The sequence below is a fragment of the Ziziphus jujuba genome, chromosome 10, assembly GCF_031755915.1.
Source record: "Ziziphus jujuba cultivar Dongzao chromosome 10, ASM3175591v1".
NCBI classification, from domain to species: Eukaryota; Viridiplantae; Streptophyta; class Magnoliopsida; order Rosales; family Rhamnaceae; genus Ziziphus; species Ziziphus jujuba.
Window position 1 is genome coordinate 18,380,370 of NC_083388.1, and position 70,517 is coordinate 18,450,886.

At 33.2% G+C, this 70,517-nt stretch overlaps 10 protein-coding genes across 11 annotated transcripts; 2 read left to right on the forward strand and 8 right to left on the reverse strand.

Moving 5' to 3' along the window:
• Positions 1-6,198: 6,198 nt before the first annotated feature.
• Positions 6,199-7,152, forward strand: LOC107411627 (uncharacterized). The gene has a single exon (XM_016019241.4). It carries the CDS (start codon positions 6,357-6,359, stop codon positions 6,825-6,827), a length of 471 nt encoding a protein of 156 aa, XP_015874727.2. The 5' UTR covers positions 6,199-6,356; the 3' UTR covers positions 6,828-7,152.
• Positions 7,153-11,938: 4,786 nt separating this feature from the next.
• On the reverse strand, positions 11,939-15,242 carry LOC107411618 (cation/H(+) antiporter 15). The gene is made up of 3 exons (XM_025070129.3): positions 14,950-15,242; positions 13,674-14,675; positions 11,939-13,283 (listed from the first exon to the last, which is right to left on the reverse strand). The coding sequence occupies exons 1-3, from the start codon at positions 15,136-15,138 to the stop codon at positions 12,075-12,077; spliced, it is 2,400 nt and encodes a 799-aa protein (XP_024925897.2). The 5' UTR covers positions 15,139-15,242; the 3' UTR covers positions 11,939-12,074.
• Positions 15,243-17,430: 2,188 nt separating this feature from the next.
• LOC112490644 (cation/H(+) antiporter 4-like) lies at positions 17,431-20,673 on the reverse strand. The gene is made up of 3 exons (XM_048468695.2): positions 20,503-20,673; positions 18,850-19,872; positions 17,431-18,531 (listed from the first exon to the last, which is right to left on the reverse strand). The coding sequence occupies exons 1-3, from the start codon at positions 20,671-20,673 to the stop codon at positions 17,431-17,433; spliced, it is 2,295 nt and encodes a 764-aa protein (XP_048324652.2).
• A 3,031-nt stretch (positions 20,674-23,704) lies between these two features.
• On the reverse strand, positions 23,705-27,457 carry LOC107411617 (cation/H(+) antiporter 14-like). The gene is made up of 3 exons (XM_016019229.3): positions 27,066-27,457; positions 25,843-26,850; positions 23,705-25,178 (listed from the first exon to the last, which is right to left on the reverse strand). Exons 1-3 carry the CDS (start codon positions 27,309-27,311, stop codon positions 23,865-23,867), a joined length of 2,568 nt encoding a protein of 855 aa, XP_015874715.2. The 5' UTR covers positions 27,312-27,457; the 3' UTR covers positions 23,705-23,864.
• A 1,089-nt stretch (positions 27,458-28,546) lies between these two features.
• On the reverse strand, positions 28,547-31,874 carry LOC112490750 (cation/H(+) antiporter 15). Of its 2 annotated transcripts, none has more exons than XM_025071226.3 (3): positions 31,136-31,874; positions 30,002-31,006; positions 28,547-29,912 (listed from the first exon to the last, which is right to left on the reverse strand). In XM_025071226.3, exons 1-3 carry the CDS (start codon positions 31,397-31,399, stop codon positions 28,749-28,751), a joined length of 2,433 nt encoding a protein of 810 aa, XP_024926994.1. In that variant the 5' UTR covers positions 31,400-31,874; the 3' UTR covers positions 28,547-28,748. The 2 variants fall into 2 exon arrangements, with proteins under 2 accessions (XP_024926994.1, XP_024926995.1); XM_025071227.3 differs by having other exon boundaries at positions 30,002-30,990; positions 31,136-31,401.
• Positions 31,875-32,474: 600 nt separating this feature from the next.
• LOC107411635 (uncharacterized) lies at positions 32,475-34,914 on the reverse strand. The gene has a single exon (XM_048467939.2). It carries the CDS (start codon positions 34,499-34,501, stop codon positions 32,996-32,998), a length of 1,506 nt encoding a protein of 501 aa, XP_048323896.1. The 5' UTR covers positions 34,502-34,914; the 3' UTR covers positions 32,475-32,995.
• A 2,232-nt stretch (positions 34,915-37,146) lies between these two features.
• Positions 37,147-40,365, reverse strand: LOC107411616 (WRKY transcription factor WRKY24). Its single transcript, XM_048468426.2, has 5 exons — positions 39,819-40,365; positions 39,345-39,542; positions 38,622-39,247; positions 38,332-38,493; positions 37,147-37,972 (listed from the first exon to the last, which is right to left on the reverse strand). The coding sequence occupies exons 1-5, from the start codon at positions 40,149-40,151 to the stop codon at positions 37,513-37,515; spliced, it is 1,779 nt and encodes a 592-aa protein (XP_048324383.2). The 5' UTR covers positions 40,152-40,365; the 3' UTR covers positions 37,147-37,512.
• Positions 40,366-44,255: 3,890 nt separating this feature from the next.
• On the reverse strand, positions 44,256-49,327 carry LOC107411636 (F-box/LRR-repeat protein 3). Its single transcript, XM_016019253.4, has 8 exons — positions 48,459-49,327; positions 47,325-47,450; positions 46,978-47,082; positions 46,499-46,892; positions 46,291-46,420; positions 45,499-45,793; positions 45,162-45,413; positions 44,256-44,964 (listed from the first exon to the last, which is right to left on the reverse strand). Exons 1-8 carry the CDS (start codon positions 49,110-49,112, stop codon positions 44,902-44,904), a joined length of 2,019 nt encoding a protein of 672 aa, XP_015874739.1. The 5' UTR covers positions 49,113-49,327; the 3' UTR covers positions 44,256-44,901.
• Positions 49,328-52,199: 2,872 nt separating this feature from the next.
• Positions 52,200-55,107, reverse strand: LOC107411624 (U2 small nuclear ribonucleoprotein B'' 2). Its single transcript, XM_016019238.4, has 5 exons — positions 54,930-55,107; positions 54,138-54,310; positions 53,124-53,217; positions 52,903-52,982; positions 52,200-52,788 (listed from the first exon to the last, which is right to left on the reverse strand). Exons 1-5 carry the CDS (start codon positions 55,000-55,002, stop codon positions 52,510-52,512), a joined length of 699 nt encoding a protein of 232 aa, XP_015874724.1. The 5' UTR covers positions 55,003-55,107; the 3' UTR covers positions 52,200-52,509.
• A 1,529-nt stretch (positions 55,108-56,636) lies between these two features.
• On the forward strand, positions 56,637-57,654 carry LOC107411615 (short-chain dehydrogenase reductase 2a-like). Its single transcript, XM_060812129.1, has 3 exons — positions 56,637-56,695; positions 56,802-57,403; positions 57,443-57,654. Exons 1-3 carry the CDS (start codon positions 56,637-56,639, stop codon positions 57,652-57,654), a joined length of 873 nt encoding a protein of 290 aa, XP_060668112.1.
• Positions 57,655-70,517: the final 12,863 nt, after the last annotated feature.

Genomic DNA, 70,517 nt, shown 5'->3' on the forward strand with positions numbered 1-70,517 from the left:
AATTATTTTTAATCGTTAAATTAAATTACCTCAATGAAAAATCCTTAACCAATATAATATTTGGTAATAATAGTGGATTAGTGTAGGGTGATGAATGGAGATTTTGTCATCCCATTCTTTACAAATGTTTTTAAATGCTATAACATCGTTTATTGTATAATAGAAATTGGACAGAAAGGGGAAAAAAAGAAGAAGAAGGAAATTAAAGATCATGATCCAATTAATAATGATTATTTTTAAATTGTATTAATTTACATGCATTATGTAATATAAAAATTTTATTATTTATATGTACGTCAATTGTACAAAAATAAATGTCAACACACCATGATATTTTCTAATTAGCGTGCTAAAATGAAGAATCTGGGTTAATGTACACATACACATGCATCTTGAAATTTGCACTACACATTTTGCAGTATACAATATTTTGTTTAAGATTAATAAAAATTAAATATTTCAAAAGTTTAGCCATTGATGTCCGCAAAAGCAACAAGAAACTAAAATGCCCTTCAGATTCTACGCACGTACTTTTTGTGCTGGACCAATTTTGAATTCAATGAACTAAATCTAATTCATCCCACAAAAGATTTTGTAATAACAAAATTTTAAACTTTTGCTCAAAATCCCACAAATGCCAGCTATAGGGTGGCCGGTAGAGACAAATCTAAGGTTCAAGACGGATTAGGGTGAAAGCATCTTGATCGCAGTACCTAGAGATAAGTAGCAAACCGATGGAAAAAAAGAAATATATATATATATATATGATTATAATATTATGAAACTCTAGCATTTAAAAACTATTGCTATGTCTCTCAACTCTAGAGGGTTTGTGAAGCAAGTACCATAAGATTAGGGCACTATATGTATAGTACTATACGGTACCACTTTAGCTTCATTCATACATATACTCCAGCATCACTGTTGATCATTAGTTTTACCCAACAAATTTTAAATTATTATTATTATTATTTTTTTTTTAAAAAAAGTTGCAGAATTAATAAATTGGGTTTCCACCTTGGCCTCAGTGTAAAGACAGACTAAGCTCACGTTGTTCAATTATGGGGTAGCTTTTCTTTCTTTTGTTTTGTTTCAATCTTACATTATATTAGGAATCTTATTGCATGACTCGTGCCTTATATATATATATGTATAACAAACCCATTATTTATTTGTCTACATGTTTTTATTTAGTAATCAAAACTTTAATTAGGGGGGGGTCAAATTTTTGCCGAAAATGGTCGGTGCCCGAAACCTTTGTACCACGAAGCTTCGTCCTCTTTAAGTTGCTCCGGTGGCAGTTCAGACGATACGAATTAATGAATTACCCACACGAGTAGGTACAACATTTTTTTTTTATCAATAAATACCCTTAATGGTTTAAACTTAAAATGAATTCCTTATTCGATCTCTACCTGGATTTTTCTAGTGTCTTGAAGCAAGCAGTAAGATATTCGGGATATTTATAGTAATCATTTATACAAATAGATAAATAAATTGTAATTTAATAGCTAAGATAGAATTAGGTTACATACTCAGGAAATTAATTTTTAAAGATGAATCTTCTTGGGTAGATATTTTAGGCATTTGGTAGCCAAAATACATAAATAAATAAATAAATAAAAGAACTAAAATTGTAAAAATTGATTATGTAAATTCATGGGTAATTGAGACAAACCTGCAATTTCTGGGTGATAAAGAAAAACAGGATCGACATTGAGTTTAAATATTTCATGCTTGCTGAGAAAACGCGTAAAATGACATTAATGTCATTAATTATTTCTGAGCTTTTTTTTTTTTTTTAATACCAAATTAATAATTTTTGACCAAGCAAGTGAAGAAATGATTGAAATGGACTACTAATTTGTTCATTTGCTTGCATAGCCAGCCAGCTACACGTTACTACATTTACATTAATATCAGTTTCATTATTATCAAGAAAAGAAATGTTTATTGATAAAATATTAATATATTATTACTTGCTATAAAAGACATAGGCTTTATATTGAAATACGTGTAATTAATTATTTTCTTGGGGGCTTTTTTTTTTTAAAGAAATTTTCTTGGAGACATTGACTACTCAAAAAACAAAAAATTAAAAAGGAAAAATTAATTACCCTTGGGGCACATAATTTTGTTTTGTTATCTAGCTATAACATAGAGCTACTATTTTTTATGATAATTTTTTTTTCCCTTTTTTAACTTATCTTTTCTAATCAAGAAGACGAAACCCATATTCTTGAAGACAGCTAGATTCTGAATTTTACTGGCAGAGAGGTATTGAATATTGATCATATAAAGACCCCATTTTATATATATATATATATATATATTTTATCATATACCCCATTTTATATATATCTACATCTATTTAAAGCAGAGTAATTATGCCAGTACTAGGCGTCGGTGTAATTAAAATCCATTTATATACGGAAGCCAAAAAAACCTCCCAGTTATATATATAGATATATTTAGTCTTTTTTTTTTTCATATTGGAAATATAATGATTCAATTTGAAATACTTAATTAGAGAAAATACAGTAGATTCATCAGTGGGCTGTTTTTTGTTTTTTTTTTGTTTTTTTTTTCCATTAACATATATATTTATTATCTAATTTAGAATTATTATCAATAATCATTTTTATATCGAAATCCTCTTAAAAGGATGATATTATTCCATTTTTCTTTTTATGTTGGGAGGGGAATGGAATTCGGGTAATTACTCGGAGCAGTGGCTTTGATTTCATGTCTAAAGTTTAAATATCATTTGGATTATACATTTATACCCTAGAATATATATATATATATATATATATATAACTAAAAAAATAACTAACCAAAAAGACCTCCGGTTTGTGCTTACGAATTTTTTGGCCCAGTACCGCATAAAAAGAGTGAGAAAAGACAACAAAAGAAAAAAAAAAAAAAAATAGATGGACCTCATTTTTTTGAATTCCCGATAGTTACCGACCCACATGTTACTAGGGCTGGTTTGAGATTTATTCTGGGAGAGTTGGAATCAATTCTTTTAGAAATTAGGAGAATTAACATATTTAATAATATATATTATTTTATTAGTTTATATTTTTGATTATTTTGACTAGTTTAGATTTTGTTACATAGCTATTTTTATATTTAATTAGACGAATAATTTTAAAAATCTGATTATTGATAATCATGATAAATAAATTTGAATTTCTAAAATATCTTTAATTAATCACTATAATACCATATTATATTTACTTTTTATTCTATCAAATAATTATATTTAAATTTAAACTCTCTTATAAATATAAACTTAAAAAAGACTTTAATATAATTATTGATAATTTATTATATATTTTTAATAATATTTTTTAATTCAATCTTAGAATTAAAAATATCATAACATAATTATATATAAATTACTATTTTAAAAAATAACTTATTTATATCATATCCATTTTGGTAATTATAAAGTTTACATTAATTCAATTTAATAATCACCAAACACTTATGGTAACTTTTACTCCCTACAACATTTTTATCAGTATGAGTAATTAGTATTTAACTAATTATTTATTTTCATCACAATTGCAGCTTTTTTTTTCTTTTTTTCTTTTTTTTTTAAATCTAAGCAATACTAAACTAAACTTTGATAATTAAAACACTTAATTTAATTTATCATCAGCTTCTAATAATTTTCTTCTTAAATTTTTATTTCCGACATACCTATGGAGGTGATTAATTAATATGTGTCCTTCGTGCTTAACTTTTTTGATAATGGGAGTGTATATGAGATTTTTTAACTCATTAGGACTATGCATTCGATCTGACTATGTACACACATGCATATATATAAATATATATGTATGTATCAAATTTAGTTGGGTAATTAATCTTTGGTAATTGGAGATAGCCTCGATTGGCTCGTGCTCTTTGGGATCAAAATTAGTTTGTTTGTATGTAGAACTTTATTTAATTAACGTTTTTTATTTAGATTTGGATTAAAAATCCACGTAAATTTTATCAGAATATAATTTTAAACTTTAATTTGCTAAAGAGTTGTTGCTTAATAAATATAATAAATAGGATTCGAATGAAACAAAGCCAGGCCTCAGTTTTTAAGGACTGTTTACTGTGGTTTGTTTACTAATTACAACCCTCTTCCAAGTTCCAATGACTACATTTGGATTCATGTGGAAATATGGTCCGGGTATTCATCGGTGTGTTTATTATCTTTTTGGAATAATATATAATTTTCAGGATTTGTATAGAAAATGGTGTTTTGTTTGTATGTGCTTTAAAATTGAAATCAGTTTTAGCTGAATATTACTGAAGGTTAGCATCAGAAATGAACAGGTAAAATATTTTTATATTTTTCGTCTTGTTATGTTAGACGTTGCTTAGTTTTATAGCAGGCTCTATAGTCAAATATATATAATTTATTAATTATATATTACCAGAAGTATATGTAAACAAATGGAAATAATCCATTTTAGAATAATTATGTTATATATATAATTTGTTAAACAAATCTATTGTATTAATCCAACGACCATAACCAAATAAACAGCGTGGAATGTCTCATTGGATCAATCCAGATAGCAACGGTTATTAGTGAAAACTCCTAATTTTTGGGTTTAAGGCCTACTGTTGATATTTCCTTCCCCAATTTATAATAAAAATAATAATAATAAACAAAATGAATATTTTAATTCATTTTAGTTTAATAAATTTTCAAACAAGTTCCATACAATATGTTTACAACTAAAAACATTTAGGAAATAGAATGTGTCAATATAATATTGGTGAAATATTAACATAAACATGAATAAATTAATCCCAAATAAGTAAATAAATAAATAAACCAATTGAATATTATCAAATCATTTAATAAACAAATATATGATTATTTTGATAACTCTAATATTAATAATATGTTTAAAATCTATAAAATAATAAACAAATATATGATTATTTTGATAACTCTAATATTAATAATATGTTTAAAATCTATAAAACAATAACACATCACCTTTACCGTATTATTTGGTAACAATTTGGTAAACAGTTTCAATCATGTAGCATTATTGAAGCTTAAAAATATATTTTAAAAAAATTAGAAAATTGTATTTTTACAAATGTTAAAAATTTTGAAAAACTTTATACATATAAGAAAATCTTAAAATAAAAATTACAACGAATCATGAAAAAAAATAATAATAATATTAAAAAATTAATAATATGTCAGCATCAATTTATCTCTCAACTAATGTAGTAAATGATGTTTTATTTATTTATTTAAAGGTTTACTAATTTATATTTAGTTATTTAATTTTCAAACATAATTCTAAAATAATAAAAATTACTAAAAAATAAAATTGATGAAATTACTAAAACATAAAATTGATGTTCGAGTTTGTACATGCAACATTACTAAAAAATTGATTTTTTTTTAAAAGACAAAAATTATATAAAAAATTTGTTACAGATAAGAGATAATATATATATATATATATATTTAAAATTTAGATTCCTATTGACAATTAAATAATAAATTATATACACATACATGAATTTTTGTTGTATGTTATAGCATAATGTATGTAAATAAAATTGGTAAGCAAGTTAATGTCTATGACACTATTAATTTATTTTAGTCTTGGTTATTTCCAATATACAAATATTTCTATGTCTATAGAAAAAATTACATATCCCGATATGCTGACTTAACAAAATATTTTATATAAAATTCAAATGTAGTGTAAGTAATCAATTTCTTGAAGGGAGACAGATTGAGTATTACTTGAAACCAACCAATCCCTCTCCATTAAAAGATGTTATCAGTGCATCCGAATTGCATTAAAATTTGAATATCATGATGTCAAAATCACTATTTATGTACACATATTCAATTCAAACTAGCGTTGAGCAAATGTGGCATTATTTCACAACCCTATCCTTCACAAAGTATAAGATTAAGACATGCATGTCCAAAAGTAATCAATTGCAAGCAAACTCTACAAGGCGGCTTAAGTTAATTAACCGTAGAAGAAGGAACAAGAAATAGTAGACCAACCAAAACCCAAATAACTAAATATAAAGCAAAGGACACTTTTGTCATTTCGAATACAATTACAAATATAATAATTCCATATTCTGTTCGTATGCGTACGGTTATATTCCCATGGATGTGTGCGCGTGTGTGTGTATATATATATATATATATAACACATTGTCCACCCTTCCATCACATTAGACCAAGAACATCAACTTGATCAGAAAATCAAAGAGAAAGAGAGAGCGAGATAGAATTCTCAGAAGCCAAACAGTTTTTTTTTTTTTAATTTTTTTTTTTTTTCTCCTTCAAAGAGATGGGTAACAGTCTAAGGTGTTGTTTGGCTTGTGTTATACCATGTGGAGCTTTGGATTTGATCCGTATAGTCCATTTGAATGGCTACGTGGAAGAGATTACAGGTCCAGTCACAGCCGGTGAGATCCTCAAGGCCAATCCTAACCATGTCCTGAGCAAACCATGCTCTCAAGGCGTTGTCCGCAAGATTTTGATACTCTCGCCGGAGTCAGAGCTTAAAAGAGGCAGTATATACTTCTTGATCCCGGCTTCTTCAGTGCCGGAGAAGAAAAGAGCCGGCAAAACCCTCAAAAAATCTACCAGAAAAACCAAGAAAGCCATTAGTAGCAATAATAATAATAATAATATTGCCTCGGATTGTGACCGGTACCTCACGGATATTATCTCCGAGAAGAAACACTCACGCCGGGATCGCCGGAGCGGCCGTGTCGGTGTATGGCGGCCTCACCTTGAGAGCATCTCGGAAGACTAACATTTTTCCCGGTGCCGGAATTTGACATTTTTTTCCGGTGATGATCAAAAGTGATTTCAATCATGGAATGGGTCCGGTTTTTCTTTTTAAATGTACGTGGGGGTATTGGTTTTTGTGGATAATATTAATTTTTCTCTCTTTTTTTTTTTTTTTTTTTTTTTCGGTCTGCGTGTAATAATGGCAGATTCGGAATTTCCACCGCTCAAGAGATCAAAATCTGTTTGTTTCTCAAGAAAATATTATGAGAGAGAGAAAACGGATGTACTAAACAAATTGTATTTACCCTTTTTCAAGTTGTAAGTAAATATATTTTCCCTCTTTCTTCTATCTCTTTCTAAAATCTCATGTTTTGGAGTGGGTATGAAATTGCCGAAAAGAAGCCCAGCGATATATGTTTTTTTAAGTGTGTTTCTCTTTGAGGATTTGATGCTTATAGGAAAATATAATTTTCATTGTGCTTTTGTTTTTGGTATTTGGAATAAAAGAAAGTGAACTTTGAGAAATATTCAAAGCAAAAAAAGATGTCAAACACGATTTCAGACTGTCTTCAATGTTGAGAGCAAAATACTAATTAAAGTTACTTGAAAGTTTGTTAAAGAAATGAAATTTTGATTTAATAAATATTTTGTCTTGCTAATCTTTTTAAGCTTGTACATTTATCGTAATGAAGCTGATCGTTAGATTTTGGATCTCATCCTGTTCGTTACCCCCTATCAAAGTAAAAAAAATTATATTTTTCCATTTTCATTTCTGTATGTTGAAAATTATTTAAGTAACATGAAATTATTCCATTCTCATGAATTTTTCCAAATGAGTATTCATAGTTTCTTTTAAATTAGGTTAATCAATGAATAATATTTTTATCAATAAAACTTTTTAATAAAGAAAATTTCACTACCACGTCTTCAGCACTTACAAGCAGTTATATGTATGTGAAAAAAGAGTACAACTATATTGAAATATCAATAATTTAATTTTTGATGGAATGGGATCCGCTTCAATGATTAACATTAATGTTATAATATAAGCATTATTTACTACAACTTCTCTTTTGACTTTGAATTTAATTTTCTTTTCCAGCTAATAGGCACCCAACACATTTTCTACGGCAATTAAATTTGCTCAAGAGTAGTTCATGGGGTTCATTGACAATCATTATCTTATTGTTATTTGGGGAACCTTATCATGGCAGTGATTACAGGTCATCATTGAGCACAAATTATTGCCAAATTAGTTCATCTGTGGCTATATTAGTACATAACATATCGTAATTAATACAATATAAGTATATGTTCAATTGTTGACATGTTGATGAAAAATATACGATTAAATGTCTATCTAATGCCACTGGAATATGCTTCTGCATATGAGGCATTTCATTAGCCAACAAATAGAGGGAATATCGCTTAGCAACTTTTGAAAATACATGGGAAATGCAATAGATTATATTTCAAGAATTAATGATTGCAAGCTGTACATTTATTCTTTAAGCTTTAGGTTGAATCTTAAATCAAATGGCTTCAAAGACAAAACGTTTAATAATCAAGAAAATTGTTCAAGTTCTCCATCTTCATAGCTTAATATAACGTGGGTCGTTGAGTCTTCATTTGCTTTAAGTCGAAAAATATATATATATATAAAAAAAAAATGATGAATTAATGCAACATCTCGGGTAAATTAATAAATATTATTTGAATTTATAGAGAGAGAAAAAGAGGCTAATTAAACAAAGGTGTTTGATGATTGAGGACAAGAGGCCCATACATTTATGTAAGAGCTTTCAATTATTAAATTGTTCATTATCTTATTAGTATAAATCCAAAAGTTCTTAAATAGCGAGAACTTCACGCTACATAAAAATTAAATGCAAACAACCTGGCAAATCTTGTTAAACGTATTTCGTATAACTCAGACTTCACATGGATTCCCTTTTCTCCCTCTTTCAATTTCCATTTAGACTATTCTTTATATACATCCTTTTCTCAAACTTTCCACCCTCTTCTTATATTAATCTTTCGACCAATTAAAAACCCCACATCGGTTCAAGTACTCTCCTCTGAATTGTAGATTTACATTTTCCTAGTTGAATTAATTCCTAGTTATTTCTTCTAAGAATATTGTTAATCATAACATTCTACCGGTTAATAAAAAATTGTTATTTGCCACAATTAATGACCATTATTGATGAGATTCATACTAGTGTATTAATTATTAATTGATTGTATATAAAAATTAATTTTAATTTTTTAAAATTAAAAATATTTTATTTTTATAGTAAATAATTAAAAATCTATACGGAAAAATGATCTTATAGTTCAAAACAACTATTTAATAATTAATATATCAAAATAAATACTATTTATATTGATTATCAATTATGACAAATAATATTTTTCAATTAATAATTCATTATTTTACATGACAATTACAACTTAAGTATAATAAGCAATGTTTTTATTTTTTAATTTTTCTTTTTTCTTTTTTACTAAACACTAAATAGATAAATGACTGATCACATGGTTCATTAATCCATCTTTAAGTAACTTGTTGCATCATATGTGCCACCAATATTTCATTGGCTGGAGAATCTAGGATGAAATCATGGAATTAATCACGGATTTGATACAAATTGCAAAGGCTATAAGAACCAATAGCTGCCCCTGTTTGTAATCAAAGTAGAGTACAAAATCTACATGATCAAAAAGGCATTTAACAAACAAAATAAAAATAATTAAGATGGGGGGATCCCCATGAACTGAAGCATTGAGCAGTGAGCAGTAAGTGTTGAGCGGAGAGCATTGGTGAGTACAAAAAGGATCTGAATTCACGGGGTTCAGTCGCCAATTTCTGGAGGAGCAGTTGGCTGCATCTCTCTAGATTGGATACATTTTATACTAGCTAGTACAATTTTGGCTGACTTGCTGTATGTATATGTATGTGCGTGTGTGTGTGTGTGTATATATATATATATATGCAATATGTATGTGCGTGCGATGAGAGCTTCAATGTGATTGGCCATTTTCTGATCAGTCAATTTTTTTACTTTGTCCAAAAACTTAAGTATACATATATAATATAATTACTTATTCAAATCATGACGAACTCATTTGAACATGCCTTGAAACACGTAGATCTATTGCATATATAGACAGTTTATAAGAAAATGCTCTATTGTCGTTTTGCTAAGAAAATAGTGCTCATATATATATATATATATAAATATATGAAATACTTGGTCGATCTATGAATAAATTACATATACTTGTATGTACAGAGTACAAAATCATATATATAAAGTAAAGATATGAATTTCCTATAAAAGGTAAAGCCTCGTAGTGATTAATGAAATAATAATAGGGCGGAATTAATAATAGAGAGAAGAGTTAAAAATGAATGATGTGTGGTGTTTGGGAAATGAGACCCATATCCTATCTGTCATGTCCCCATTGAGTTGTTGAGAACTCAACATCGTCATATGACTATATCAAGTCAAGAGCCAGTGGGTTTATTAGCTTATGGGCATCTTTTTTCTCCATTATTAGCATCTCAATATTCTCCATGACTCCCTTTCTCTCTCTCTCTCTCTCTCTCTCTCTCTCTCTCACACACACACACACACACACACACACACACACACACATATATATATATATATATAGTGTTATATATATATAGTGTGCATTTCTTTCTTTTCTTTTATATAAATGACCTTTTCTTCTTCCACACGACTACAAGCACTACGAGTCTTTTGTTTTTCTTCTCTCTGTTCGGCCTCCGGGTCCTGCCTCTGCCTCATGCGCACATGAGTTATAGTGTATATATATATATATATATAAAACTAGACTCATATATATCAGATTGATTGGAAAATTAAGATTTAAAAATGGATTAACAGTTTATAGACCTATAAGCCACAGTTTTCAACAAATACATAGGAATTTAGTATTTTACAAATCCATACTATACCACTAAATAGTTTTATTTTTGGACAGTCATGGAACAATTGGCCTTCAAATGCTAATAATGGAGACAAAGGATTTGTAAAAATTATGTAAATTATTAATTAGGCCCACCAGAAAATTGACGCTCCATTATCATGTCTTATTGATTAAAGTTAATCTAAAGAGATTCACTTTCTAATGATGAGTGGATATAATTATGAGATTTTAATTTATTTTTTTCTTTCTTTCTTTCTTTTCTTGGAAGCAGGAAGGTGAAAACTAAGACTTTCTACCAGAAAACATTGAACTTTGATCCATTGAATAGTCCTCAAATTTATGGATAGAATTAAGAGCAAATTTGAATCAATATTTTTCAGAGGATGTACAGGTGTATGGTTATAAAAAATTATAAATCGAACAAGTGTCCATCGAATGAGTTTGAAGTGATGAGGACAGAGCTAGGTAAATGTATGTCCACTATTGAAAAATAAATAAATAAATAACTGATGTTTATGGTTTATGGTTTTCAATTTTTTATTTAGAACTTTCATAAAAGTTTTATCATTTTTTGGTATTAGGCGTCTGAAAGTTTGAATAATGAACTTCCTTAAACCTTAAAAAATAAAAAATAAAAAAATGAAAATGGAACTTAAATTGGTTGCTGCAATTGGTCCCAAGAAGTACCAAAAATGGTGCCCATATAATTTGTAAGCTCCAAGGCAGCGTTTAGACCTGGACAGGCCTAGTTTAAATCGTTATCGTTAAATTGAAAGCCCAATATTCAAGGCGATCGGGTTCAAAACCCAGTCAAATATTCGCTCACGTGTACGTCTCTGGTTCAGTGTCGCTGCCAGACGCGTGTCGTGATAGTCTTTGGGCTGAGTCCCGTTACATGGTACCCAGGGTTAACAAAATGGATCAAGAATTTTCTTTTATGTTCAGAACAAGGTCAAAAGAAAGAAAAATAAATAAATAAATAAAAATAAAATTTCTCTGAATAATTGTCACATTTCCTGCAAAGTTGTAGTCAATATTTAAAAAGAAAAATTCTACATGTTTCATATGCTTTCTTCTAGTGCATTTTCCACAATGCTCTACAATTTTTTTAAAAAAATCATAGCTGTTTCCTCTACTTACAAGTAGTAAGATCTTCTAAACCCTAAGCCCAAAAAAGCAAAAAAAAAAAAAAAAAGAAAAAAAAAGAAAAGAGAAAAGTGCATTTCCAAATATATATATATATATATATATATCTATATCATCCATTTTCCTTTGGATGATGGCACGGTTGGTTCAGTAAGAAAGAAAATTAAGAAGGCCAAACTTTACCCAACTCACGTGGGATATCCACGGTACAAACTTGTTCCATCACAACGTACATAGAGCTTTCAGGCATGCGGTCATGGCTTCCAAAAGACTGTTGTTGCACCACTAACACGGACACGTCGCAGTTAGTATCCGATGATATCAGCATGTCTCCGATGAACCCCAACTCCGGGTTCTCAACATTCCACTCCGTCCCCATGAACAACCTCGATTCATTATCATGTCTCCTCCCAACCAAAATTAGGTCGTAACAAATATCCAACGACCTAATCACGTTTATCATCTCCACGCTGTTCTCCACGTCTTCTTGTAAATAAGCATGGCGTTTTTTCCCCTCTGCGAACATCTTATATTTGTTCATCATGTTGTTATCGAGCTCATGATCAATGGTACTCCTTCGAGCTTTGCTGACATCCAGCAACCTAACTACCGTAAGGCTCACGTTAGGGTTCTCCGCCATGCGCATTGCGTATGCTAAAGCTTCGCGGTCGTCCGGACCTTGAATGAAAATCATTCCTATATCGTAGAAAGCTTCTCCGTATTCAGAAACTGTGCCACTTAAAGTTCCACGGTCGACGAGGATCCCGACGGAGCACGGTGACTTCTCGAGCACGTTAAGGTTTACGGACCTGATCATGGGGCCCGATAACTCCTGAATGTCATTTGTGCTGGTTGTCCATTGCTTGTGGAAAGGGATGATCACCATAGAAGTTCTTTTCTCCAGAGCAAGAGTGCATATATCGTCGTGCATGGAAGCACAGGGGGCGATGGCGGTGTAAGCATTCATTATGACCTTACCGTCGTTGTTCTGCTCGAAGAATTGAAAGGCGTTGATTATGTGGTCGCTGATGTTGGATCGGACAGAGAATTTTCTTCCCGGTTTGTGGGATATGAGGAGAGGAGTGGACCGGCCAGAGAGCTCGATGAGATGGATGAAATAGAAGCAGATAGGGCTTTTCAGAGATGGGTTAGAGAGGTTGAGGAGGTTGATGATGGAAGGAGTGTTGTATTGATTGTAGATGCATGTGAGGAGACGGAGTTCGGCATTGGGAAGTGCGTGCTCTATGTTTCTTCTTCTTTTGGACTTGTATCTTTTTGATGGATTGTAGAGTATTTTCACTAAGGGAGTGATGGTCCCTGTTAATACCACAGTTGACATCACCATGATACTGTATGATTGTTGGTCGATCAGCTGCAACAAGGTAGGAAAAATCACATTAATCAATTAACTATAATTAGGCATCCACACAACATATACGACAAAGACTATTTCTTTTGGATTTGAAGAGTTACAGTGAAAATCTTTGGCTTCTTGTTCGTTGTAAAATTATCATTTTCAGAAGACGCTCTAAAATAAATAAATAAATAAATAACAAATAAACATAACACCAGCTCGAAGGCAAGTAATGGACCTTGTCTGAGCCTTAAGAGCAGGCTAAGCAAGACATGAGCCCATGACAAGCCATCTATGGAGCCGATGGACATGTACAATTTGTGTTGATCAAATAATATATATTTTTTTAATTAATGAAAGAAGCAATAAATAAGCAAAACAGGAGGGTAGTAAGTTAATTATACGTACAAAGAGGAGACTTCCATGTTGCCACATTAGAATATCAGTGATGCCTTGTGTACTCATCATGAGGCCCAAACACAGAGCGTCAACAAGTGGCATTTTGCAATACAGTGAAGGAATCATTATTCCCAAAACTTTCCCAACGAAGCAAACAAAAGCCATCAGCTCCATAATTCCCAAAGTCTTCATCTGTATCAGAAACAGATTTATACCGGACCCACTAAACACAAAGTAAGTGGGCAAAAGAACCGAAGAGACAAACGTATCTAACTTATCCACCAAAGCCGAGCCCAATGGAGGCCCATCAGGAACAGCCAGGCCCAAAACCATAGGCCCTAGCATGAAATGCTGTCCTATATATTCACCAAACAGCGCACAAATCAAAATCATCACAAATACGGAGAATATGTAAACCTCCTTGATTGCTTTCTCGCTAGCAGTCTTCGAAATCATCCAAACCATAATGGGTCTCAAAATAAAAACTATCAAAAACACCAAGCAGAAGAGACACAAAGCCATCCATAGAAGAGAATTTTCTTTACCCACTATGCTTTGTCTTATGGTAAAGAAAAGAATGAGTCCAATCCATGATATTGAACCACTTATCAACGATGAAGAAAGAGCTAAGCGTCCGAGCTCTGAATTGAGAAGCTTCAAATCGGCTAAAAGACATGCGACGACGTAGAATGAATTGCAGGACTGAAAGACTGCTACGGTAAACAAAGATTTGTGCAAATTAGGTTCCATTGTGACATTACGCTGAAGAATGAGGGCTAAACCGGTGCTCATTATTAATGGAACACATATGGAAAAGAGTGCAATGGCAAGGGATTTTTTTCCTGAATTTGTTACCAAACTCACATCCATTTTAACTCCTACAAGGAACATAAATAGCATACAACCGAAGAAGGAAAATGTCTGGTTGATGTAGAAGCTACTTGGAGGGAAAACCGTCCTTGTGAACGTTGAATCTTTTCCAACAAATGATGGCCCTAATGCAATACCAGCCTGCTCAATATTCCATTCAAACATATAACAAATAATTAATCATAGACACTTACCTATGCACCAAAAAAAAAAAAAAAAAGAAAAAAAGAAAGAAAAAGAGTTCCCATTAATGCTAGTATAAATATGAACATGCACATTAATGTTTTTTGGATAAGTGAGGAAATTAATAAAAATAATCAGTGATAAGCTTCAGATTTTAAATTTGATCTAATCTGATACCAAAATTTCTATCTCCAATTATTATATACAAAAATGAGGAAATGAAAAAGCCTACCAGCATTTGGGAAACGAAAGTGCTCTCGCCGAGCGGGGAGAGGATATATCGTAGAAAGGCGGTGAGACTTGCGGCTAAAGAAACCTGAAAGAAAAGGATTGCAGTGGCGAAATGGAAAGGACTATCGCCATAGAAAATTCCTCCTGATTTCAATTCCTTGTAAGCATGGCATATAATTGGATGGTTCATTGTTAAAAAGAAAAATCTTGAAGATAGATATCAAATTGAAGCTTCTGAACCCAAAAATGAAAACACAGAGAGATAGATAGATAGATAGATAGAGAGAGAGAGAGAGAGAGAGAGATTGCAAAGGCGTTCACGCATGGATGAGAAACAATGAGTGAAGGCGTCTGAGAGGAGCAAAGTATGGAAGGTGTGGATGAGAGGATCATGCGGGTAGGCCAAAATGGTGAAAACAAGCTGACTCTTTGATATTCTTAGCCTTTAATTTCTTTCAAGTTAGACTTTTACTACCACAAGTTTTGCTTTTAACTCATACGCATTCAGAGGGTGGATATATGGGTAAATGTATATGCATTGCACACATTTTTCCTAACTAAAGCAGCATTTTCGTGTTACCCAAAAAAAAAAAAAAAAAAAAAAAAAAGCAAGATTTTCAGATTAATATTTTTATATTTGTATTTCCGAAAAGGCTTTTTTATTTTTTTATTTATTTATTTTTTTTTTAATTTTGTGGTAACGGGTATTTTCGAAAAGTCGTTTGTATATATATAGATGGTAGTATTAGTGCCCTTTCTATTATATTCACCATAATAATAATAAAAATAATAAAGTATAGAAAAAATTATTATTTCTTATAATCTATTAGCAGTATATTATATCTGGAACACTAATGTTTGCCTTGATTACAAATCGATGCTTCATATTTTTCGTAATTATAATACCTCCCTTGTTGTTAGAATCCATATATACATCCTATTTCTCTTGTAAACAAAAATTTCTGTCACACACTTTTAAAAATTAATTTTGGACAAAAGTAAATTATATATTAATTTTATAAAAATTTACTTTATTATACTACATTACGCAACCATATTGAAAAATATAATAATTATTATGATATTAAAATTTTGAATATTATAACGAGTGGTATAAAATTAGCAAAACTACTATTTTTATAAACAAATATCAATAAACTGCTGGTAAGAGAAATTAGATAAATAAATGAAACAAGAAAAAATAATCAGTCCTCCCTCTTCCTCTGCTCTTTATTCTTTAAGACCGAAAATCCTCAATAAAAAATAGAAAAATGGCTAAAATGCCCCAACTCAACTTTATATTCATAACTCAACTTTATATTCATACACTAATAAAAGTAAAATAATAAAATAATAAAATAATAAATAAATCCCCTTCGTCCACCTCTCTCCACGAAAACAACCGCCAAATTTTCCTGCCCGGCAAGAAACTCTTTCGCAGTCAAATAAACCTCGAAATTTTCTATTTTCTATCCTGATTTCAAAAATGTCAAATACAAACTATGCAAATCTTAGAACAGTTGAACAAAATCAATAAAATCCTTCTCCAATAGACCTTGAAAATTGAGGAACTTTGTATCTAGTTAACTACAAAGTAGATTGAACCTCCCACAGACGCACGAATAGTTTGAGTAGCAAAGGGTTGTGGTAAGTTTTTCATTGGATGCAATAAAAATTAGAATATGAAGAAAAGGAAGAAGAAAGAATGGGGAAGAAAAAGAAGAATGAGTGAGAAAGAGATTTGTTTTTTCCTTTTTCTTAGTAATGAGAAAAATATATAAAGGAAAAATGATTAAAAATATAAAATGGAAAAAAATTAAGGGGGTAGATGCCCATGAATTCCATGTTGATCCATCTATGCATATCAATGTAACCTACTTTTAAATATGTGAATAGACTATAATACCCTTTTTTAAAGTTAATTTTAATGTTAAAATACTGATGGTAGGGAGGTATATATATAATTAGAAAAAACGTGGGAGACAACTTGTGATTAAGGCAAAAAATACTAATGGTAGGGAGGTATATATAATTAGTAAAAACGAGGGAGATAACTTGTAATTAAGGCAAATCTTGAGTGGTCCAAATCTAATCTTTTAATTAAGTTTCCTCGGTCAATAATTATTCGTTCAAATCTCCACAATACCTTAATCAATATAAACAAACAAAAATAAATTCTATTGGTTTCGTTAACAAAATTTATTATAGGTATGATGTAAAAGATAACAAAAAATGTTTTTACATGTAATTTTTTTGATTGAATGTTAAGGTATAAAAGAATATATTGTATTATCACCCCTGAATTGAATATATATATATATATATATGTACAAAAAGAAAAGGTAAAAAATATATAAATATTTCTTACCAACAAGAATAAATGAAAGAATCTTGTTGATTCAAATGACTGTCATCTCTGTATCTCACACAAAGGGTATAGTCAAAAGTCAAAACCATGACTAAAATTTTAAGTCGGTCTCTACTACTGTTGTTGCACCACAAGTACAGATGCTTTGCAATAGAAATCTAATGAGGCAAGCAAGTCTCCAATGGTGCCAAGCTCAGGAAATTCACTCCATTCCGATAGCCCTGAGATCTGTGGTGACTTTGCATCATGCTCTCTTCCTATTATAATCAAATCATACTCTGCCGCCATAGATCTAAGCACCATTGCACTCTCTGGTCCATCGTTCACTCGCTTCTCTACGAATCTTATACACTCAAAACCTGCATTTTTGCTGAACTTCAAATCTCTCATCACCTCCATATCAAGCATCTTTTCATACACATCACCGAATTCTTCTATGGCAGCCAAGATTATCACTGTTAGGCGTATACTCTTCTTCTCGCTTATCATTCTTTTCCCCAATGACAAGGCTTCCCTATCATCTTTACCACCCAAAAATACCACAGCCACTGAATAGTACGACTCCGGTGCAACCATGGAGGCTCGCCTGCTTATGCCTCGGTCGACAAGGATTCCGACCGAGCATGGTGCTATTTCCAACACACTGCAATTTATGGCCCTTATGGTATTGTCATCTGATTCTATGGAGCCATTGGTGTACCATCTCCGATGAAACGGGAGTATAATAATGGTGGTGCGATTGTCCAAGGCCATCAAGCAAATGTCATCGTCCATGGATTTGGAAGGAGAGATTATGGTAAAGGAATTTAAAGAAACAATACCCTTGTTTCTTTTCTCAAATTTATTCAAGTGGTAGATTACCTTTTCGGAGTAGGAAAGAAGGTGGGAAGGAGATTTCCTTTCCCATTGATGCGAAAGAAGCACGGGGGATGCTCTTCCGATTAATTCGATGAGGTGAAGAGCATAAACCGAAAGGGTGCTTCTAGTATTGGAACATGAGACGTCCAGTACATTGATGATGCCGGAAATGTTTTCCGGTCTGTGTATGCAAACAAGTACTCGTAGCTCCGAATTGGGTGAGGAATACATAATGTTCCTTTTCTCGTAATTTGTCAATTTTTTTGTAGGATTGAGAAGCTTCACCACGAGTGGCAAAATGATTGATGCCACCAAGATGCTACCGACATCTAAAGTAAATGCTGTCTCTGAGGTCAACTGGAATTGTTCAAGAAAAAATGATTAATTACTTCACTCATTGATCACAAGTAGTAATGCTTATTAGTTAGTATAATCTCTATAAGATGGAAAAAAACTCAACCTCATTAGACAACTTGGATCATCATTATAGTTATATTATCATCTTAAAATTTTGTTGTTTAAGTTTTAAACTTAAATATCTAAAAAACTTTTAATCCATGTTACTATCATTTTCAAAAGTTTAAACTATTAGTAATTGAGTCATCATTTCACCACGTCTATGTGTCTTTGATTAGGGGAGGGGAAAAAAAAAAAAAAACTAAAACATATTTGTACCTCTTTGTCTCTGGCGAAGGTAAAGTTGGCGAGCTGGACAATTCCTTTGGAGCACATAATGAGAGCGATTGCTAAAGTATCAGCCAATGGCATTTTACAAAGCAATGGCGGAATCATACACCCCAAGAACTTGGTGAGAAAAGTTACCGCAATGACGGATTGATTGGCTTTGATGAACTTATCCTTGAAATTGTAACGGAGATGCGAAAAATCTGCCCTCAACAAGGACGTTGTAACAAAGATCGGCAAATAAATATCAAAGACGAAGAGATGGAGCTTGTCTATGATAGCTGTTCCTAATGGTGGTCCATCAGGGATAGCCATACCCAATATAAGAGGTCCAAAAAGAAAAGACTGACCAAAGCAAGTAGACAACAAACCAGATGCCAACATCAAGATTATGATCAAACCCAGATACGAATTCTTGACGGCCCTGCCTTCAGGTGTTTGTCTGATGATCCGAAACATCGCCGGTCGAAACACGAAAACGACCAGAAGAATATATCCAACGGTTGATACTGTGGCTATGAAGGCATAAGTAAATCCTTTAGCTTTGAGAATAGTCATCAAAGAGAAAGAAACTGAAAGAAAGATATTGTAAACTTCGCTGACCAATGCTGCTGATAGGCTAAAGCGGCCAATTTCGGAGCCGATCATTTTGAGCTCTTCGAGAAGAGAAGAAATGACTGGAAATGGACTGAGGCAGTGGACTGCAATCGCATAGGGAAGTTCAGAGGCTTGTCTTCTGTTTAGACCGAATTCGGGATTGGTGAGCTGGCTTTGGTACAAACTGCCAACTATCAAAGGCAATAATACGCTTGCTGTTCCAGTCCATAGTGGTTTTGTTCCCATTGTTCTACTGTTTATCATACCCATATCTATTTTCACTCCACTTAGGAACATAAAGAATGAATACCCTAATGTACCCAGCATACCAATTTCTTCTTGATTGTTCACGCTAAACATGTAATCCTTCACTATTTCAAGTCTTCCCAACATTGTAGGGCCCAGGATTAAGCCGGCCTGCATGGTTTCAGCAAACATTTTTTTAAAAAAAATTTTGTCTTAGTTTTATATAAACATGAGCTGAAAAAAAAAAAAATTGCATAAAAAATCTCCTAAATTTCATTAAAAAAAAAAAAAAAGGTGCAATTAGCTAGGCTTTGTTTGGGATATTGTATTGGATTGGATCATACTAAAATATTTAAATTTTCATACTACTTGATTTAAAATAGTTTTATTTAACTCAATACAATCCAACATCTCAAACTGACTATAATTCTTATTTTTTAAATACATTTTAATTTTAGCTATTTAGAGACCTTTTTATTTTTAATTTTTATTAGTGCCTCCAGCGACAAAAGATAAACTTTTGTGGTTAGAGGTTGGAGGAGGTTTTGATGTCAAAAATAAAGAAAGAAAGAAAAATTAACCCCAAACAAAAAAAGTCGACAGAATATCAATGGAAAAACAATTTAGAGAAAAAAAAAGAAAAAAAAAACCCTATTTTGAATTTGTTCTAAGGCTTTTGCCTCCCAAAAAATTCTTAACAAAACAGAAACAAAACAAACAAAAGCAATTGTGATTTAAAGAAAGGAAAGAATATATGTATTATGCATGAGGATTAATTAATTAATTAATGAATGAACGTACAAGAAGCTGGGAGGTGAACTTGGGGAGACGAAAAGGCTTGAGCATTAATTGGAAGAGTTGGGTAAAGAAGAAGATGACGAACATTTGCAATTCCAATGTTGGAATTGGATAAGGCTTCAGCCCAGCAGCACGTAATCTCCATATACCGAATGAATTCACCTCCGGCGGCATTGTGCTACAGTACTCTCTTGACGTGTACGACATGTTCTTTGGACTTGGAAATAATGTTCCATGCATCAGAAACATTTTCTATCTCCTTTTCAATTTCGTCTCTGCCCCAAACAATATACCAACAAATGGCTTCTCTTCGATCTTGATCACGTAAAATTCAAAAAAAAAAAAATAAAAAAAATTTGATGATTATTAATTATTAGTTTTCAAAACTTAAAAGATGGGTGTTTAAATGATATTTGTGTTTCCAAAACTAACGACAGTTCGTTTTTTTTTTTTTTTTTTTTTTTAATAGATGTACAAACTCACTTCCACTTTTTGGAAAAAGTAGTTCCATGAACGGTTAATTTCTTAACTGTATCTTGAAATTGAATATGGTTAGCACATAATTATATATGTTCTCCTTGTATAAACTCAAAATACAGCTGGAAATCTAATAAATGGTTATAACCACTAATTTCTATCATTGAACATACATTTTCTTTTATTATTATTATTATTATTTTGGAAATGCAAGGATTTGAATTGTTTGAAAATTCATTATGACTGTCTTTCAATTATCTTGTTGGATAAAAATATTTTATGTAAAGTTTTGTTTCCCTGTCCCACCAATAGGAAGGCACCTAAAATTTTGGTTTAACATTTTACTTGTGGAACACAAAAAACCAAACCAAAAAAAAAAAAAAAGGGGAGGGGGGAAGGAAAGTAAAGTAACCTCTGGAGAAAGGGCAAGAATGATATCTTCAAACAGCTAGCATATCTTCGAGAGGACTTAGCGTAATAATGTGTTGTTTCCAATCATAATAGCTATGACAAACAATATGAACCCATAAAAATAACTAATTTGAATATATAGTTCCATCTTATTTATATTTGTTTTATGAAAAATATAATATTGTGATAGGATTTGAAGTTGGAACTTGTTTTAATATTTATCTAATGAAATTTACAGGTGTAATCTTGCTTGGACAAAAACCAAATGAAGATTTATATAAAATTTTGAGGGAAAAGAAAAAAAAGCATTTGTCCGTTGCCCTCATTGGTCGGGAGGTGGATTTGTTATGAGGGCCAATTGCCTTTTTAAATCATTAGTTTATTTATTTTCTTTAAAAAAATACATTCCATATTAATTTTCCAAAATTGTAATATTATTTTGTAAAATATATAAATCGGTAAACAACCAAAATTACTTTTTTTTTAATATATATTAATAATTGTTTTATTATATATAAAAAAAAGTAAACAATTGTATTGTCATTGGGGAAAAAATTAAAAGAATTGTTTTCCAAATTGTAATTTATGTAATAGGGCAATATATTTTCCTTTACATTAATGTTTGAGATTAAAAAAAATAAAAAGATTTGTGTACATATATATATATATGTACACCAGTGCTCATCTATGTTTTGAAGGAATAGGAGACAAGAGAAAGATATTTGAATCCTTTGTTAAAGTGATTAAATATATGGAAAATCTATATGGAAAAATGAACGAATAATAGCTGCCAATTAAATACATCAGTTATATATATAACCCACTGTATACAATTTACTTCTGCCACAAAAATTTTCTTTAATTATTTATTTTAATTTCTTTATTCTTTTGGCGAACGGTCATAGAATTGGTCTCCACCAAAAAACCTTAATTTACCAGAATAAAAAATTAAGAGAAATATTAGAAATTCAATAGCGATTCAAAGATTTGGGTTCAAATAATCACTCTTAAAAAAAAAAAAAAAAAACGAGAGTAAAATTATCTGTTTTGGCATGAGCATGATTAAATATTTGGGTGAAGTATATTATTTTTCAACAATATTGGTTTGCTTTTTTCCTCAAAAAAAAAAAAACAAAAAAAAACAATAGTTTGCTTTTTATAAGCTTTTAAAACATGATTTGATTACTTTTTCCCAAAAAAAAAATGATTTGATTACTTTATTCCAAAAAAAAAAAATGATCTGATTATTAGAAAACATATATATAGAATCATAACTATAGAATACTGGTCTCAATTACTCACATAATTGGGACAATAAAACTTTGTAACTATAAAATATGACCTTCAATTATCCGTACACTATACAGACGGAGAAAAATTCAGAAGACATTGAAATTAAATGGTTTCCTTTACAAACTTATTTACCAAATCAAAAAAACTTACATAAAATTTGATGCCATAGAACCAAATTCCTTAACCACAGAGATAACATAGACATCTGAAGGCTAGTATCTTTCCAAGAATTATATATTTTTCCAAGAATTATATAAAGTTGTTATACCTAGATTAACATTTTGTGCTTCATCCTTATGACGCTAACTCACATTATTATATATACGTATAAAACTATTTAATGACATTGCTTGTTTTTAACTTTTTTTTTTATTATTATTATAAGGAACATTTTTATCTAGGTCAAAATTTAAACTCTGGACTTGAAAGTATATTCTCGATGATTTTACCACTGAATCAAACCTATAAATAAAATTTAAACTTTAGATTTGAAAGTATATTTTCGTTGATTTTACCACTGAATCAAACTTATAAATAAAATTTAAACTTTAGATTTGAAAGTATATTCTCGATGATTTTACCACTGAATCAAACCTATAAATAATTGTTTGTTTGTAATTACAAATAACCTAACAAAACAAATGATGGATAAAGCAGATCCTTAAAAAATGCTATAACAAAGTGCTGTGCCAGCCGCAAATATGTATACATATTAAGATTATCTATAGTGCAATATTTTACAGATAATAATGAAATAAAAAATCATGCATTTGATCATTTGTTGTCGTTAGTTAGGGGAGGATGGATTTATTGTGAGGGCCAATTGCCTTCATTAATCCAAAAAAAGGTTTAAAATCATTAGTTTATTTACAAAAATATTCTATATTAATTTAATTTCCAAACTTGTAATTATTTGGAAAATATATATCAGTAATTCAACCAAAAAAAAAAAAAGTGTGTCAAATGCTTAAACTTAAAAATTTGTATAGTAATTGGGAAAAAAATAAAAGAATTATTTTTGCAAATCTGTATATATTTTCCTTTTATATTATTGTTTGTGATTAAAAGGTTAAGATTGGTGTATGTTCGTTCTTTTCTTTGTAAAAATCTAAGAGACAATATTAAAAATGTACAATTGTCTTGATATTTTCTAATTAAAATAAAAAAAAGAATTAAATATTTTACTACTCTCTGCGAGTTGGGCTTAAATCATCACGACCGCCACCACCACCAGCAGCAGCAGCAGCAGAGAAATTACCTACATTTCTATAACGAGCAGCTGGTAGTACTGTACAATCTTCAGCACTATCTAAATATCTCAAATACATCCTTTGATCTACGACAGGTTCTCTTGTTGCCTCCATTAACGGCAAAGCCGCCAGCAGACCTTCTTCCTGAGGCTGCTGCTGCACCACCAAAACCGAGAACCGAAAATTCGAAGTCGCCAGTATATCTCCGATCACCCCGAGTTCTGGGAACTCGCTCCATTCGGTGCTCAACCCCAACATTAAAGGAGACTCCGGCGAATGGTACCTCCCCACCATAACCAAATCGAAACGGTCCGCCATCGACCTTATCACCTCGGTGGTTTCCAATCCATCTTTCACAAACTTCTCCACGAATTTTGCCTTTCCTTGAACTCCAACACTGCTTTTGAAATCGTAGATCAATTCGTTGTCCACCATCTTCTCTTTGCCGTTGCCTTGTTCCTCAAGGCATCGAAAACGAACGACAGTGAAGTCGATATTTCGATGAACCGCCATTCTTCTTCCATAGGCCAGTGCTTCCCAATCATCGGGACCTCCTAAAAACAGTAATCCAATTCGATACGAATCCGTTATCGAATTCAATATGGATTGAGTACCTCTCATATGACCTCGGTCGATCAAAACTGCCACAGAACAAGGAGATTTGTTGACCACGTTAAGGTTGACTTTTCTGATTGACCGGGCGGTCGATCCGGTTTCGTTTCGATCAAAAGTCCAGTGGTAGTGAAAGGGAAGGATGACGATGTTCGTCCTCTTGTCCAAAGCCAGAGTGCAGATATCGTTGTGCATGCTCGAGTATGGAGCCACGGCAGCGAAATGTTGCATCACCACGGTTCCTTGGTGTTGCTGCTCGTAGATGCTGCATGCATTGACGATGTGCTCCGATGTCGTTGCTTTGGTTGTGTTTTTTTTGAGGTTGTGATGAGGAACTAGTATCGCTGCTGCTCTGCATGTGAGCTCCATTAGATGTAGGACATAGACTGAAATTGGGTTGAGTCTTGTAGGATTTGAAGCTTCAAGTAGTTTTATGATTGTTGGAACATTGTCTTCGTTGTGGATGCAGACTAGAATTCGGAGCTGGACATTGTTTGTGGAGTATAGGATGCTCCTCCTCCCGTAGGTTGTGTATCTTTTTGATGGGTCGTAGAGGTAATTCACTGTGGGTCTTGCAAACCCAGTTACAATCATCATTGTGAATAGTACAAGTGTGAAGGATAGGTCGTCTAAAACCTGTGAATAAATAGATTAATTAGTAGCATAACATAAAATTTTGCAAGGATATGGGCAACATTACCTAAATTATGGTGGGACTTGCCCCTCAATTTTGCAATTCATCATGAATTATATGTAATTGGACAATAAATTACCAACATGTACCATAATTTGGATAATATTGCTAATCATGGTAGAGTTGGTGTAAATATACGAGTTTTGCTATTTGTTATCCTTGACAGCTATTACAATTTTATATGATAAATTTTAATTATAGTATTGTATTTTATAAATTTTTTATTCAAAAAGTTTGAAAATAAATTTTTTAATAATAACCATTTAAATTGTTATTTGATATGTAAATTATAATAATGTGATAAATAGTATTTTTCTAAATTTATCCAACTTCATGTTATAATTTTTGAAATAGATTTTGGTTATATTTTATGAAATTGAAAAATGCTATTTATATCACCATTTGTAGTCATGATTAAGTGAAATTTATATGCCAACATGGAAAATTAATAATTTTCTATCCTTTCGGATTCCCTTAATTTCCAATACTAAATTTTTAGTTTTGTAAATTCAAAACAAATTAAATGCAGACAATTAATAAATGTGTCATGCGATTCAAGTGATGTTCAGTACCTATGGTGACAAATTAGCTAAACTATTAAATTACCTTGCTGTCGTTCCACATATTATATGTGGCAACCTCAATGACACCTTTGCAACACATAATGAGAGAGAGAGAAATAGCATCCCAAAAAGGTACACGGCAAAAAATTGCAGGCACAAAAGTTCCAACGAACTTCCCAACATAACCCATGAAGATAATCAACTCCACAACTCCTAGAGAAATTCCTTTTCCACCAACCACCGAGAAGAAATCCATACGCAGGCCGCTGATGGCAAAGAAAACCGGAAGGAATATTCCTGTGCATAAGGTATTAAGCTTGTAAACCAAACTTGTTCCTAATGGTGGTCCCTCTGGTAGAGAAAGCCCCAAAATAAGTGGTCCAAAAGCAGAATGTTGGCCAAGAACCTCAGAAACAAGAGCAGACAACAAGATCAATACAACAATGACAACGAATTGGTGATCCTCCAGCTGCTGTCCTTCCATTGTGTCTCTGGTTAACCAGACTATGAACGGCCGGATGAAATAAATGATGAAGATAAAAAATGTGAAAATGCAGAAAAAAGACCAGAACCATGCTAATTTATAATTATGGAAGTTATGAACCATAGTTGTCATAACCAAACTCAAAGTCAAGCTGCAGACATCACTGACAACGGAGGTATAAGTAGCCAAACGACCAACCTCGGAGTTAAGAATGTTCAAATCTACAAGGAGGCTGGTAATGACAGGAAATGTGGACATGGAATTGACTGCAACAACGTAGGGAAGAGAATCGGATATGTCTTGATTTATGGGGGTTAAACTTCCTAGAGTAACTAAGGTGAGCATGCCAAGTAGGTAAGGTATAGCAAAACATGAACCACCAATGAAAATTGCCCCATGTCCTGCCTTTCTAAAGACTCTGATGTTCATCTGAAGTCCAATTGTAAATAGATGAAACATGAAACCCATGTTTCCGATCATTTCGAGAAAAACTTTCTCTCCTGGATTGAATAATCTGGACGTTATCCCACATTGACCAAGAATGGTTGGACCTAATAATATACCTGCCTGGTTCCAATCAATCATCATCATCATTATTACATGTAACAACGTATTTATGATTGAGTTTCTCCAAGATTGTATATAATATTAAATACAACTGAAGAAAACGTGAATTTATGTCATGTCACATTCACAAGAAATTCTATTGATTTTCATGAAAAATAAATAAGAAAATCAAAAGTTTGATAAACAAAAAAGGAAAATAAAGTTTTAGAGCTTACCAGGACTTGTGCTGTGATCATACTCTGTTGAAAAGGCTTTGAAAGAAAGTAAATAAACCTCGTTGTCCAAACAATTAAAACAACGTCGAAGAGTAAAGCCGGTAAGGAATAATCAAAAATAAAACGATCAACTTTCCAGAAGCCTTTAGGTGAGATCGCGTTGTTGTATTGGCAAACCAAATATTCTTTAACATCTACTGATGGTCCGGTGACCTTTCCCGCAACCATTGTACTCCATTTGTCCATTTTTGATATCTATGGAAGGTTTACATATAAACAGAAATAAGATTCACAGCAAAACTTTTGGAGACTCAAAAAGGACACCAATATGTGAACAGATAAAGCTCAGAAAGAGAGGCAGAAGTTTTTTTTTTATTTTATATTTTTATGTTTATTTCTTGTTTTTAGATTAAACAGAGAGAGATTGATTATCAACCTGATAGAATACTTTAGGATTACAAATTAAGGTTGGTCTTTTTCTTCTTTTTTTTTCTTCTTTTTAGGTTAATTAAATATTGGCCATGCAAATAAATGAGGTTTCCTTTAATTTCGGAGTGTGGCTCCTCGCCACTCACTCAATAAGTTTACCTCCTCATTATATGCTAAAATCATGTACAAGACTTCCTTGTTATAAGCTGAGTCATATAAAGAAGTACAGAACCCCATTTAACTATTTGTAAAAGAAATAGTAGTACTTTTTAACATTTTCTAGTTTTATAGGTTTTGATCCTTGTGGATTTTTCATTCCTTTTTCTTTCTGGTGCTAAGTAGGTGATTATCGTGGCTTCAGCATGAAATTTTCAACGACCAAATTACTTCTTAACCACATGTTTTAAATGCAAACCGAGGAGAGAAAACAACATAACTTTATTGTTTAAGCCAGAGAAGGTTTTGAAAAACAACTAGTTAGAATTCTACAATTTGCTTCCAACTTTAATTTTTGCCATAAATATACTGTTTTCCCAAAATGTTTCCCAGAAGTAAACTGCAGCTAGCCAAATGGCAGGAGCCATACTTGTAGGCTTGGCCCAAAAATAAAACCATTAAGAATATACACCATTAACGTCACAGGTTTGACCAAGTCAAGTGAAATTCCTCTATTCCCTTTAGTTTAGAATACATTTTAATCCCATAAAAATAAAAAATAAAATAAAAATGGCAGGAGCCATACTCATTTACATTACCCATTTACATTACCAACTCTTTTTTTTTTGAAAGATAGTATGGAAGATCACAATTTGGAATCGGCTTTTCTATAATTATAGTTATGGATGAATTTAAGAGAGTAATACATGAGGGAATTCCATCTTGCCAAAAATTTGCAGTGAGTGTAGAACTAGAAATGGAAATACAGATAGGTCAGTGCAAGTATTCTTCTTATAAGACCAAATAACAAAACTCCCCTGTCTTAGAGCATGGTAAGGTTCTGAACTAGTTCACTGTTGGGATTTTGTAATGACTGCTGAGATCAGTGGATAGCTGAAAAAGATTCACATATTAAAATTGCCTGTCTAATTAGTTGTATTGTTGAATACAATTAAACCACAAAAAGCAAAAACCTAAAGAGAATTGTATAAACCAAATTTGGAATTGTAGTTGTTGTAAGTTTGATGATACACTAACTCTGTACACATTACAATTATGGCACTGACAGAGAAGGGGAAAAAAAAAATAAAAAAAATACTAAAAGCCTATATCTACTTTTCTCAAATGTGTTGATTCTTCCGGGTCACGCAACCCCCAAAACCTTGTCTGTTGTTGCACTACCAAAACTGAGGCACCACCTCTAATTTCGGTGGTGACGAGTATCTCTCCTATTGTACCAAGTTCTCCTTCCAACCTCCCTTTCCTAAGTTCAAACATTAACCTTGAACTCCCATGATTTCTCCCCACCATAACAAGTTCATAACCGCTATCCAATGTTTTAAGCACCGAAAGCAAGCCATTTGCATCGCTTACTGTTTGTTCTTTACAACAAACTCGCTCATTGCGGAAGGCATTTAGCCTAAATTTAGTCAAGGTTTCAGTATCAAGTGCTTTGCTTCTTTCTGTACCTTCCACAATCTGTGTTGAAGAAGAGAAAACAATCAGAGTGATATGAACTTTAGGATGTCCCGACATTCGTCCAGCATATGCTGCTGCTTCTCGATCGTCTGCTCCCCCAAGGAATAGCACAACCACACGATAAAGCGATGATTGTTTATGACTTGTTAGAAATGTCCTCGGATTCCCTTGGTCGACAAGAACACCAACAGAGCAAGGAGCCTTATCAAGAACATTCTCGTTAAGGTGCCTAAAAGCATAACATGATTCTACTTTTCCTGCAGTTGTAAATCGCTTGATAAAAGGAATTATAATTAAGGTTGATCTCTTTTCAAGAGCCAAGGAACATACATCGTTGTGCATTGTCGGGTAAGGGGAAATGCCTTTAAAGCAATGTACTATTACTTGGCCACTGTAATTCTGTTCAAGTTTTCTGAATGCATTGAATATCCTTTCAGATTGAGTTGGATATTGTGAAGACTTTTCGCGCGGAACGTAGGGAACAAGTAAGGAAGACGAGCGTCCCACAAGCTTAACAAGGTGAAGAACAACCAAATTAATAGGGCTCATCTCGGTGGGATTTGTGGCTGCAAGGAGGTCCAAACTCGGTGGGACATTGTCCTGTCTGTGAATGCAAACGAGTATTCTCAGTTCTTCATTCTTGGCATGGTGCATAATAGTCCTCCTTTTGTAAGCAAGGAACCGCTTTGAAGGATCATACAGGACTCTAACAAGAGGAGCAAGAATTACCATCACAAACACCACAGTTATGATCAAAATGCTGAAGCATTCTTCGTTCATCCTCTGTAAATCAATATATAATTACCTCTATTAGCAAAGCAGGTAAAAAAGAAAATCTACGGAGAAAAAAAAAAAATGGTGGTTGGTCTTACATTTTTCGACTTCCAGAAAAACAACATGGAAAGTTCAACAATCCCTTTGGTGTTCATGATAAGACCAAGAGAAAAAGCATCTCGTACCGGCATTCTACAGACGAGGGGTGGCACAATTGTTCCTATAATCTTCCAAAAAATAGCAACAAAAACAATCAACTCAATAATAGCCACAGTTTTTAAGTGCTGTATGGCAAAAACATCCATCCTTAATCCACACATGGTGAAAAAGATAGGCATGAGCAATACAGAAACGAAGCAATCAAGTCTCTCAACCAGAGCAGCTCCTAGAGGATGGCCATCTGGAATGACCAATCCCAATAGGAAAGATGCAGCAAAAGCATTTAGACCAATAACTTCACCAACAAACCCACATACCAGTACCACTATTATTATAGCAAAAATATATATCTCTTTCACAGGTTGACCTTCAGGTGTTTGTCTAACTGCCCACATTGCTGCTGGACGGACTCCAAAGAAAATGAATGCAAAAAGGAAACAAAGGGAGAAGAAAGATCCAACTGACGACCTTACAGACCTTTCTGTTGCTAAATATGTAAAATACTTGATAGTGACAATGCAAAAATGGCAGGCATCGGATACAACCGAAGAAGAAGATGCTATTCGTCCAATTTCCGAATTAAGGATGCTGAGCTCGTCCAGAAAACAAGCAACATTGGGGAAAGCTGTCATGGACTGTATTGTAACCACATATTGAAGAACACTGGAAAGATCAGGATCCAGTGAAAGACAACTCTTGAGGACAATCGCAAGTAATCCGGACATTGCATAAGGAAGGAGCACGGCTAAGCTTCCTATAGCCACTGGTTTCTTTCCTGATTTGAGAATAATGTTGGGGTCCATCTTCACCCCAATCAGAAAGATACAGAGCATGAAACCGAAAACCGATAAGGTCTCAAGGAAAGTTCTCCCTTTTGGTGGGAAAACTTTGGATGCAAATGTTGAGTCCCGCCCAAGAACCGAAGGACCTAAAACAATACCACCCTGGTGAACGTAAATCATCAAGAACACAATATATTAGATGTAAAAACTACATATTTTCTGTTTCTATATATATATATATATATATGAGATTGTATATGAAAGAGCAGTCATGACAAAGAAAGAACTTACAAGAATCTTTGGGACAATGGAAGGTTGGCCAAAAGGCTTGAGGAGCAAGGCGATGGAGCGTGAGAAAACGAAAATGAGGGAAAGCTGCAACAAGAACAATGGAAGAGAGAAGTCGAGAGGGTTGTCTCCATACCATAGTCCGCCGGAGTTGACCTGACCAAATCTATGGCAAATGTAGGAGTTCTCATCCACCACAAATGTCGGCCCATTGCCACCAAGTTTCTCCGAATCCTGTCTATGTTCCCCGACCCTCCTTGTTTCCATGCATGCAGCATGAGATAGAGAGAGAAAGAAAGAAAAAGAAAAAATAGTTTTTTATTTTTATTTTTTATTTTTTTGGTTAATGAAATTTGAGTAGTAGCACCGGAAAGAAACAGGACGATGAAGCATAATGCAAGGAAGCTTTGACATATTGACCATAGAAGAGAGAAATTGGCGGTAATAGTTCCACCTTATACGTTTAAAGCTTTGACCATTAATTTAAACTTCACAACGACATATTGGTCACTTGTTTCTCATCCATTCCATAAATGGACCATTCATTTTTTTTATTTTATTTTTTTTAATAATCGTTTTAGTTTTTTAATATAGAGGTGAATTCCATGCATTTGGGTAACCAATGTCAGATTCATTAAACCATGATATGGTAAGATAATGCATAAAAAGAAGTTGCTTCTTTTTTCTTGGTTCTGTATTCTGGAGTTAAAAAGTTTCATCAACACATTGATTTGTAATCAGCTTGGAATATTTTTGATTTGGAACTAAGAAGGGTATATATCTGTATCAAATCATTTTATTATCTGACTACTTCACAGACTAACCACCCCAAAGAAACCAAAATCCGGATAGCACTTTCAATTTAGGATTAGGAATTAGGATAAGTATACTACACGTAATCTTTGGCTTTTCTCTCCTTTCTGGGAATAATTGGGCGATTATTGTATTGTTAGGTGAAAGAGCACATTGCACATGACTACGTGGCACCATAACCAGATTGTTGTTTTTTGGTGAATTCTATAACCAGATTGTGACACCACATAAGATGTGCTGGCTACGTCGTACAACCGTTCCATTAAACACCTTATCCAAACCTAAACTCTATCCTGACAAAACTCATTATCAGATAAATACTCCAAAAGCAATCACAAACATACAAAACTTTTCTCCTTTATTTTATTTTATTTATCTTTTTTGGGTCATTTATAACAATTAGATAAACCAAAAATACGTATAGATTTTAGTCTTTAACTACCCTCAATCACCAAATTGTAAACAAATTCTATAAGATAGTCAATAGTCATCTCCGTTAACCAATGAAACCCAAACTGAACCATTGAGTTGCAGATGTTTTAATTATACAAACTCTTTATGATAAGAGTTCGGAGTCTCAAAATTCAATTAAAATTCATTATGAGTTTATTGAAAAATGAAGTGCAGTGCACTGCAGGTAATGGAAACTAAAACGAGCTAAACATGACTTTTAACTTTTAGCATAAATTTTCACCTTTACATTAGATCAAACATAATTCTACATATACAATTAGACATAAGAACTATATTAATCAAGAAAAAAATTATACGTACAATCTAATAAGACACATAACTAAAGCAAAGTTTCAAAGAACTAAAATGAAAGAAATGAAGGAATCAAATGTTTCATTAAATTTTCCTTCACTAAAATTTGAACAAATAAAAGAATGAGGAAACCCAAAAAAGCGAAAAAAGTATACAACTTTGTGTGACTACAAAGAATAAGCTATGCCTATGACGATTAAAATAAAAAAATAATAAAAATAAAAATAAAAAGAATTTGAATAAGGAATGTTGGAGATAATTCTACTGTTTAGTCCTGTTACCAGATCACCACCATTGATGTACAAGAACTCCACGCTCTCTAAGCGAAGTAAAAAGCTCCAAGCATTGCCCATACGTTTTCTGATACTTCATACTCCTCTGTCCCGGACAACATCTCTGCCATCGATTATAATGGCATTCAAGAAAAATCTCATCGATCAAACAGATGGCTCCAGTTTCAATCAACCTCGGAATCAAATGGAACTCAGTCCCTTCCACATCCATCTTCACCACCACAAAGTCTCTATCCGACACCGTTTTCTTCAACCATTCAGCGAAATCAAACCCCTGAATCTTATCCACGTCGCCCATATAACTCGCCGAAGAACTCGCCGGTTGAATCCTTCCCATTCCTCTGCCTTTCTCCATAGTTTTCTTGCTTGGGTCTCTCGTAATTTCGAAGAACAGAGTCTCATTTCTCACCCATGCAGCGAAAGGCAAAAGAACAATTCCTTTCTTGGTTTTATATTGTTCATGGAAAACTTTGTCCGCTTCGATTGCATAGATTTCGAAGGTCTTGTTCTGTTTTGGATACTGTTTTTTAAACCAGCTTCCAATGCTTGAACCATAACTACGAGCTCCAATGTCGATGTAAATATACCTCTGCTTGAAGCTAATATCCACCATTGAAGTTAAGTACTTTACGTTCTTTATGTTCCTTTTCAATGTTATCCATGGCTTCAATGGTTCTTGTTGGATAATCGGCTCGGCATTTCGGATTATTTCTGGTTTATAACCCGGAAACGAGCATTTGTCACCGGGGATTGATTTTCTACCCTTGAGGATGTCAATCTCTTTCTTCATTACGATTTCGCGAACCGTCGGGAAATCTATTCCGTCGATTTCGTGGGACCGAATCAATGTACAGCAGTTGAACAATTCAAGAAAAGAAATGAAGCTATACGAATCTTTAGCCACTGTGTGGACGATAAAGAACCCGCCCGGTTTCAAAGTCCGACCCACCTCGGATGCAAAATCCACGGGTCGACCCGATCGGTCTAGGCTGCCATTGCCGGCGAATACGAAATCGAAGGTGTTCGAATTAAATGGCAGGCGGTGAGATTCTCCGGTGACAATCAACGGCGGAGTGGCCTTCTTGGAAATTCCTACGGAGTCGACGACGCCGATCTCTTTCAGAGCGAACACGTCCTCGCCGGCGAGGGTATCGACGCAGAGGGCTTTCGAATCGGGAGAGAGAAAGCCCTCGGCGACGAAATCTTGGAAGATGGAGGAGTAGTAGTCCACTGTTCTGCGCCATTTCTTGGTCGTCCAGATATCTCGGAGTTGAGAATCGCCTCCGCCTGAGACAATGGAGAAGGGTCGGGTCCGTACGGTGGCGCCGCTGCGGAGCAGAATGTTATCGGGGAAAAAGCAGAAGTCTTCGAAGCCGCACGATCCACCGGCAAGTGTGACCAAGTATGCGAATCTAACGGCCAGGAGTAGGACACCAAAGGAAAGGAGACGCACGAGAATGTTTCTAAGGAGGTTGTTATTCATTGCGGGAAGCTCCATGATTACTTATTTTGTGGATTCAAAAAGAAAAAGAAAAAGAAAAAATTAAACAATTAAAGAATTAATAAAGAATTGAGAAGCAGAGTAGAAGAAACGAGAGAATACGCGGTACAAGGGAGTGAGAATAAGAGGGTATGATTTGCAAATAAACGGACACTCAGAGGGTAAAATCGGAAAGTAATAATATTTTGGACCTATGAGTTTCCCTGTTTCTAGAAACTAGGGTCGGAAGGAAGGAACTGTGGCCGTGTTGTCTTGCCTACGTGGCGGGGTGTTGTATCTCAAAGTTCTTGATGCTGATAAAGACATTTAGATATAGCCGTTATGTTGTTTCTTTTTTTGTGCTTTTTTCCTCTTTTTGTTTTTGGGTAGAATTATATAAAGGATGCAAAATTGGAGTTATATATATATATATATATATATACAGTACAAGTTATATTTTACTTTTTTTGAAAATTATCTTTTAAATTACAACGTGAAATATATCCAAGGATAATTAGCTCATGATTAAAATAATATTTGTCAAACACCATTAAAGAAATAATAATAATAATAATAAACTTGATATTATAAAGCCCACCTCTTAAATTAGTTTATCATAAGTTTTCGAATATACTGCCTTGGTTTTCAAATATACAGTAATAGTATTCATTGCAAAATAAAAAATATATATAGATATACATACGAGATATACCGTTAATATATATATTTTTTTAATGCCTTGTGATTATTTATTTATTTATGGTTTTTTACTATTATTATGTTTTTTTTAATGAAAAGTACAGTCATTCTACTAAATCAATTTAATGAGTTTAATTAAAACTTAATTGAAATCAAATTAAAAATTAATCATCAATGTTTTTCTAGCCACAAAAAGCAAGATATATGAAGATTTACTTGATTTATATATTTTGATAGAGTTAAAGAGGCATGAAGTTGCAAAAAAAGAATATGCGGATGAGGTAATTGATTAGATCTGAGTTGTTAAGAGTTTATTGTTTGCTAGCTAATCGATGTGAGTTGTTTGTTGCACACACGGGAGTCCATCCATTTGATTGGCTTATAAATTATAATATGCCAACTTAAGTACTAAGTTTTCTAAGAAAAATTTAATATTTGTCATTTAATTTATTCAAATACAATTTGAAAAAATTGACTATAAAACAATAAGACATAGTGGTCCAATAAATAATAACTTATTGTTCTCTTCTAGATTAAAAAATATCATTTATTATTTTAGTTTGTACTCCTAAAATGACGTAACAAGCTTTGCAAAGGATGCCATACAGCATTTTAAAATTATTTTCATGTCTCTACTTAATTCAAAAATCTAAGACGGTTATCGTGTATATGAAACTCATGGTGCTTAATATTTGGGTCATTGTATTTAAATAAATAACTTTCACTAATGCTTTTAGAAAAAGAAAAAAAAAAAAGTAATTAATCATCATCTGGGTGTCCCTTTCGGGTTACATGTAAATTTGGTATACTCATTTTAATTTTATAAGAAGATGAGAGTTTTGTAGAACGGTTTTATAAGATAGACCATAATTTGTATTTTTTCTGTATATCATAAACATTTTGTACGTATTGTTTTTTGACAGGCAAAGTAATTTTGGTCTCTCATTACGAAAAGAGGTACTCTTAACAACTTTCAACTTAAAAAAGAAAAAAGAAAAAGAGGAAGTACTTTTAATCAGAGTTAGATAAGGGGAGTGAAAACACAATTGTAAGAAAAAGATGAAAAACTAAAAACAAAAAGCAAACACTTTATTAGATGATACTATATGTTATTAGTTAAACAAATTAACTAAGAGATAATTAAAATGAAAATATAATAATAAAAAAGGGGATAAAATTAAGAGAGAAGAGCAGAAAAGAGAAGCAAGAGGCGTATTAGAAGTGAAAAGGGCGCACTAGGCATATTGGTTTTTGGTTGGTCGGTGGGTGGGTGGGTGAGCCACAGGCCACGAGGGTTTTCTATTTGCCGCCATACTCCTTTTTTAATGCACCGTGTTCGTTACGTAATTGTTGGTGTTTCATAAGTCTTATCCCACCCCCACCCCCCTCTTTTCTCTTTCCTTTTAATTTATCAGATACAATGAATGCCGACAAAGGATAATTCAGTCATTTTATGCTCTGGATAGAGATGGACCCACTTCGGTATCTAATCAAGCAGCAACCCAGAATGCTCCGAGCTCGGAATATATAATACAAGTTGACTTTGACCAACTTGCGAGGCAAGTAATCCGCAGCACCACATCTTTGACTCGTTCAATCCTTCATTTATTATCATTATTATTATTACTATTTATCGTTTATTAAAACTATACTTAACTATTATTACTGACGATGGAACATCAATCTAACATCAAACATGTGTATATCGGTCTCACTACCCCATTCCTTGTAAAGCCTTTTCAATGTGTTTGAAGTTTTTGTAACCGAAAATGAGAGTATATGACTGCCTTTTTGAGTTTTTTGAGTCCAAGCTTGAAGCATACTAACTTTTTAATAACCTTCTTTGGAAAGCCTTAAAGCTTCTTGTTAAATTTTCAGCCAAAAAAAAAAAAAAAAAAAAAAAAAGAAAGCAAAAAGAAGAAAGAGATGAATGTTCTTTTGGAATTTTGGTTGCCCCAAGAAACTACTAGAAACTTCTTTTTCCCTTTACTTTCACTAACCAACCGAAAATAATAATCACTATATGTGTGATACAAAAAAATTGATTTGAGGCTCTTCCTCTGTACCCAAGAAATGCCTCAAAACAATCAAAAAATAAGTTATGGAAACCCCCTTGTATACCATACAACATTTGAATATACAGAAACAAATCCCTGTAGAATAAAAGAGGAAAAACAAAAAAACAAAAAAAACATATACAACACCAAATAAAAGAAAAATGCAATAAATCAAATGAGAACCTGAGCTGCTTAATTTTGTTTTTCACCCTAATTCTTCCAAATACCTTCCCTGAAACCTTTCCAAGATTCTGCATCATATATGCAAATTTTTCAGCAAAGCAAAGATTCAAGAAAAACGTTGTCGTCCCTGGGTTCTTCTTTGGTTTTTGAATACCCATTGTCTGTGATTTGTGACTGGTTCATGTAGGAACTCATGGAGTTCCCAAAACCTGCAAACCCAAAACTCCCAGGGCTCTGAAGCATCTCCAAAGTGAAAGGTGCTTGGCCCTCTGAAGCTGGTAGCCTAAAATTCTGAAGAGGGTTACTAGCAGAATGGATGTTAGCATTCTGGTGAGCAACAGCCGAAGGCCTTATCGCCGCCGGAGCTGCATTGTTATTGTTGTTGTTTGGCAAAGACCTATTCACAGAATGGCTGCCACTGCCACGAGCTGCAGGAACATCATGGTTGTGTTTACCTTCATAGGTTGTAATCACGGCTCTAAGATCATGAGAAGCTCGCTCAACGTGCTTTCTCACTGGACAACCTGGACTTGTGCACTTATAGTAACTCCTGCAAGATTTTATACCACTTTCAGAATGGAGAAACTATTCCAAAAATGATTCACTAAATGAAGAAACTTTTTGTCTTTTGTGACCAGAAATAACACTTATCTAAAGGACAGGAGCATATATATATATATATATATATATATACATGTATGGATAGCAATATCCACTTTGTGAGGTATATTATAAATTTAGTGCTAGAATCAATAATGTGTTTCCCACGAAAAGCATATCCGAATAAACTAGAAGAATCAACTAGAAATGGAATCTGAGAAACAAGCATATATGAGAGTTTAATTTGATAGATAAAACTGTTTTAAAGTTATATAAAGTATATCTGAACATTTTTTTTTTTTTTTTTACCTTGGATTTGGATTTCCCTTGACTACTTTCTGGCCATATTTTCTCCACCTGTACCCATCATCGAGAATATCAATATCACTTGTCGTTTGAACTACGACTCTGGGTTCTCTCACTGTTCTACTACCAGGTGCAGAAATACCTTCATTTTCACCCTCCTTTTTCCTGGAAAATCATTGCAAAGACATAATTAGAGAGAACCCACCAAAGAATTTTGATGAAAAATGCCCCCACATATGAATATAACAAAAAACAAAAAGTCAATTATATACGAATTAATTAATCCAAATTACCATCTTTTGGCATCTGGTTCATCTTCATCAAAGTCATCTCCTCCTCCTGATTTGCTCTTCTGAGAGCTCTGCTCAAAATCATCATCCCCCATAGATATGGAAGAATTCTCTGGTGTAGCAGCAGAATCCGTCTGTCCATTACTCTGTGTGATGTAAGAGTGATGTGGGATTTCTGAGTTAGTTGGATTGGAAGCCTGAATTGCATGACAAGAAGATGATGAGGACCTTCTGGTAGACTGAGGCTTGGGATGGTTATGGCTACCTTTATAGACTATCTCAGTGATTTGACCATCCAAAGACCTCTCAACCTTCTTCTTAGTTGGGCAATTGGGGAATGTACACTTGTAATAACTTCTCGGATTTTCGCTTCCTTTCACTTGTTTTTGACCATATTTCCTCCAGTTATAGCCATCGTCTGATCTCTTGCTTAAGGTCTGAGTCTGCTGGGGATAATTGTTATATTCTGATTGAAAACCCCCGTTTGTCTGGACGCTATTCCGGATTGAACCACCTTCAGAAGAGAAACCCTGGACAGAACCGAATTCATTTTTAACCATAATTTTTCCTGAGGAAATATCTTCTTGCTTGGTGGGTTCCTGGAAACTATTCCATGCCTGTTGTTGTCCCTGAAGAGAAAACGAACAAAGTTAGTCAGATATGGTTAATTTACAAACCAAATCAAGATGGGAAAGTAAAAGGGAAATTTTGAGTCAATTGACTTACAGTTCGAATTGCGGTGTTGGAAGATTGAAACATAGATGATGATGTGCTTGTTCTTGTTTGAGGCCCTGTTTGGGCTTGGAAAGAGAAATCCGAGTAGTTTCTATCTTCCTGTTTCACACTCTGCTGGTTGTTCCCAGAATTGCTCTTCCAGTTGGCAGCCTGAGCTGCAAATGTTCCTGTAGTTGGAGATGGTAGAACCTGAACGGAAAACCAAATATCAAAAAAAGAAAAAAAAAAAAAAAACCATTAATCTCAATTGTAAACAGAACCCAAAAAAAGAAGAAGAACAAAACTCGATGAGACTTTAATCAAACAGATACAGAGAACCAAAAGCTTGTCACACTCAAAATTCCAAACTTTCCCTCGAAAATCAAAACCTTTCCCTGAAATTTTCTCAACCCAATAGAGTAATAAAACAGAAAAATCAAACACACATATGCATATATAAATATATACATATATATATACACTTACGCTAGAACTATTTAGAAGAACAGGGGAGTCAAGGAGTTCAGCTGGGCTTAACCCAGGAGGGATGGAAAAGTAGGATGAAGGAGAAACAAAAGGTGGAGAAATGGGAAGCGAAGGAGGTGGAAGAGACTTGAATTTGGGGACACCCCAACCAGTACGCTCCTCAACACGATCCGATAGTCCTCGGCGAGCGTTTTCAATGGTGGTGGGGTCGTTATCGGTGCCGGATGAGGCTAAGAGCTCAGAGAAAGAGGTTGTCATGAAAGGATTAGTAGAGAAAGTGAAGGTTGGATGAGAATTTGCAGAGGTGTCTAAGCTACCAGAAGAGGAGGCCATAAGAGAAAGAAAAAAAAAAAAAAAAAAAAAGATGAAAAAGAACAAAAAGAGTCCGGGATTAGAAAAAGAGAGAGAGCTCTAGATGCTGAAATATATGAATCGGAAATGAAAGGTGAAGTAGAAAAGTGAGGAAGGTGTGGAGAAGAAGAAGAAAGTCACGTATTGAACAAGGTTTCTTGGAGAGGGAGGAGGCTTCTCAGAAAGCTCTCATGTGTGGGAGGTTTGACCGTAGAAAATTTTTTGTCACTGTTTATTACAAGGAAAAAATTTTGTTTTTCCTTTTTTTTTTCTTTTTTTTTTTTTGGGTCAAAACTCGTGGGTTTGACTGATTGGCGGCCAACACTGAGATATTTTTCCTCCTTTTTTTTTTTTTTTGGGAGGGAAAAATACAAATGACTTTTTTTTTTCTTTTTTTTTTGGTTGCTTTTTTCTTTTTTTCCGACGACTTTGAAAGGCATGTTTGTCAAATAATTAGCCATCAATTAGGGAAGCGACGGCTAATATTTATTTTTACGTTATTGAACGTATTTTTATTTCGTTAATTTCTTATTATTATAATGACAAAAAATAAATATGATCCGGGTTTGAATTGGAGTTGAGACAGTTGCATGGTCCAAGTATTTTTATGACTCACAGGGGAACTTCTTAATTATTTTCTAATGTAATTAAGAGGTACATAACAGAACATTATAATAACTGAGAACCTTAACTACTTTTTATTTGCAATATGTATAATCTAAAATTTAAGAATTTAATTGTGTATGTTTGGTATAAATTTTACAACATATGCGAATATTGATATTATTTTTTTAACCTAAAATATGTATCTTGGAAATAAATGAGTTTTTGATCCAATAAAATCAGGTTACGTACAAAAATATTCATGACTATAGTTTACCTCTAACGATGTTGCATAAGCTACCAAAAGTGAGAAAAAAGTTTATTAATATATGTTCACCTATCAAAACTTTAAAAAACCATTAATCAATCTTATCATCCAATGTTAGTAATCTGCCGCACATTGAAAGACAGTTAATCAAATTTTTTTTTTTTTTTTTACTAATCAAAATATTCGTTTCTCTCGTAAGAAACTTTTTTCTTTTTGGATTTTGGATTTTGAAAAGTGGAATTAACAATCTTTTGGTACAAAATATGGGAGACATGAAATTAACATAAACAAATCTAAAATATGTATTTTGACTTTTGAGGTTCACATACAATAAAATATATTTTTAAAAGCTTATCTCACTATTAAAACAATAAAAAAATTAAGAAAAAAAAACAACTTTTTATTTTATTTTTTAAATATAAATCATATAGTAATTAATAATGACCACAGCTAAGCAGACAAAAGCAAAGGGCAATATGATATTCCTAAAAGCATGAAAGGAATCTGAAGCTTGTCCATTCATATTTTGATGGTGCATTAAGTTTTCTAAGCAGCTTTTAGAAAGGGGTTTTGGTAATTTAGGATAAAGTCAGGTCCTTGTTACAAAGTTTTGGTAGTTTCCTAAGATACTGTCTTTTTGTGAGTGTCTGTTTGGGCCTTTTAACTTGAAAGGCTGGCAAGTTTTCAGGGTAAAAATAAATAAAATAAAATAATAATTATTATATAAAAGAAAAGGAAAAAACAAAGATGGCAAGTGGCAAAAAGATATGCGAGAGACTTAAAAAAGTCTTGCATCTAGAAGGTCTGATTTATAACGTGTTAAAAAGGGCATTCTCTTCTGTCCATGCAATCCTGGAGAAGTGGCAAATGTGGCACATTTATCTTCTACCGCAAACTATAAGTCCTTTATTTTTATATATTGTTAACCAAAATGAAAAAGGAAAATAGTCATTTTTTATAAAATTTCGCAAATTTCATTGGAAATTACACCATATTGTATATATGTTTTCTATAGCAAGTTGTATTTTTGTTTTAGATTATGAATTGAAAGAGAAGTTAGGGACGTTTTAGTTATGAGCCAAGGGAAGCTAGCATGCTTTGATTTGTGTATGTAGTAACTTATGCAACCCAAATTAAAATTCAACCAAAAAAGGGAAAAAAAAAACAAAAAAACAAAACAAAAAAGCCAAACTATAACATTTGACGTTTTGAACTGCAAAAGATTACACTGCATCATTTTAAATTTGAAATAATAAAAATTTAAAATAATCCAATCAATTTCTCTGTAGTCTAACATTTTAAATGGGTTAGAAATTTTGTTATATTTAATGTACTCTAATTTGTTGACCTAAAAAAAAAAAAGACTTTAATTTAATATCTATCTCAAAAAAGTTAAAGATGTATCTTTTCAGATTATAATTTCTTTTGGTAAGAAACGTACAAATAATGCATATAAAATTTTTGTCTAATCGCTTAGGTTATAGTCTATCCTAATTGATCGATCTATCTGTCAGTTCTAGAAGCATTAACGAAGTAAATATGTTTTGTTCTATGGATCTAGTAATCCACTCAATTAATATATGAATTAATAATCCAATACACACACACACACACACACACACACACACACATACACACACACACACACACATATATATATATATATATACACACACACACACACGCGTATAGAATAATTTTACGTGCAATCGTTTACATGTAAACCGCATTTTAAAACGATATTTTTTAAAAAAAAAATATTAATTTTGCTGTATATATGTACACAACAAAATCGATGATTTTTTAAAAAAAACATCAATTTTGAATGTGATCTGCATTCGAACGGTTCGTACTATAAAAGTTTTCTATATGTATATATATATATATATATATTTATTGGTTAATAATAAAAATACACCTTCAAATTTATAGTCAAAAAAAAAAAAAAAGAAATTAAAATCCTATATATTTTTGCAAGAAAAATTGTCTGCAAAGTTTCCCTATCATGAGTGGGAGGGAATATATTAAAACCCATTTTTGACGTAATGGAATGGAATAGCAACAATGTGGTCTTAAAAGACAAAGCTATATGAGTTATGACCAAGTCCTATCATCCTGTGGGAATGCATGGGTTTTGGATGGTATTATTGTATTGGGTTGGTGGGACTTTGTAGTCTTCCATGGGTTTACCGCAGGACTACACCCCTTTTTTACTCCAATTTATTATAGATAAATATATATATATATATATATATATATCGCAATATGCAATATTTGTAGAAATGCACATGATAATTAATATATTTATATAACAACAAATGCCATGCACACGTTGATATATGTGCTTCCTGTTTGCTTCCTTCGCACAAAGAGTCGCAATTGCAAGGTGTAGGTGATGGAGATGGGGTTTGGTTTTTCCTTTTTAGATTTATACCTTTTGACTAATGGATCACAAAGGTAAATGTTAGAATATAAATTAATTCAAAGTCAAAATATTTGAATGGTCTGACTGATAATACAAAAAGTTTCTCTCTTTATCCATTTTAATTTTCCTTAACTTTCTATATATATATATATATATATATACATTTATATATAAGAGTATGTTTTTTTTCAGTTACTTCTATGCCTGGGTGGTTTTTCTGTATAATCTCTGAAATCAAATTATCTGCTTGATTCAATTTAATTACTTTCTTTCTTTAAAAGTATAGTGGGTTTACATTTTGGAAGTGGGCTTGACTATGCTGGTCTTTTGAGGCCAATATTACATTCAAATGGCTGTGCTTGACTGAAATAAGCCTGAAGCTTTTTATTGTACATATTGTCAAAGGTTTAAAAAAAAAAAAAAAAAAAAAAAAAAAAAAAAAAAAAAAAAGAGATTTTTGCCTCGGGTTTCTTTCATTTTCCGACAACAAAACATAACATTAATTAATAAGTATTTTGTTGCTGGGATTTCTCTAATTAATAAATCTACGAAGAAGACAGTATCTTTATTTGATATCAACAAAAAAAGGCCAAAATTTACCAAAACAACATAAAAAAGGTCAAATCTGGTCCATTGAACATCAATCAAACATGCGTGGAGTTTATTTCCTTCTAAACTATTCCCAAAAATGCAGGTCCATCCATCTATGTAGGTCTTATTCAAGCTGTCAACCATACAAAGATTGTTTCGCAGAGTAAAAAAAATAAAAATAAATAAATAAAGGAAAAAATAGAAAAAAGCAACAAAAACCATAGACTTCAATGTATATACATACAGATACATGAGAAACCCATATTTCAAAGCCTTTTGCTTTCTACAGAAGAATAATAATAAACTAGTGAGAAATTGTTTTCTGTTGTTTCAACTCTAGCACAGGCAATAGATTAAGCATGAGTTTTACATTATACTAAACCAATCATTAAGTTGAGCCAGCAGATCATAGTTATCATTATCATAATCCCTTGAGAATGACTAAGTGGTCATCCTTTCTTTAAGGGATATGATAGCGAAGATCTTGTTAACTGGGTAACCAAAATTTTAAAAATCACGGTCAATTTCCATTGCTTTCAGAGTTGTTATGTGTTAACATTTGACTAGACAATGTAAAGAAATTTTAGTCCATTTCAAGATTTGAGAATCTTTTTTTCTTGCTTTTGACGCTTTCTCTGGTATTAAATCAATCTGCCCTCTCTAAGTTGCACTGCTTTGTGTCCATAAACATCCATAAGTTGAAATTTTTTCCCCCTTGGACCATGGAACTTGAGTAGGATTCCTTCCAAGATTTAGCTCCCACCCTTTGGAAATGTAGTGAACAGTCTATATTTGCTCACTGTTTGAATAACAAATTCATGAACCACCCGATACTCTACTCTACTCTACTCAGCAGCTTCAGAACACCTTCCAGACTGCAGCTGCCATCCCTTTGGATCTATTTCGACCTGAAAAACATATATTGCTTCAGTGCATCGGTTTCTTGCATGCTAACTATAATTTAAGGAAAAACATACAAGGATTTAGCCCAATAAACTCTTGATTTCATACAGGAGGCAAACTTCGTATGCAACAATTAAAACTTTCAGAAACGAATTAGCAACATTAAGGTACAGCTGTAACAAAAGGGAAAAAGATCAAGTACCTGAAATGCTTTGTTCCTCCAGTGGAACACACAACCACGAGCCTTCATGTATCTGAAAATATGTTGAGGAAGTAATGGTTTGAAGGAGGTGTGGAGTTTCACTTTTGTTAAGCCTCCGCATGCTAACAGGGCAGCAGCAAGTCCATTTGGGGTCAATCCAGCTAAGTGCAGGATGGTCATGTTTCGTAGACGGTTGATGCTGGAGAGACATAAGAGCCCAACGTCTGTGACCGAACAATATGACAAATTTATCTGTGAAAATGAAGAATAAAAACCTTCTCTTAGTATGGTATCTCTCTTCAATATTCTAGGCAAGTAGAGTAGAAAGGAAAAGTACCTGTTTGAGGTTTTGGGAAAATTGAGCAAGTGGAAGCATTGCATTGTCATTGATATTATAGCACTTTTTTATGTCCACTACCTCTATCACCTTACATTCCTTAGCAATTGTTGATAGACCCACCGACGAGACACATGGGCATCCTCGAATTTCAAGCACCTTTAGACGCGAACAATTGGACAAGGATGTCAATGATAAATCTGTTATATTGTTGTTATAAGCAATGTTAATAATCTCCAGAGCAGGACAGCCCTGAGCAATTGCTGCAATGCCCGTATCAGATATTCCTGGAGACCTGCCAAAAGCAATTCTTTAGAGAAGAAACTTTGAACTACCATGACTAGGTTTCAAAGCCACTTGAAAGAATCAGAAACCATCTTTTCCCATGTGACTTCAGTGGAACTCTCTGCTTCTATCAATATGGTTTGTGGCCGTGGAAAAATTTGCATCAAAAGATTACTTTGAAAAAAATACAATGCAAAGCACTTCATGTAAATAGAAGCGCTGTCTAACGTGCAGACTGCACAACTGTTACATGTGTAGTTTGAGGGATGGAAGGGTGGTGTGGCAGTATGAGATCTAACTTCATTTTCCTAGATTATTCTAACTGATTCATATTGGAAACAAGTTTTCATTTTTTTACCCGTCCCTCCTCACCCCTCTTTTTCACTAGAAGATAAATAATTCCATTAAGGAAACAATGGCTAGAAGAACACCAAATACATGCAATAGCAATTGACTTAGTTCTAACATGTAAGGATATTGGATGTAAAAATTTCAAAAGCCACATACCTGTATAAATCAAGCTCTTTGAGCTTTGAACAGCCACTCCCAACATGAGTAAGTCCATCATCAGTTGTGTTTATGCAAATTCCCAGCTTTAGACTACAAAGCCTGGAACATCTTGAGATGGCCTTCAAACCTAAAGAAACAAAGCAACATGAATCATCTACAGAGAGCATTCTCATACAAAACGAAAGTTTAGGGCTCAGATTTAAACCTTCATCGTCTATTTCATTGTCTGTGACATCCAGTTCCTCCAACAATTGGCAACGCTGTCCAATCAAAACAAAAGCATCTTTTGAAACCATACTACAAGACTCCATCTTAAGAGAAGTAAGGGAGGTGCATGAGCTTGTTATGCTGTCTATAGAAGCACATGTTATCTTCCGACAGCAAGTGATATCCAACTTTCTCAGTTCTTTATGCGATTGCACAAGAAAAGAGAGACACTCATCTGTAACTCCTGTGCACTTACATAAGCTAAGCTCTATGAGGGAAGAATTCCAGTTTCCAATGGCTCTCATCCCAGAACAAGTAACCGAACAACCATCTAGTTTAATCGACTGTAACCCAGCAAAGTTATGTAGACACTTTGCTAGATCAGCGGTTACCTAAACAAACATTTTAAATGAAAATGAGCCAAAGGAAAATATACAAATCATACTAAAGAAATCACAGTAGAAATCTCATACTTACTGCAGGACCATATGCTAAAATAAGCTGCTGTAGAGATTCAGCACCACTTGTCAGAGAAGACAAACCCACATGACTGACATTTTGACATCTTGACATATTAAGCATCTGCAAAAATTGTTTGGGGGCACATCGGTTTTAGTAGTTTAACAAAGAGATTTTATATATAAGTTTGGCTATTGAATGTTGCCCATATTAGTGATCAGATCCTGGAAATTCAACATGCAAGGATTTTATAAAATGGGATAAAGTCTCAAGTCTATGTCAAAAGAGATGGAATTTACAACATAATTTTTTCAATAAAAAAAGGCATTACAATTAAGCATTTTCTAAATAAGAAAAAGATGCACCTTAATTGACTTGGAGGCATGCTTGAGGGTCGCAAGGCCATCGTCATCAATTCCAAGGCATCCTTCAAGAACCAAATCCTCAAGATGTGGCAATTGCAGTATACGCAGAAGACATTTCTCTGTGATCTGAAGTGCAAAAGCATATTTATTAGAAATAGAGGTAAAAAAAATACAATATACATGCTTGGACTGTCTAGATCTAATGGAGGTCCAGAGCACATGTAAAAGTGGCCTTTTCATGCCTGTATGAGTTAATTAAGCCTTTGCTTCAGGAATCTCTATTCCTATTTTCAGCATAATTTAAATTCGTGAAAATGGTGATGAACTTACGAAGAAGATAGCATAATCAAATAATCATCTATAACTTTAAGAAATTAAAATTAAGTTTTTCCATTGAAATAAACAAACCTTTCGTCACTTGCAAAATTTGCAATATGTTAGATTCATGAGACTCAAATTAATGCTTTCTTTAAAATAACTATCAAACACCTAGGATGATCCAATAACGCTAGTTTATTACGACCCAAGGCAGATCAAAATATACCAACAGAATCCACTGAAAGTATATAATCATTTCAAAATCAAAACTCTAATACATTAGGCCACGCAACTATTGAACACAACCATAAGAATTCGATGCTCAAAGAGCAAACAAAAGTAAAACTTATAAAGTCCCCCCCCCCCCCCCCCCCCAAAAAAAAAAAGAAAAAAAAAAAGAAGTCATTAAATTCCAAGAAAGCATGTTTCTTACACACTACAGTCGTCTAAACCCAGATTTAAACCTCAACTTCACATTCTAATGTAAGAATGTTAGGAAAGTTCGTGAAAAAATAATTCACAAATCAATACATTAAGTTGCAAAGATCAGTTCAATAAAGCAAAAGTTAAGAACCGAACCCACTCAATGCAACAGGTAAAGCCACTACAATAACTAGTCTATGGTTAATCCATCAACTATTTAGCTAGCACAGTCATATAAATTGGCTCAAGGGAGTTCTAAATTGCTTTAACAGCACAACAATATCTTTTTTCCCCCCCTCAACTTTCTAATCTATCAAACAGAGAAACCACAGAGCAAGTGAAACAAAGAACATGAGGAACATAAAAAAATGAAAAACAATAGTAAATACATACCGGTAGGTAAGAGAGATCCAAACTCCGGATCTCTTTGCATTTCATAGCAATCAATTCAACTCCCAAATCAGTGACTCGCAGACACCACCTAAGGCAAATGGTCCTGAGCTTTTTGCACGAAACAGCTATACACCCAATCCCAATATCCGTGATCGATTTACAGCTCGCCAACCACAACCTCTCAAGATTCTTAGCCTCGGCGATGACTTTGGCCGCCGAGTCTGTCAGCTCCGTACCGTTGGACAAATCGATATCGACCAAACCCAAACAATTCGACGCCAAAGCCGACAGACCAATGCTGGTGAAAGATTTAGAACGCGAGAGATTGACGGAGCGCAGCGTGGATTTCCACGTGGAAGAAATCGAGGTGAGGGCGTTGTCATCGACGAGAGGACAGAGAGAGAGGTCGAGGTTGGCGATGGAAGGATAGCGATGGAAAGTCCTGGGAATGAGATCTGAGCGGAGAGGTTTGAGGGACGTGCGGTGGCGGGACTCGATGAAGTAGAAGGACCTGCATACCAGAGAGAACGACCTTTTGGAAAAAGGGTCGTCGTTGAGATAATCGAGGATGGTGAATATCATCTCGTTGGTGAAGATGTCAAATGGGTTTGCCATGTCCTTGTTGTTGAGATGGAAAGTTTGTTGCTTTTTCATATTTTTTGGACTGCAGTGGATATGCGGGGTTTTTGTCTGCAATGGTGCTTTTGTCCGCAATGGGTTTTGGGAATTTCTAAGGGAAGAGTGGTTTTCAGCGGAGTTCAGTTATGTAGAACGAGAAGAAGAAGAAGAACAAGAAGACGAAGAAGAAGAAGAAGAACAGAGAGTATGCGAAATTACAAAGCTGGCCTTCCATGTAATTGTGCGTTAATCGAATCTAATTTGAAAAATTCGATTGATTGGTCAACCGAACTTTGCTATTGGTGAGTTTTGCAATGACCAAATCGTCCTTGTGCCTTATATATTTATGCATGTAATATTGTAGAAATAAGTTTTGAAATTTATAGGACAACTGAACTTTTTTTAAATTTTTTTAATATTATAAATTAATTAAAAATTTTGTGTCCTACCTACATGTATTTGAATGCTAACAGCTATTTCTACTAAAAAATTGTAGGCCAGGTTCATTGATAGTGAATAAGGGAAGTGCCTAACATTGATGATTATTATTTTAAATTCCTATGTATCTAGATAATTGTTTTGAGTCAAAATTTGTATCATGCTTCAAAGAGAAATATGAAGATTAAAATATAATGACTTATAATATTATATTTAACAATTAAAATATTTAGATATATACATCTTGATATATTTATTTGATATTTAATTATTAACAAATTTAAGATAATTACTAATTAATATATAATTTTAATAACTTAAATACAACATGCCCACATTTAGTATCAAAAAAAAAAAAAAGAAAAAGAAAAAGAAAACAACAACCTCATTTAGAATCCTATAAAATTCCTGCGTTAGAAATTCATCATATTGAGAGGGGCTGGTATGAATCTCTTAACTGTATTAGTCCTTTCCTTGAAGGTTGTCTACAAATTCTTCATAGGAGGGTATTTTCGTGTTTTCGATTGATAAGAACGTCAATTTCTTTTTTTGAAATAGATAAGAACGTCAATTGGCAAAGACAAAATTGCAATGACTGAAAATGTCATAAAAGAAGAAGGAGAGGGGTATAATTGGTAAAAAGGAAAAAAAATAATAATAATAATAAAGAGAAAAAGAGGCTGCCGGTTGACGAGAGGAGGGGCGATCTCATGTGGGGGAAGTCACATTTGAGGAAGGACAGATTCAAGTGCACATGGTACGGCTTTCATCAACTCTCTCCTTAAATACATCACCTACGTACGTCTACCTTATCCACTACGCTCTTTCAACTCGCGTGTACTCCACGCTCCAATACAACTCCCCCACCTTCTATTATATTCTGTGGAATTTCAACATCCACGCGAGTTGCGAGTTGAGACCCTCCTTCGTAAAAGTAGGTTTCGTGGGCATTGCCTCCTGGAGTTGTTGAAGGTACACATTTCCTAATTATTTAAAAAAAAAAAAATTATATATATATATATAATAATTAAAATTTTCTTACAAAGAGGAAAAATATAATTGTAAGGAAGAAAACGGTGGCTTCAAGCCGAAGCGAAAGTCTCGGAAGGATAATTTACTATTAAAAGTAGACGCATTTTCTATATAGCTACCGAATGATAAGAAATGATAACGTTTTTAAATTTAAATGATTATTTTTATGGGGAGCAAGCCAATCTAAATTCAAGCGAATAATTATTATTTGTATGGAATTCCACATGAAAGTTTGAAAGAAGGGGAAAGGTAAAGAGTGTACCATTACGGTAGGTAATCCTTATAGGAAAATGAGATTATGATGTGAAGCCGTAGAGATCACTATATCAATGAATTTTTTCTTTTTTTTTTTTTTTTTCTTTTGGGGGGGTAAACTATCACCATATCAATGATGAATCAGGGGAATGATGAAACTTGAATAATTATTGTTCTATCCACCTCTAGTATGTTTCAAACGTACCATTACGTTTTTTACCAAAAAAAACGTACCATTACGTCCATTCACCGGAAAAAAATAATAATAATATAAAAAAAAAGGAGTATCATAACTTTTGAAAAAAGAAAATATGTAAAAAAAAAATTAAAAAAAAAAAAAAACCAAATTACATTCCAAGACATCGAATGGCATTTGGTTATAATTCTTTATTGTATTCACAGGTAACTGAGCAAATATAGTTCGGTTGGAGAATAATTTCTTTCACTTGATAAGGCCGTTCCAAAGATCCCACACCTCTTTGCATATAAATTCTCTGACAAGAGAATCTTTGAATTTATCGAATAAGGATTTTATACCGACCAAATGTTTTATATTTTAATTTTTATTATTATGTAGAATAAAAGAATCAACGTCATTAATCAATTGAGGGTGAATATACATCAGAAACCAATAAAGGGTGCAGCCATCTTGGGCCATCTTCTAACCAAATCGTAGTAGAGGTAGAAGAAAATCCAGTTTATACCTGGCAAATGTTTGGTTACCATCTCTATGATCTATTTAAGTTTTTAGATTTAAATTTAAATAAAAATTGATAAAGCATGATAGAGATAACCCAATAAGAAAATGCACAGATGTTTCATCTAAATCAATCACTTGAAACTACAAACCTAGTTAAGAGTTGAGCAAATGAAAAAAGTTGGATAAGTGACAAGGTTTAATATTTGTCACCACAACAAATAGCCAACATAAGATACAATGTTAACAAGAGGTTAAATTCTATACGTATATATACATTGTATCCCTTTTTGCTTCCTATATAGCTTGAATTGTATTTTTAGCTGTACTTTCAGTTGGCCGTTGGTGAGGCCCAGATTCATCTACTTGAGAATAACTCTATAAACGAACCTAAATACATTGCACAGTACAATTATGTGACAATGTCTTATTTGTTAGAAAACGAATTGAACAAATAAAACAACGCCATGTTGTTCTAGTATTCATATTTTTACTTGTGGAGTTAGCAACTTAATTTCCTCTTATCTCAACATAATTACCAATCTTTCCAGCTATGACCAAGTAGGCTTGGGATTTTCAGAAATTATAACCTTTAGCTTTATTATCTTTCTAAACATCATGCGTCTGAGGATTTTTCAAAACCATCTAAAAGCAATAGAACAATCCTCTAATACCGAATCATGATATAAATTGGAGTCTCATTTCGTCAAAAGCAATATAATACTGATAAGGAAAAAATTCCAGTATTAGAACAACCAAGGCCTAGTTTCACTGACTACTAATTAAAATGCCTGGAACAACGAGATATATAGTACAGGATCAGCATCCTAAACCACTCTACAACAAAATGTACCTTCATTCCCTCTTCTTACTTTCATTTCAATCCAAACATGAAAATTGTTTCCGCAAGGAGAATTTTTAGAGGATATACATGACTACTGTATGAATATAACTCTTTAACTGCTACATATCCCCGCAAATTATAAATTAATACAATCTTTCAGTGATCTGTTACTTCTTGGCAAAAGTGATGGCCATGGGGTTTTGAGGGGTGATTTTGAAGCCTTGAAGGGCCTGCATAGCCATGGATGATTGAACATCATCTTCAAACTCTACAAAGGCAATACCGGGCTTTGCTTCAATAATACGAACCTCCTTAAATCCAGGGTACTGTCGGAAGAGCAGTTCCAGCATCATACTATTTGTTTCAAGAGGCAAATTCTCTATAAAGAGTATATTATTTGGAGCTGATGCTTCTTGTGAACTTGAGTTCCCATGGCGGAAAGAGGCCTACAGAACACACACAGAAGAAGTTACATACCAGCAAGCAGGATTTCAAATTTCTTAAAGGTAAATGGCTGACCCAAGATGATAACCAAATAATGACAGAGAGGTAAAACTTACAGCTGTGGCCCCATTTTGAGCACTTGTACCATTAGGTACAGTAGATTGCTGTGTTTCCTCAGTGCGGCGTTTTCTTTCAGCTGGACAGATAAATTTATGTCAAAAATTGAAATCCAAACCCAATAACAGAAATGATCAAATGACAAACTAATTTTGATGATATGCCATTTAATATGCTATGTAAAACTTCAATATTACTCAAAATTGTAAAATGGTGTTACCTTTTTCTTCTTGCTTCTTTTTCTTCTCTCTAGGAACATAGCTTCCTTCCGCTTTAGCAACACAATCTGACTTTGTTTTTGCATATTGAATCCGCTGCACCACATCACAACCAAATCATATTGACCATTTTTTGGGGAAAAAATTCAAAATTTGGAGTGCATAAACAAAAGTATATATAAAAGCAACAATCTCAAGACATATCACATTTCTTCACAAAAGATGTCAATTTATGTTTGTTAATAAGGAGTAAGAAGAAATATAATATGTCTCCACACCACTGGCCAAAATAATAGATAGTTTTGCCGTAAAAATGTTAATTATAACAACAAACTCCGTGCTTTAATCGACTCAGTGTCGATGTGGTTCTAAACTAATTTTTTTCGAACAATGTTACCTCCAAACTAAGTCTTAATGTCTAATAGGACCTTATGCTATGCTTTTCATTAAAGCTTACAAAGTTAACCATTTTAATATATGCACAAAGGAAACTTATAACTTTATATGCTTATTCAAGCAAATATTCTTCATGATGGGTGTCCCATTTGTATGTCAGGCAGCCAACTGTGTCCAACTCTAACTAAAAGCTAAGTTTACCAAAACAGGAGGATGTTTTCTATGATCAACCAAACAGAAAATTAACATTACAAAAAGTTAAGGAGGTAGAGTTTGGGACAGCCTACTGTTGGCTGATTAACATAGATAGACAACGATTATATAGATCTAAATATTCCAGACTTCAGTTTAATTAGCCTATCAACGAAAAAAAAACCTATGCAAATTCAAAAGCCTTCAAGGTTGAATGGAAACATGAAGCAAACAAATTTGCAGAAAAATATTGCCACTGCCAAATATTGTTCTTGTGCAAGGAATAGAATAAATTTAAGGAAATCAGTCATGGTTTGCGAAAATTAATAATTCTAAACACATTCCCGGTGTTTTGCATAGACCGTAAAACAAAACATAAGCAGAATATCCAATAAGAACACATATCAGCCAGGTCTAAAAAGACTTACCATTGGTTTATCATAGAATGGAAAGTTTTGCATCTGACGCACAGCATTACTAGCAGCTGTGACTTCACTAAACGCAACCCAAGCTTGTCCTCGAAGCTTTGGTGTCTTCAAGGCAACAACATCCAAAATTCTTCCATATTGAGAGAATAATGCATAAAGAGACCTCTTCAGTTCTGACAAAGGGAGGCAAAAAGAAATAGTTTTAACTATAAGCTCTTCACCAAAAAAGAAACAAGTAGGAAAAACAAGGGAGTCATACCACAAGTGTATAAAGAGTAAAGAAAGGAAAATTCAAAACACAGAGAAGCAACTTATGGAAGAGCCCTAGACTGCTCTATTACAATAAACAATATGAAACATTCCAGTGCCTGGATCTTATATTCTCATTGCCATCAAGTATCAACTTTGGATATCCTAATTTTCAAATGGCATATTCAATAAACGCCTCAGATAAGCCTAGTATCCAATTCACACGAAAACCTTCAAACTTATGTGACTTTAACAAAGAAGGTATACAGAAAATATTCACAAACTGAAATCTCGCATTGTGAAGTAATGGCCATTAAGTTCAATTGTTAAACTTACTTTGCTCCAAATTTTACCCTAATCCTCTACTGGGCTATGACGAGAAATGATTTCTCAAATTATGACCAAAAAACACAAGTTTTTCTACTTTGAATTTCCTAGGGGAAACAAAAAAAAAAAGAAGGGGGAAACAGTAGATTTCCTAGTAACCAAACAAGGGTGAGAATAAGTATGAGTGCGATAGAAAGAGAGAGTAGAAAATAAAACCTTCTTTCTTGATCTTCTCGTTAAGATTCTTGATGTAAATAGTTTGATTGGGAGGTATATCCCCTGTGAGCATTGTCGCTGCTAGCTCTTCTCTACCGTTCACACAGTCTGTGTGCACTGCTTAATTCCCACGGACGCGATGTAGAGGACGAGGGAAAAAAACAAAAGGGACTCGATGCCAAATCGAACTGAGCCCTAGAAATACTCTTGACCAATACTGGGCTTTTATGCTTCTTAGTTTGGGCTTCTTATATTCCAGGGCCTATTAAGGAATTAACATTCATCCCACAAAAAAAATTTGGGCTTGGATTCACAACGTCTTGACAAGAAGCTTGCACTTACCATTTCTTTTATAACAGAATGTGTGTTCCCGTTTTTTGAGGGTTAGATTAATTAACGTCCGATTAATTCGTAATATTATAAAATGTGACATAAATTTGATAAAAATTAAGTAAAATTTTTTTTTGTTTAGTTGGTATCCCATTCAACAGACATAGTGGTCCAAATTAAGCTTTTATTCCTGCAACTTAAGTCTGTTTAACCTTTAATTATTTTGGAAATCATGATTAAGAATAATGAGTTTATGTTTAACTTATCATTTTTAGTTACCAATTGATGGCGGCATATTAATAATATTCGTTTAATCTAAAACTGGAAATTCAAATTCAAAATTATTTTCTGAAAGAAAAAAAAAAAAAACTGTTATCTTAGTCACTATTCTGCCAGGAAAACAGCAATACATTTTCTTTTTCAAAATAGAAATCAATATAATATAAGAGAAAAATAATATCACAACAATTAATATCCAAATACATGGTTAATTAATTGGTATATGTAATATTATTTAAAAAATTAATTAAAAAAAAAGAAAGAAAATGAAAATTCTATGAAAGCAAAGCTGTAAATGTGGAACAACATCCAATCATATCATAACAATTTCCAGCAAGCAATCTCCATGTATACTATACTTGGCTTACTTGGTGTTATTAATAAAAGTGGGTTGGATATTTGTTGCTTGCTTCACTTAATTTCCTTGCGTGTGCATGTCAGCTATGGCCATGCATAACAGTTTGCTTTTTATTTTCTCTCTCATTTCCCAACTCCTCGCGCCAATGGAACATATATTTATAGATATATGAATTTCCACGTATTAATCTAAACTAGATATATATATTAGATATTTCTCTTCTCATATATATCTTCTTCGAGTATGATGACGAGGCAACATGTCAGCAAAAGTTAATTAAAGCTCCAAACAGAAAATGCCACCTGTACATATATATGCATATGCCAGCAGAATTCAAGGTTGACCACCAAAAGAAAAAAACAAATGTCTTGAATTACATATCTATCCTCCAACAGACACTATAGGTTTACCTTCAATACTTGAAAAAAAAGAACCAAACAAAAAAAAAAAAAAAGAAAAAAAGAAAAAAAGAAAAATCATAATCTGAGGGATACTTTGGTAAAGGTCTAAAAACATGTGCTTGAGGGACAAGCGAAACTTGGGACAGCAAAAGGACCCTACCAAGCAAATTCCTTTCCATTATATTGGCACTATATATATAGAAAGAATGCCAACCCACATCAACCACTTAACCTTTTTGGTCCTCTATAAATCTCATCCATTTCCCATCTTCAATATCATCAAATTAATACTCTCTCTCTCCCTCTCCCTCTCTGTTTCTTTTCCTGCTTTGATCGACTATGCCTGCTCAAGCAATTCATGTCATAGACAATTCTAATTCTTCTCTTTCACCAAAAAGGTTCTCATTCTTTTTTTTTTTTTTTTGGTCCTCATTAATTTTCATTTTCTTTAATCTTATTATAAATATTGCATGGATTTAATAAAAGTAATTTGTCTTCATACAGGCTAGAAGGAAAAGTTGCTATTGTGACAGGTGGTGCCAGAGGAATCGGAGAAGCAACGGTGAGACTCTTCGTGAAAAATGGAGCAAAAGTAGTCATTGCTGACATTGAAGACGCTTCTGGTACTGCCTTAGCCAACGAATTGTCCCCTTCAGCAATCTATTTACATTGCGACGTGAGCTTGGAAAACGACATCGAAAACTTGATCAATCTAACAGTCTCGCATTACGATCGACTAGACATTCTTTTCAACAACGCCGGAGTTCTCGGACAACAATCAAGAACCAAAAAGAGCATCCTCAATCTCGATGTTGACGAACTCGACAACGTTATGCGAATCAACGTTAGAGGAGCTGCATTGGGAATAAAGCACGCCGCGAGAGTCATGGTCCCTAGAAGAAATGGATGCATCATTTCGACGGCGAGCGTAGCCGGGATCATGGGAGGGCTTGGTCCTCATGCTTATACAGCATCCAAACATGCCATTGTGGGGATAACGAAGAACACGGCTTGTGAGCTCGGAAAGTATGGGATTAGGGTTAATTGTATCTCTCCTTTTGGAGTGGCCACTTCCATGTTAACTGATGCATGGAAGAGTAGTCGTGGTGATGACGATGATGGTGATGAAGATGATATGGATTTAGGTCATGATGTTGAGCATGGTGGTGATGGAGATGTAGAGAAGATGGAAGAAGTAGTGAGAGGAATGGCCAATCTGAAAGGTTGTACGCTAAAAGCTAAAGATATTGCTGAAGCTGCTTTATATCTTGCAAGTGATGAATCCAAGTATGTGAGTGGTCATAACCTAGTTGTGGATGGAGGCTATACTACATCCAAAAACTGTGTTGGCTTATAGTACTAGTAACTAATTAATTTAACTTTATGCTTACTCATCTGTGATATTTACATCGGTGGGATAGGAAAAAATAATAATAATAATAATAATTGTACCCTTCTTAGTTTTTTAACTTTTAGAAATTTAGTGCGTCTTTGAATTGTCATGATACTGTTGTTGTTGATTTATGCCGCTTTAATTATTAGTACTCTATTAATTAATGACCCATCATTTTTATTTATTTTTTAATTTAAGTAAAGAAATTATGGTTTTTTTGTCTTTTTTTTTTTTTTTTTTTTGGGGAGAGAGGGGGGGGGGGGGTTGGGGAGGGATGTGGATTTGTTCCTAAAAATATTTCAGTAACTTCATAAAACAATTCTAACCTTTTACAAATCTCTTTGGCTAAATCTCAATCTTGATCACTAAGCAAATATTTATATAATGATTCTCGTTATTTCAAATAAGGAAAAACAATCCTATATTTCAAAGCAGTAGCAAGTATCAAATATGTAGAATTCCACCTAGTTTTACAATCAAGAACCAACTTCTTATCATAAGAAATTTTCAATTGAAGAATACATTCTAAGAATTTTTCCTCTCTTTTTTTTGTGTTGATGTCCAAAAATAAACACTTTTACGAATTTTTTCAATACTTCCACAAATTATTTCCAAACCATCTTTTACAATCAAATTCAATATATGTGGACTACACCGCATATGAAAAAATTGACCATTTAACAAAAATGAAGAATTAGGAAGCTTATCCAAAAGAAGATTGACCAAAGCATCATTTGTGCTACAATTGTCTAAGATCAAAGTAGAAAGCTTACCATCTATATTCCAATCCAATATGCAATCCATAAAAATATTGCAAAGAGCCTCAAAAGTATGTGGACAAGACACATATAGACACATATACAAACCTACAAAAAATAATAATAATTAGTTATAATAAACTAAACTAATTTGACTTAAATACATAAAACAATCCAATAAATATGAAATTTGATAAAATACCTTATAATTTGACTTTGAAGTATCCAATTGTCATCAATGAAATGTGCCGTAATAGCCATGAAGTCTCTATTTTGGTTAGATGTCCATATAACCATAGTAATTGCAAATCTACCATAATTCTTCTCTAACAACTCTATTGTTTTGGATTTCTCGCAATCATATAATTTAAAGATATCATTTCTAATTGTATTACAAGAAACAACTTTAAACAATGATTGAACTGTATTCATAAACCTTCTAAACCCATAATGCTCAACTATTGAAAGAGGGTATTCATGCAAAACAATCATGTTTGCAAGTTCCTTTCTAGCATTCTCTTGGTCAAACGTGTATGTACCAACTTTAAAATTCCCACCGGCATCTTTAGTAGGATTCAAAATTGCTTGCTTAATATCCTTTTGTGTTCGAAGAGGACACCTTTTAAAATGATGATGCAAATGTCTTGTTCCATTTCTACTCCCTCCTCCTAGTTTCTTACTACAATAATTACATACGGCCTTATCCACCCCATCTATCTTTACCTTTCTAAAATGATTTCACACAACCGAAATCAATTTTCTTTTCCAATTACTTGACTAATATTCTCGTCATATACCTCTATTGGAGTTTGGTTTATATCTTCTTGATTAGGTATTTCTTGAGGAGTACTAATTGGAGTTGAATTGTTGCTAAAAAGTGTTGATGATGCTTGATCCTTGTCATATGGAGTGCTTCCAATTGAAGGTGGATTAACATTTGCTGAACCACTAGCTTTGGCCATAATTTACCTTAAAAAAAAAACATAAAAAAAAACAAAAATTAAAAGACAATTAGATTGCAATTTCCATGTTCCATAACTTTATTTCAATTTCCATGTTTATAGAATAAACCTATATTTTATAACTTTTTGATAATCATGAGGATGAAAAGAGTAATGTAAGACGATTAAATCATTGGTTTTATATTATTATTATTATTGTTATTATTATTTAAGAAAAAAGGTGTGAAAATGTAGAGAGGAATCAATAACCAATGAGAGTTAATTTTTTGATTTTGGTGGGAAGTAAACATGTAGGTGGTGGAAGACTTGACTCTATGTCACATATATAATTAAAACGAGATCCACACCAACATGACGGAACAACTTTTTCATACGAAAGTTATTATTATTTTTTAATTTTTTGGGAACATTTTTTCATACTAAAAGTGAAAAATCAAAATCGAAACAATGAACCAATGACCAAAATAGTTACCCAATATACACTAAACAAACATAGATCTACTCTACCAATCTCTAAACCCCACCCACAACCATTTAAATTCAAATTAAATCCACTAGTTCTTTTCCATGTTACCATAAATCTTGAATTTCATTAATCCCGATGTTCTAAAATAAAAAGGTACCTTTTTTCTTTTTTTCTTTTTTTCTTTTTTTAATTCTAAGACCTTGAACTAAATTGCAAAGGATCTAAAATATTTGGCGCTTTTGAGTTTTGGGTTCCTTCCTTCTCTGCTCATTTATTCCACATTTGAAATTCTATACCAGTGTGCACAAGTTGCATATTTAATCCTCAATTAAATAATTTTAACCCCAATTTTTTTTTTTTAATGAAATGAGAGATGAAATTTGTCCTCTTTTATCATTAATAAATAAATTATCTAGCTAGAAGCTCGTACCATTAATGCAATGTGAGATCTAATGCACAATCACAACAATTGCATAAAATAACTTCATTTTACTGGCTGGCCGGTGCTGGTACTTATTCCTATGATTCTGTCTAAGCGAAACCTATAGAATTTTAAAGCTTCAAATTAATTATGCTTGGTAATGTTTGGATTTTTCTTGTTCTAATAGTGATTTTCACCCACATTAAACTCTAAATTCTAAATCTGGTGGTTACTCCCAGGTTTTACTACTAAACTAAACTTACAGATATACTTATTTATAGATTCTTTGAATATCAACTAATGTGATACTATTTTTCTAGTTTATATGCCCATTTAAACCTTGCACTTACCCTTTTTTTTTTCTTCTTTTTTTCTTTTTTTTTTCTTTTTGTGAAAGAAATTATCCATATTTAGATGACTCAACCATTTCATTAAAAAAAAAAAAAGGAAATCAAGGCTGACCTGAGGGAGATGATGCTTTCTGGTGGTGGTCGCGGCTGTGAAGAAAAATCGGCAACAACAATGTTGAGCTGAGCTGAGGGAGCTGGTGGCAGGAGGTGACAGGCATCGTTGGACTGAGCTAAGTTGACTACTGAGAGAGACTGGAGATGGTGGTGGTGGCACTGCTAGAGCTGGACTAAGCAGAGCTGAAAGAGCTGAGGGAGATGGTGGTGATGGCACTGGAGGGGAGTGTGAGTCTGTGTGTGGACTGTGTCTGTGTTAGGGCCGGTTGGGCAGGGCTTATAAGTTTAAAGTTTCAAGTGTGAAAATATTAAATAATAATAATAATAATAATAATAAGTAAATATATATGGGCCGGAGTATTTAATCCTCGATCCCGGCCCGGTCCCGATTCGGGCCTTAGAAGTTTAGCCCAAGCTCGCCCCGTCACCTTGTTTTTGTAGGGAAAAACCGCCCCATTAGGGTGGCCGGGGCAAATTGACATTCCTATCCAGCTGGGCAGAATGCTGACACAGCAACTGAAATGTACATTATGGAACTGCAAAACAAGGGACAGAAGGGCAAAGTAACCTTGGCACTGGTGTGGTATTGGCCAAAGGTACTCTGACTCTCAAGTCAGAACGCAAACTCACAACCTTTTTCTTAGGACTCAATAACTGAAGTTGGTTATATTTTTTAGCGTACCTTGAATGGGGGTGCTTCCTCTTTTTTAATAATGAATTGGAGGATATTAACCAGTTGATAATAATATTCCAGGCTGCTTTTTTGGGAATTTCATTGTCTCATTTTGACTTCCAATTGAATTCTTTTTTGAAATGATCTTATGAGATTTTGTGTTATCTTGATTGGATCCTCTTTTCTTTTAGGAGTCAAAAATCCCGATATTTACTCAAGTATTATTTTTGTTTCTGTACTCTTCTGGGTAGTTCTGCTGTCAGGACCCGTCCAAAATTCTTCATCGGAACCCTAGACAAGCCCTGATCCCAGGGAAACCTTACCGGACCCTCCAATGGAAAATCCGGCAGAACCTCCCCTAAGGGATGGACTTACCACAAATTCCTGCACTGAAAACACATTTCTATAAACATCCCCTTATTCCTCCCACAATACTACAAGTTAATTTCACAAATTTCAGCACTCCAAAATAAATAACAGTAATCCAGTGCATAATAAATACATAAGTGTCCCATACAGTATACAGAGGTTCATGAAGTACTACTAAGTATAGAATACAACAAGAGTGAAAGAAGTATTACAACTGTAATAAAAGAAGATCAAGGTACTTCACGAACTAAGACAGCGATGAAGATCAAGTCCGCTCCGGATGAATACCGACAAACCTGGTACCTAGAGGAACAGAATTTAAAAATATGAGATGCTAATTATCTCAGTGAGTGACCCTATCTATTATACAATTATAATATCACGGTAATAACGTAGATAAATAATAATTAATTGGAAATAATAATTTCTCTCAAAACCCTTACAATTTTCTCGGTTGGAAAAGTTCCCCTTTTTAAAACCTTTTCACAAAACCCTTTATTCGAATTCCCCGAAAACCAAGACATCAAATAAATACCGGAAACAATTATATTTTTAATTCCAATACAATTTCAAAACATTTATTTTAGAATCACAGTTCTGAAAATCACTTGATGCACCCACTATATACCAGTGGCGCCAACAGTATCCAGCGTCCCAAGGTACCGCCAGATAGGAGGTTATAGAAAGAAACCGGCATACGGTCGCGTGGCGTCCCACCGTGCCGCTGCTAACTGGTGTCCTGGCCATGGAGGGGCGGCCTACCCTCATCCGATGGCAACCACAGGACAACCTCATAAAATCACCTGCGCGCTATTCACATCCACCTGCGCGCTAATCATATCCGTGTGCACACTAACCATATCACATATAAACAGAACACCAGTACGTGCATGGTGCATCTAAAAATCATAAAATCCACATATTTATTTTATGTCTCAAAATCTCAAATTTTCCTTAAATATACCGGGTTTATTCCAATCAATTAAACCCGGAAATTCTCCACAATTTCTTTATAATCAACGCCATAAATTCCATGAAAATTCAACTCCACCAACTCCCAAATCCACCAATTTAAATATTCCAATTTTTCCAATAGCATAAATAATTCTTGAAATATAATAATTAAATCACAATATATTCCATGGGCATACTTATAAAAATTGAAGTCACCAACATAAACAAATATTTTCCTTGAAATATTTGAAAATCAAATCATGCCCAAATTAATGTTAAAACCACAAGAATTTTGGCAATCCTCAATACCATAAAATAATTTTCACATTTGCATAAATTTATATAATGCATATTTTCTTTAATCAAAATAAATTCACCAATAATTCCACAATAAATCAATTAAATATTTGGCACATAGAATTTAAATTCCAAATATTCAAATCACATATAATATTCACCAATTTAATTCCCAAAATTAATTTGAAGGTGGGTCACTCACCTTAAGCACGTATCTCAATCAAGATCTTCCGTAGGATCGACTCCGCTACTCGCACGTGCACCTAAAACATCCACAATACACCAAACCACAAATATTAATATTTTAATCGGGTAACTCCCAAATGGATACCCGGGGGAGCGAACACAAACGACATCTAAAATTTACGAGTTATATACCGAATCGAAGTTCGAGTGATGAGGATCACGGATTCGGTCTTACTTTCCTGTGATCGGATCCGAGGTGGTCGGAATCTCACCGGAAAGCTTTCGGATTTTGACTTTGCAATTCTCCCAAACCATCGCGAATTGGTAGAAAAAGATGCCGGATTTGGATTCAGGAGGTCGAAAACAGTCGGGAGGGATCGGCGGTGCAACTGGGTACTCGCCGAAACAGTAACTTCCGGCGAGCCGCCACGGTCACCGGCAACCGTCGCCGGCGGCAACGCGTGCGGTGGCCGTTGGCTGAGATTTTTTGTAGATTTGTAGATCGAGGGGAGAGGAATCCAACGGGACCGACGATGAGGCAAACGGAGGTCGGACGGCGGAGAAATCGGGGTTTGAAGATTTTCGGCCCCTCGCCGGAAAATGCTCCGGTCCCGGCTCGTCGGAGGTCCGGTGGCGGTGAAATTTGGTGGGTAGGCCGGACTTGAGGAGGTGGTGAGGGGTGGCTGGCGCGTGTGGCCGAAAAACGGCCGGAAAGGGGTCAAACGGCGGTGGAGGAAAAAATCGCCGCCGAGCTTCGCCGCCTCGATCTGGGCGCGTCCGGCGGCCCGTGGTCGTGAGATTTTGGGGTTTGGCCAGAAATGAGGAGAGGCTTTTGTCTGGCCGGCGCGTGTAACGAAAATCGGCCGAAAAATCGGTCGGAATCCGGCGGTCGATCGGTTTCTCTCTCTCTTTCTCTCTCCTCTCTCTCTTTCTCTCTCCTCTCTCTCTTTCTCACTCTTCCCCGAGATTTTTGTCAAATAAAAGCCACCGTGGTAACACTGTTCATCAACGTGGACCAATCAGGTGATGACACATGGCGTTACTGTGCACTTAAGCCAGATATAATAAAATATTACGGTATCCGGCAAACTTCAAACGTCCATAACTTTTCAACCAAATGTCCGATTTAAGCGTGCCGCTAGTTTATGAACTCGTATTGACGAGTACTTTACAACCATACAAGAGTCAAAACAAAATTATATAATGGTAAAAAGTCAACTCCCGGCACCTTCTGGACAGTTTGCACCTCGATTTGTTTTGCCCGTAACTTTCAAACCGTAGCTCCGTTTTCGACGTGCTACTAGTCTACGAACTCGGGGCATCATGCACTTCGCCATGGTACCCTGGTCAACTCAAAATTTCAACTGGAACAAAAAGTCAACTTTTGACCCGCTCGGTCAACGATCAACCTCGGTCAACGTGCACGAATTCCGATGTGATTTGGGACGGGGTGTTACATCTGCTTTTATATCGGATCCTGCAATATTGTGTCTTACCTTCGGATAATTTGTCTCAGTTAAGATGCCCGAGATTAATTATTTCAGATGTATCGGTCTTTTCACCCGAGTCATCCCTTTTTAACCGAGGCATTGTAGCTATTAGGATATTACTGTTGATGTTGCTGCTTGTTAGACAAACCTTACTGACGTTTCTTGCGACATGTCGCTATCGAATTATTTTTCCCATACAACAGTCATGCAATTATTATTTAATTACAGCTTCTAAATTCAAACTTGACATATGGCAACATGCTAATATATATTTTTGATTTATTCATAAAAAAAAATCTATATATCTCACATGTTTCTTAAAGAAGTATTTGGTAATTTAATCCAAATTAAAAATTTTATTTTTAAATCACCTTATTTGTGTCGGTTATGTATGCGTGCATGTCCTTTCGGCAACAATGGATAGTAAATTAATCAGATATAAACTAGTAAAGTTTCAGGCATCATCTAACATATGAATGCAAATGTCATAGTCCCAAATTGATTTCTATATTGCTAAGTGCAAAAAATTGTATAATCAAGGTGTACCTAGTACAGCTTATAACAATGAATAACTCTCCATTAATTAATTTTAAATTAGCAATTTAGCATATATACAACTCTCACATGCATAAGCATGGTTCCTTTTTCCTATAGGTAGCCAAAAGTAATAATATGCAATTGTGCATGTTTTTGCAGAAAAAACTGCAGCACACGTCCTACTTCAATTTTTTTAAATCTTATATTCCTTTTCGTCATTTTTGTGTTTGCCGAAAGGTTGCTGCATGCTAATCAAACCTTACTGAATCCATAGAGTACCATAGAATCATGTTGTCTTTTTCTGAATATTCCAGAACTAAACCCTCCCCAGTATGGCATACACTTTACCAATATTATAAAAAACTAAGATTTCAAACAAAGTAGATTAAATCATAGCCGTTAATTAGTCCATGGTCCAAATATCACCTTCATTGCGTCCTATTACATTTTCTATAAGTAGATCTTATCTATGTGCAAATGCCTCAAGAACCATGGCAAAACCTAGTGGGATAATTTTAACATCACGAAATCTAGAATTTGAAAGTTATTACTAGTGATTATTTTCGAAGGGCGAACCTAGCTTCGAGTCTTGTATGTATGCAAATCGAATCCATGGCGAGGAAAGGTACTCTTGCCGAGCTTTTAGCATCCAAGCACGAACCCAGAAATACTAGTAGTACAAAAAATATGAAAGCAGTTTACAAAGCCTTGGCGCGTAAAGATATGGAGACAATTGGAGGACTGGTTGCTCCTGACCTTGAATGGTGGTTCCGTGGACCTCCACATAGCCAACACATGATGAGGATGCTGACTGGGGAGTCAAGGAACGTGGAGTTCAAATTCAAACCTAGAAGCATCACGACCATTGGTGACCGTGTGATCGTAGAGGGATGAAAGGGATCCAATATTGCCTATTGGGTGCACATGTGGAGTGTCAAGGAGGATGTGATTACTCAGTTGCGAGAGTATTTTGACACGTGGCTGACTGTGATTTTCCGGGTTTCCGAAGAGGATGGGATTATTCGGGTTTGGCAAAGTGAGTCTAAGGAGCGGTTGAACCGGTCTTTACCGGATGTTGTGCTTGCTATTTGAGGTTTCGGGGTAGTCACATCATTCGCACATTTGATAAATCCATGGTGGATGACCTTTTTGAGTTATTTGCCAATTTCTTAAACGAAGCAAAAAGAAATATGTATATATACAATATTATATAATATTTCTTGTATAAAAGTGAAGATGATTACTTCTTTTTATACTTCTTCAATTTGCACTTACATATGTTAATTTATTTGTCTACGTTAATTTCTTTCTCTTTGTATTAATCTTGCAACGGTTTGAAGATAACAAAAATCTCTAACTAATTATGTTTTGGAGGCCGTAAACCAAAATTTCTTTTTCTAGCTCTGCAAATATACATATGCAAATGCACTCACCGGGTGAATAAAATACCATGATATGATCATGTACTAAATATGCTCCTTGAGTAACGTGTATTTTTACAGTTTTTGGTTTACTATTTTCTCTAAAGATTTTATTTTGGCTGTATGGGTTTGTGTTTTAAATGATCATAGCTAGACTTTTCACCCGACTACAATTTTCTACAATTTTAAAGAAACCAGTTTTCGTATTAAAAAAAAAAAAAAAAAAAACAAGAAAAAGAAGCAAATTGAGAACTATTTTAAGTAGTTTATAAAATAATAAGAATCATTGGCTAAAATTTTTAATTTCTTTTTATCATTATAAATGATTATTATAATAGTTATTTATCATCTATATATTCTTGTTCTCTTAAACAATAAAAAACTGTTAAAATAATATAAATATAACAATCATTCACCCTCCATTAATTTAAAGTTTTGAAAATAATAATAGTTCAATATGATATTAAAAGTAAAAATTATTACGGTTAAGTCCAAGACTTAGCAATTCGATAAATAAATAAAAAATATATATGAGGATTTAAAATGAACCCAACCTACTGAGGGAGTGAGGGAGTGTTGACATAATATAAATATAATGCTAACATACCTTTGATTAGACATAAAGAGTGGTTATAACCACACTACAAGAGTTGCAGTCGACACTATATGTTTAAATATATTTTTATATTTAGCCTACTAATAAAAGCTCAATAATACCCTTAAAACTTTAAAGAAATAAAAATAAAAATAAAACTGACACTACATTCAATGTTTAACCCAAAAAAAAAAAAAAAAAAACTAAACCATAAAAATGGAGTTTAAGAGGAAGAAATAATAGAAAATAATGACTGGCTAATCATCCCTTTTAATCTTGAAGAAGTAAATATGAAGCTGTTTTCTTATTTACTTATCTTGGTTTTTTATTTTTAATTCAATATTCCTACCAATAATTTGCTCCCAAACTCAAATTAATATCCAGTATATAAAATTTGGAGAATGTTGGTTATCTATTGATATATATATATATATATATATAACTTGTACGGATCCAAAACATTCAGATTATGTATATGATACGCCTTCCTATATTAAAGAAATGGATTTAAAATGTTCAGATTTTATATACTGAATGTTCCTATAAAAAGAGTTTTAATTCAATTTGTCTAACTTGAAGAATGTTGTGGTATCCAATATATATAACATGAACAAATTCAAAATGATCGTGTTATGCATACGAAATGATTTATCTATTATAGAATTTATGGTCCGTTTATATAAATCATAAAACGTTGTCGTGGTCGGTAGGGTTTGATGTGTTGATGGTTCAGAGCCACCAGCCAATCGCCACTCCATCACCATCGAATGCTTATCGTCCCACCTTCATCATTACTAATTTTAATAGCAAATTGAAATGGGGGAATGTTGTATGCTATTCAAATTTTATTTGTTTTGGACATAAAATAGGTTTATTTTATTGGTGTAAGGAGCAAATATAGGATTAAACATGGGTGTATATAGGATATAGTATATGTAGCAATTATTATGGTGTGGTTAGAAATCCTCAAAGCATAAATTTACCAAAGGAGGGGTAATTTAATAAATCAAAATGACAATTCATGATTATTTGGATAAAGTTATGGATAGGATTGGTGAATATATCTATATAAGGCAAGTTTCATTTATATGTATTTCAAAGACATTCGGATTATGGACTCAAATAGAAGAAGGAAATATAAAAAATAAAAATAAAAATAAAAAAAAAGAATTTATTTGCATTTTGCTACCCTCAATTTTTAGAATTTTGTAATTTTAACCTTTAATTTTTTAAAGTAGTAATTTAAATCTTCAATTTTTCAATTTGTTGCAAATTGATCAAATCTCCAATTTGACAAATGTGTAGATAATGGTTCCTTTTATGTGGATTTCATGTGATCCTATCTCTCAATCCAAATATGAAAAAGTCACATCCTCCTTCCACGTGGACAAAATCATTACTCATTTGTTTGTCAAATTGGAAATGTAATCAATTTATAACAAATTAAATTTAAAAATTAATGACTTAAATTGCTATTTATAAAGCGAATTTCTAGTTGCACTACGTTTGAACTCTATACTTATTGATTTACATTTCTATCCCCATTTGAAATTACTATTAAGGACATTTATTAACTAAATTTATTTAAATAATTTCTTCATACAGTTTCATTCTTCTTCTAAAATAATATGTTATATATATCATCTAACTTATACTCCATTAAAAATTAGGGTTACAGATACAACAATTATTCATAAATTACGGAAACCCAAAAATATAAAACAATAAGATATATTTAGCTTTTTCTTCTTCTTTTTTTCATTTTGTGATGATTGCTTTAGTTTGGATTATTTTTCTATCATGTACCAATAACAAGGTCGACTTACATTTGATTATGATACGTCAAAATTCTTATTTTATTTGAAAGTTTAAAACTAAACATTTTTTAATTGTTCAGAAGCATCCATCTGAACATTATCAAGGTGTTCAACTTTTATCTGTCATGCATTATATATATATATACAGATATTAAATACCTTATGCTATGAAGCATGCCATTTTTTTTTTAAATCATTGATGGTTTATATCTAATTGAATATAAAAATATGTAAGATAAAAAAGATATAGATAATGGAAGTGTTGAATTATATTAATATTTATGTTGACAATATTTTTGTTACCTTTGTTGTTGTTATAGTTGTTCATGGTACCAGGATGTCCAATGCTGCCAGTTGTTAATAAATGGTTTAAACATCGTCAAATATGTGCCCAAGGATGGGAAACACCATATTCTCTCCAAATAAAAGCTTTCAAGGATTTAATTTCAGATGATGTAGTCACTCATGAAACAATAGATAGACAGTCTATAGTTTTGAATAAATTAGTTTGTGATTATGACACTAAATCCAATCTCAAAATGATCGTTTTGTACTTTTATTTTTAGTGATTGATATAAAGCAGGTCCATTATAGTTTTGTATTTTTATCTCTAAATAAAATTAGGATATTTAATATCTCTAAATTTCATTCGAACATTTACAATTGAACAATTTTAACATGTTCAAAAGTATACAAACAAATTTTTTAATGATGTACAAAAAGTTTACGATTGAACATCGAAAAATGTACCCATGTGGAATTGCATGTTCAGAAGTATACAGGTAAATAAAAGGATAATGTTCAGAAGTTCACAATTGAACATTTGAAATGTGTACAAAAGTTTATTATCGAATGCTCTAAAATAATAAGTTATAATTTTGAAGATGTTTAAAGGTATACAAATGAATATTTTAATGCTGTACAAAAGTTTACGATCGAACATCCAAAAATGTACCCAAGTTATAATTTTGGAAGTGTTCAAAGGTATACAAACAAATATTTTAATGTTGTACAAAAGTTTACAACCGAACATCTAAAAATATACCCATACGGAATTGCATATTCAGAAGTATACAACTAAACAAAATTATAACGTTCAGAAGTTCACATTCGAACATCTGTAAATTTATGACTTAACGCTCCAAAATAATAAGTTATAATTTTGAAGATGTTCAAAAATGAAAATCAAAAAGTATTTTAATAAACTTAATTTTAAAAGGACTGTATATAGTTATTTTAGAATTGTGAAAAGAATTTTTATTTATAAAATATATGTAATTTTGAAATGGTATAAATTAGGAATATTTTAGGAATAAATAATATTGTATTAAATAATTTTATATTTTTTATACATTGAAGTAGTAGTGTATAAAGAATGGAACTGTAAATAGTCATTTTGGAATTGTAAAAAGAACCA

Bases quoted from the DNA above. Each gene is read 5' to 3' on its own strand.
- LOC107411627 (XM_016019241.4), top strand. From the start codon at position 6,357: ATGGGTAACAGTCTAAGGTGTTGTTTGGCTTGTGTTATACCATGTGGA.
- LOC107411618 (XM_025070129.3), bottom strand. From the start codon at position 15,138: ATGAACCATCCAATTATATGCCATGCTTACAAGGAATTGAAATCAGGA. The intron at 14,676-14,949 runs GTAGGCTTTTTC...AATATTGAGCAG, and splicing joins CTTTCGTTTCCCAAATGCTG to GCTGGTATTGCATTAGGGCC. The intron at 13,284-13,673 runs GTACGTATAATT...ACCTTGTTGCAG, and splicing joins AACATGGAAGTCTCCTCTTT to CTGATCGACCAACAATCATA.
- LOC112490644 (XM_048468695.2), bottom strand. From the start codon at position 20,673: ATGCCGCCGGAGGTGAATTCATTCGGTATATGGAGATTACGTGCTGCT. The intron at 19,873-20,502 runs GTACGTTCATTC...GAAACCATGCAG, and splicing joins AGTTCACCTCCCAGCTTCTT to GCCGGCTTAATCCTGGGCCC. The intron at 18,532-18,849 runs GTACAAATATGT...GAACAATTCCAG, and splicing joins CCTTCGCCAGAGACAAAGAG to TTGACCTCAGAGACAGCATT.
- LOC107411617 (XM_016019229.3), bottom strand. From the start codon at position 27,311: ATGGACAAATGGAGTACAATGGTTGCGGGAAAGGTCACCGGACCATCA. The intron at 26,851-27,065 runs GTAAGCTCTAAA...GATTGGAACCAG, and splicing joins TGATCACAGCACAAGTCCTG to GCAGGTATATTATTAGGTCC. The intron at 25,179-25,842 runs GTAATTTAATAG...ATTTATTCACAG, and splicing joins ATATGTGGAACGACAGCAAG to GTTTTAGACGACCTATCCTT.
- LOC112490750 (XM_025071226.3), bottom strand. From the start codon at position 31,399: ATGGAAACAAGGAGGGTCGGGGAACATAGACAGGATTCGGAGAAACTT. The intron at 31,007-31,135 runs GTAAGTTCTTTC...TACGTTCACCAG, and splicing joins CCATTGTCCCAAAGATTCTT to GGTGGTATTGTTTTAGGTCC. The intron at 29,913-30,001 runs GTAAGACCAACC...ATTGATTTACAG, and splicing joins TTTTCTGGAAGTCGAAAAAT to AGGATGAACGAAGAATGCTT.
- LOC107411635 (XM_048467939.2), bottom strand. From the start codon at position 34,501: ATGGAGCTTCCCGCAATGAATAACAACCTCCTTAGAAACATTCTCGTG.
- LOC107411616 (XM_048468426.2), bottom strand. From the start codon at position 40,151: ATGGCCTCCTCTTCTGGTAGCTTAGACACCTCTGCAAATTCTCATCCA. The intron at 39,248-39,344 runs GTAAGTCAATTG...TTTTCTCTTCAG, and splicing joins CCAACACCGCAATTCGAACT to GGACAACAACAGGCATGGAA. The intron at 38,494-38,621 runs GTAATTTGGATT...ATGATTTTCCAG, and splicing joins GAACCAGATGCCAAAAGATG to GAAAAAGGAGGGTGAAAATG.
- LOC107411636 (XM_016019253.4), bottom strand. From the start codon at position 49,112: ATGAAAAAGCAACAAACTTTCCATCTCAACAACAAGGACATGGCAAAC. The intron at 47,451-48,458 runs GTATGTATTTAC...TTTGCACTTCAG, and splicing joins TGGATCTCTCTTACCTACCG to ATCACAGAGAAATGTCTTCT. The intron at 46,893-46,977 runs GTAAGTATGAGA...ATGTTTGTTTAG, and splicing joins TTTTAGCATATGGTCCTGCA to GTAACCGCTGATCTAGCAAA.
- LOC107411624 (XM_016019238.4), bottom strand. From the start codon at position 55,002: ATGCTCACAGGGGATATACCTCCCAATCAAACTATTTACATCAAGAAT. The intron at 54,311-54,929 runs GTTTTATTTTCT...TCCCTTTGTCAG, and splicing joins CGAGAAGATCAAGAAAGAAG to AACTGAAGAGGTCTCTTTAT. The intron at 52,983-53,123 runs GTAACACCATTT...TTATCTGTCCAG, and splicing joins AAAGAAGCAAGAAGAAAAAG to CTGAAAGAAAACGCCGCACT.
- LOC107411615 (XM_060812129.1), top strand. From the start codon at position 56,637: ATGCCTGCTCAAGCAATTCATGTCATAGACAATTCTAATTCTTCTCTT. The intron at 56,696-56,801 runs GTTCTCATTCTT...GTCTTCATACAG, and splicing joins TCTTCTCTTTCACCAAAAAG to GCTAGAAGGAAAAGTTGCTA. The intron at 57,404-57,442 runs GTGATGACGATG...ATATGGATTTAG, and splicing joins TGCATGGAAGAGTAGTCGTG to GTCATGATGTTGAGCATGGT.